Source organism: Ylistrum balloti, unplaced genomic scaffold (genome assembly GCF_031769215.1).
Source record: "Ylistrum balloti isolate Yb309-2 unplaced genomic scaffold, AGI_CSIRO_Ybal_v1 Utg371604, whole genome shotgun sequence".
NCBI lineage: Eukaryota > Metazoa > Mollusca > Bivalvia > Pectinida > Pectinidae > Ylistrum > Ylistrum balloti.
Window position 1 is genome coordinate 1 of NW_026782823.1, and position 72,089 is coordinate 72,089.

The 72,089-nt window shown below is 35.8% G+C and overlaps 4 protein-coding genes across 4 annotated transcripts; 1 reads left to right on the forward strand and 3 right to left on the reverse strand.

Annotated features, from left to right (window-relative positions):
- Nucleotides 1-964: 964 nt before the first annotated feature.
- On the forward strand, nt 965-1,534 carry LOC132563146 (uncharacterized). The gene has a single exon (XM_060227908.1). The coding sequence runs from the start codon at nt 965-967 to the stop codon at nt 1,532-1,534; it is 570 nt and encodes a 189-aa protein (XP_060083891.1).
- Nucleotides 1,535-8,205: 6,671 nt separating this feature from the next.
- On the reverse strand, nt 8,206-12,266 carry LOC132563136 (palladin-like). Its single transcript, XM_060227896.1, has 5 exons — nt 12,216-12,266; nt 11,555-11,632; nt 10,924-11,035; nt 9,113-9,231; nt 8,206-8,379 (listed from the first exon to the last, which is right to left on the reverse strand). Exons 1-5 carry the CDS (start codon nt 12,264-12,266, stop codon nt 8,206-8,208), a joined length of 534 nt encoding a protein of 177 aa, XP_060083879.1.
- A 6,708-nt stretch (nt 12,267-18,974) lies between these two features.
- Nucleotides 18,975-26,984, reverse strand: LOC132563137 (uncharacterized). The gene is made up of 8 exons (XM_060227897.1): nt 26,666-26,984; nt 26,079-26,390; nt 25,691-25,975; nt 24,120-24,449; nt 22,165-22,449; nt 21,434-21,760; nt 20,809-21,144; nt 18,975-19,411 (listed from the first exon to the last, which is right to left on the reverse strand). The coding sequence occupies exons 1-8, from the start codon at nt 26,982-26,984 to the stop codon at nt 18,975-18,977; spliced, it is 2,631 nt and encodes an 876-aa protein (XP_060083880.1).
- A 2,982-nt stretch (nt 26,985-29,966) lies between these two features.
- On the reverse strand, nt 29,967-48,670 carry LOC132563138 (uncharacterized). The gene is made up of 14 exons (XM_060227899.1): nt 48,626-48,670; nt 43,686-43,775; nt 43,383-43,481; nt 42,230-42,328; nt 40,802-40,918; nt 40,371-40,502; nt 39,543-39,668; nt 37,639-37,669; nt 37,024-37,425; nt 36,452-36,694; nt 34,107-34,231; nt 33,455-33,774; nt 31,358-32,250; nt 29,967-30,289 (listed from the first exon to the last, which is right to left on the reverse strand). Exons 1-14 carry the CDS (start codon nt 48,668-48,670, stop codon nt 29,967-29,969), a joined length of 3,045 nt encoding a protein of 1,014 aa, XP_060083882.1.
- Between the last annotated feature and the right edge of the window lie 23,419 nt (nt 48,671-72,089).

A 72,089-nucleotide genomic window follows, 5' to 3' on the forward strand; every position in this document is an offset into this window, starting at 1 on the left:
TAATTTTTGTTGAGACAAACCACGAAAATAGATCCTCACGAAATAAGTTTTTACGGCAATTCCTTATAAGGACATTATCATATAAACTGTAACTACTACCTGTATTTATGCTTGACTATTATACTTAAATATATAAAGTTCATTTTTACGGTAAAACAACCATGAAGCTGATCAGGAAATGCGCTATGTGATCTATTGAGTAATTACCATTTAAATGCAGCTATTTTTCTGCGATTTCATCCCGCCCATTAAAATAGCGAAAACAAGAAATCCGCGAATTGATCAATCTCAACAGTGTCGCGTTCATTTCGTCACTGAGGAAATTTGTGTTTATGCCAATGATTAACACGTGTTACACATTTGACTTAAACTGAACAATCCTAGTTTATTAGTAAGATACAGGGTGCTAACAGTACAGTACAGAACGTATGAGGTTTATTATCATCAGTATAAACTGATCCGACATTTTATTATTTTGTTCCACTGAACGCTTAAGTATTGCCAGAGTCGTAGCAATAATGTATGCTTGTATGCTTAAACATTTGCCCTACTTTTTTTAACCTTACTGCGCCCCTAGACCCCCTTAACTGGGGCTTCGCCCTTGGATCCTCTCTTGAAAGCATACACTCTTAAAAATGTTTTGCTACGCCACTGATTGCAATTATATACTAACACGAAAAAGAAACGCCGGGTACACTAAATATACTACAAATGATTTATTGCTTGGCCTAGAATAATGACACTCGGTCAGGTTGATGTGTTGTTCGCGGTCACTAGGTACACATGTTTAAAATCACACAATACCTGACCTCCGCGCTCCGTGCGAGGCACGTGCTAAAATACAAGAATCCCGTGCAGGGGAAGGTCATTGAGTCCGCCAATGGAAATTTTCAGTCTATTTGATACTGTTCAAGTATTCGGATTGATTTTTCAAAGTTTGATTTGAATTAAGCAATTTACATCCATGCCACGATTGACAGAAGTCCAGCGGGGACAGGCTATAGGAATGCTTTTGCAGGGTCAGGGCCAACTTCAGGTTGCTGCACATTTTGGTGTGCATATTCGGACAATTCAACGTCTTGTCCAACGTGTGCGAGTGACGGGGAGGGTCATCGACCGACCGCGAACTGGACGTCCGCGCGTCACGACGCCACATCAGGATCGGTTTATAAGACTTTCTCACTTACGTAATTGCCATCTCACAGCTACCGAAACTGCAAATAACACTATAGGCAGTCATAACCGCCATATTCATCCTAATACGGTTCGAAACCGATTACGCGTTAATGGCCTAAGAACCCGACGTCCCTATGTTGGTCTGCCCCTAACTCCTGCGTGTCGCCAACGCCGATTGGCTTGGTTACAAGCACACTCGCCCAGAAATTTTCCTATGAGGCAATGGAGACGGGTATTCTTCACTGACGAATCCCGGTTCACTCTCTACCGTTCTGACGGGCGACGTCGTGTATATCGACGTCGAGGGGAACGTTACACCGACGCGTGCCTCGCTGAGCAGGATAGGTTTTTGACATAATTAGCATTGATAATCGATAGAACCTTCAACAAATGGTTCCAAACAGATGAAATTGTATACAAAAATGAATGAAATAATGTAACATTAAATTGTATCATTTAAAAGAATCTTTTTAGGTTACACGGCGTTTCTTTTTCGTTTTAGTATATATATATATGAATGATATATTTACATGTGTATTGTTTCTTCTGAAAGAAAAACAAAGAAAAATCAAAGTCGATTCAAAAATAAGTCATTGTCATACTCTGTAATACAAACTTTTCTTGTAATTGAAAACATCAATGTGATATCTGCAATAAATTTATGTAAACATAATACTTTTGTATGTAAAATAAAGAAATCATATGTGCATGTATGCCACAGAGATTACAAGATAATACTATGTACATTAAATAATATTACGGTAAATGTTCCTATTTTCGATGGTTCAAATATTCACTGTACTACCAACATCTATTAGACATTAACTAGATATACAGACATTTTTCTTTTATTTTTTTATGTCATTCTCGAAATAGCGAAAAATTAACCCCCTCGAAAATAATAATTAAGGAAAATATTTATTTAATGTAGCTATAGGCACCTTTTTCGATTTAATTACATTTAACTGAACTCACCTGACTGGCAGGACATCTAGTTATTTTGTCACACTGGGATGGTGACGTCATCTGGTCACAATTATAGCATAATATATAGCCGTTTGTGTCTAATGCTGAATGAAAGTGAAATTAAAATAAGGTTAGAAGTATGATACAAAACATCAATAACGAAAACACATTTGTGAGGAATGTATTATATTTGCATTTGGTAATGCAAAGAGAAGATGTAATTGTAAAAAAATTATCGTATGGTAAGTATGTTGTAAATTGTTTGCTAAATAAGCAAATAACGATAACTCCACACTCAATTCAGCATTTAATGAAATGTTAAAAACAATAATAAAACCTCAAATTGCTTTTGAATCTATCAGGATTTTTTCTGTGAATATCCTTTTCACCATAATGGCCCAGTCAGTTTAGATATTTAAATATGGCACCTTGTTAGTAACGCTACTATACTGACAAAAATGTACGCTATGCCAACTTTTTTGACAATGGGAATCAACCAGTTCTGTAACTAGCAGTTACCGTGCTATCACGACTCAGTGTCATGTAGCCATGGTGACTCATTAGTTACGTCACATTGATCATTCACCAGTTCTGTAACAAGTAGTTACCGTGCTATCACGACTCAGTGTCATGTAGCCATGGTGACTCATTAGTTACGTCACATTGATGGCGGGTTGATTATGAGTATATCGTTACTCAGTAATACCTACGTACGTTTTGTGTTACAGAGACCAGACATTGTATTACAGGCAGTGGTGTTACAACAGTTTTGACAAAAGATAGTTTGTCCATTACTTCTCCTTTCTCTCAGGTCTAACTCAGCAACATTTCCACGCTTTCCAAAACTGTTACATCGCTGTAATAGCAAGCAATAAATATACTCCAAAACTGTTACATCGCTGTAATAGCAAGCAATAAATATACTCCAAAACTGTTACATCGCTGTAATAGCAAGCAATAAATATACTCCAAAACTGTTACATCGCTGTAATAGCAAGCAATAAATATACTCCAAAACTGTTACATCGCTGTAATAGCAAGCAATAAATATACTCCAAAACTGTTACATCGCTGTAATAGCAAGCAATAAATATACTCCAAAACTGTTACATCGCTGTAATAGCAAGCAATAAATATACTCCAAAACTGTTACATCGCTGTAATAGCAAGCAATAAATATACTCCAAATCTGTTACATCGCTGTAATAGCAAGCAATAAATATACTCCAAAACTGTTACAATAAATCAGGATGTGTACATACATGAGAAACGCGCCAATTACTATAAATGAAGAGTAAGATAGAATAAAAGTAAATAATTTATTTTTCGTCCTTCTAGTGATACTGCATCATACAGCTGTTTCGTCCTTCTAGTGATACTGCATCATACAGTTGTTTTGTCCTTATAGGACTCGTCAGTGATACTACATCATACAGCCGTTTCGTCCTCCTATGACTCGTCAGTGATACTGCATCATACAGCTGTTTCGTCCTTATAGGACTCGTCAGTGATACTGCATCATACAGCTGTTTCGTCCTTCTAGTGATACTGCATCATACAGCTGTTTCGTCCTTATAGGACTCGTCAGTGATACTGCATCATACAGCTGTTTCGTCCTTATAGGACTCGTCAGTGATACTGCATCATACAGCTGTTTCGTCCTTATAGGACTCGTCAGTGATACTGCATCATACAGCTGTTTCGTCCTTATAGGACTCGTCAGTGATACTGCATCATACAGTTGTTTCGTCCTTATAGGACTCGTCTGTGATACTGCATCATACAGCTGTTTCGTCCTTCTAGTGATACTGCATCATACAGCTGTTTCGTCCTTATAGGACTCGTCTGTGATACTGCATCATACAGTTGTTTCGTCCTTATAGGACTCGTCAGTGATACTGCATCATACAGTTGTTTCGTCTTTCTAGGACTCGTTATTGATTGTATATAGTTTAAATGCTAGGATGATGAAAATCCAGGGCGATAACAAACAAATATCAATATCACGACGTAGAGATGCACTTGACTGATATCATAACAAATGCCTTACATATCACAATTAAGATGTAAGGTTTTTGACTTACAAACGACGATATACAGCCCACGTCATACATCACATGTCCACTAAGAGTAACATATTGTGATGTCATGCATTCCTGAAAAAAAAATACAATTATGAAAAATCAAGATAACGGCAATTCCCCACTTCGCAACATAGTACGTGTTAAAATATCTACGATGTCTCAAATTTACCACTGTACAGAAGACACACAATAGAAAATGTTGAAAGATTGAAAACAAGAAACTATATCTGATAGAGATGAGTAGCTCAAAAACTATAATTCACCTCGTGATCTCCACATCTGGTCACGTGATCACAATGTCTGGGGTCGGATACATGTGTACATGAACCGCATAGTGGACCTCCCTCTGAAAATCATCAAAAATTCGAAAAATGATTTCTTATCATATGCATTTCAGGTTTTAACACCCGATTTTATTTACAACGTTCTACCTCGGGTGGTGGTGTTGCGCAGTTCACCTTTCACCTAGCAGTCCAGGGTTCGATTCCCGAAACAAACTTGACTGAAAGGAATGCGGTCACTTGTTCGACCACGTGGGTTTTCCCCCGGATACTCCTATTTCCTCCACAGAATATCCCCCTCGCGCTTTTATCCGCGTCAAAAAGAGTTATTGATATAAGCATACAGTTTGTTTAATAATTGTTTTAAAATAGACAAAGTTTGTATTATTTGTATATTAAACGGTTTTATACATGCTTATCTGAATTTGTTTACATTTTGCTCGTACTAATACAAGATGTAAACTTTACAACAAATGTGAAAAAACCTATTTCAGCTTATATTATTAATCACTCTTGTTGGCTCGAATTTGAGAGCTCGAGGGGTCTTATTGTAAGAGGAAACCGCAGTACTGTAGAAAAACTAACGTGGTCGGGCAGGCGATCCCTTACCTTTTCACTTCCGTTCCGGGAATCGAACCCTGGACGCCTGAGTGAAGGGCGAGGATGTTAACCACTCAGATATACTCAAATGTGTCGAGATACCGTTAGTTTGTACAACAACGATATTCCTACACGTAAACAACGACTGACAGATCCGCCAGAAGTTCCGTCAGTCATAGGGCCAATGTTTAGTTTATGTTACCATGTAACGAATAACAGGTACTTCCAGATCAGTTGTCTTTTCTGAAGTTCCTGAAAAAATCATTATTTGTACTAAACATGATCAAACGAAAATTATGATCATATTTTTCTGTATGTTTTGCAGATTCCACCGAGATCATAACTTACCTGATAACTGAATTGCTCCGAAAACACAAACCAAAAGTATCAAGCTAGGAAAAAAGAAAAAAAAAAAAAACAGACAAAATTTGATATGAAATCATATACATACAGATACACTGCTAAATCTCAAATACTTAAATGAAAACAATATTTAAGATGATCCAGCTTAAGTTGAGATATAAGTTGAAATTTCCCAGACACAATATGCTCCACTCATTTGTATAGTAAAAATTTTTTCCCACACTGTGTAATATTGGTCTGTCCAGGGCAATACACACAGGTTCGTTGTTCTTGCATTACACAACCACCCAAGCAATAAAGTCACGCATGCGTATAAATGTGACGGATACCTTCCAAACTGACGTCATCGCCTTGTACATTGTATATACATGTGTGTACCTATACTTATTTGCAGAAACTGTTTGTATTTTGTTTTAATTTTTTTATGTTTGCCAAATCTGGTTACGAAAAAATGTTTTCTGTGCCAATTGGTCGATTAATTGGGTAATAAAGATAAGATTTGTGTGTGAATGGCAGCCTTGATCGTATATTGTTGAATTACAAACTACAGTGTTAGATGTAGATTGATTTACCTCATTACATTTACATATGATTCATTATCTATATTGCAGATTTATAAACTTATCAAACTTTTCCTTCTGATAGACATAAATATGTGATCCTATTCACACACAAAAATTATAACATTGATACACCAACCGTTCTACACCTGATATCACACCAACTCTCTTCTATCCTTCTCTATGGGTCTGCCACTCTTGATAGCAAAACAAATACTAAAATATTCGACTCTGTCTTAGAGTACATTAAAGCAACTAATAGATTCCAGTGAATCTATTGGTTGCACCCCTCCCCCTTTTTTCCTCTTCCCTCTCTCACGTAACCCGATCATCTAAATATTTCTCCTATTGTCACACACGTATGTGAATACTTGAGATGTGTGAGCAGGTGCAAGTGAACATGAGTGTTAATGTGTATGTGATTGAGAATATGTGTGTATGCGTGAGTGTAACAGTATTGTGTCTGTTATTAATATTCTTTATCGTTTGGTGCATGTCCTACAAATGTATTACGTTGTACGCTTTAATGTTAAATGTGACGAAAGTGACTCGTAGCCGTAAGGCTGTTCACAATCCTCGTTAAACAAATAAAAAATTAAATTCGAATTAAGTTGATACAGAAAGAAACCAAAATGTCATCCGGCAGTTAACCCATTGTAAAGTGGCAAACGTTCTCAGACTAAATATGTTACCTTAAATGCAAACTTACGTCACTCAGGTAATTTACATAAGTGCTTATCCGAATTCATTTTACTTCAAAATGACAGCTGCAAGTGCCATACTGTAAACATTAAGAACTTTTATAAAGACAAAATCCGCTAAGGTATTCAATTTGTGTTAATGAAATCACTCTGAATGTACGTTACCTTCCTATGTATGTGGGTTCCATGTTAGACACCGATAAAGATAGCACCGAAGTCGTATGAAAGATAACAATAAAATGGACCACAGTAAAATAATGATCACAAACTGATTTCTACTGTCTATGTAGTAACGACTTTAAAACGTCACTGTTTATAAAATATACAAATATATTATAATTGCTTTTCAAAATTGACTTGGCTTTTTTTGACAATATTTAATTAATATTTGGTTTGTAATTTTAAAGATGGGAAACCAGCAAATATCTAATTTTGTAAATGTATTAAACTTGCATTAGTAGAGATATTTAAAAATTAACGATATCAGTTAATGCTTGGAAGGCCGTAGAGTGAGACTATAAAAATAGCTTACAATTCTTATCTTTTAGTATGACCTACTTAGATAACACTATGGGAATTTACACATGGTGATTTCTATCTGCCAAACTTTTTCTCCACACAAACAAACAGATATCATCGTTTACAATAATTTTCAGCTCTTCATAATCATTTGCTTTTAAAACGACCTGTACTATTGGGGATCATTTCATCTTGGTGCAAAAGATTTTTGAAGCAATTTCAAGTTAATGATATATAAGATACGTTTAGTCCTAGAGTCAAGCATTCACTTTCATATTTTTCTATTTAAGGTTAAGTTTCAAAATGTCCGCCATTGACAATAACTAATTAAAAGTGAATTTCTCGAAGCATTAATAATTTTCAAAAGGTTATTTTTTACATTTTATTGTGTATTTATTTTAAATTTAACGTATATTATGTAAAATATTAGCTGTGAATGAGATATATATATATATATATATCTTACAATGTAAACGGATATGACGACAAATAGAAAACGGATTCTAAGGGATGGGAGGGAAGGGGGCGTGGTGGTTAGTTTTTTACAGGATGGATGTCAGTCTCGATATTGTCTGTAGCTTTGATGCGGAAAATGACTTTTTCAATTGAGAATTAGTGGAGAATCTAGCAAGCATCAGCGACACGTTATCGGTTGTGTCACGGTTCCTACAGCTTATTTTTCCCCTATGCTCGTTACTTTACATATTGAATGACTGATATGATGTGAATTAGGTTTCGATGACGTTACGTCATATCATTCAAGCTCTTAGGCGTAGTGATGTGTTATATATAATCCTTCTTTGAATTATCAAATTTCTAAACTTGTGTTTTGTTTTTGAAACGTACCTAAGATCTCGTTCACCGAGATGTATGAAGTACTTTACGCTCCGTTTAAAAGCAAATCAATAATAAGTAAGGCAAGGTTCTTGTTGAGAAGACAATTTTATTTTGTCATTCATTGGCCATTTGGTCCATGCTCCAAAACTTGAATATATCGTACGTCTTCTCCTTGTGAGTTTTGGGCTTTACAAGCGTAGTCACCATAGTTTTGATCAGTCACTTGATTTATAAGGATATCGGCGCCATGGTTTGATACCTTGACATTAGTTGGTAGTGTATTGGATATTGACTGTAGAAAAAAATATATGATAAAAACACTTGTTTCTATACTCGTAGAAACATACATAGCAGTTTTCTTTTCATGCGTTATTTGTTAATCTCAATGAGGATATTTCCATTCTACAGGATACTAAAGTCAATTCATATAACAATAATCATAACTATCAATAATTGAATAAAATCAAACCATGTCAGTTTCCTGTGAGAATTATCGAAAGTTAGAATCATTCTATAAAGCTCACAGCAAACTGACACGAGTGAAATCAAAGCCAGAACAACAAAACTGAAGGTAGGTGACATGCCAGTATAAGATTCAGTTTATCAGATTATTTGCATTGAGTCAAGAAGGTGCTTATTTTGTGAGGGAATTCCCAGATGTAAGCAAAATCGAGAAAACGCAGAGATTTGGCCTATGTAACCTCAGGTAAATATCAGAGACGCACGGCTATGTTAAATGTTTATTAAAGTATTCCCGTATCTTGATATGATCGCACAATCCAGATAGTTGATGGCAATGTATTTGAAAAGGGATATGTTTGTGAACGAAATAGATCAGATGACGTTCATGCACTTAACGTGGTTATTTCGATTTTAAAGAAATAAAAAGAGGCGCATCATTTCAGACCTATTTGACAATCTAGGAATTTTCGTGAGTATTATATAAATAGTTCTTTTGTACTAGTTTAGTTGATCGTCTACCATTTTGATATTCTTTTGTTTTGAACATAAAATATTTTTCTTACTAGAAAACTCCACGAGATAATTGGAGTTGGGTTTCCACTCGCCCTACACGTGAGATGTAGGTAAGCTCCTTTACTAACATCACGTGGTCTAGTTACATAGATGATGACTGGCTTCTTCACTGAAATAATACACGTTATACAAGTTATATCATTGTTTACCATATGATACGTACGAGTCCCTCAGTTTACTGCCATTTGTTCTTTTGAAACCATGCAATCTTGAAAATCATGAAATGAATTACTTTTATCATAAGTGAATCTCCTTATCCGTTTTATTGATTGTGGTTTGATTAATACATTTGTCTTATTACAGCATATAATACCTGTAATATCAATAACGAGTCCTAGTATGATGAGGCAGCTGTACAATACTAAAAACTGACTTTATTACATCTGAATTATTTTCAAAAGATAAAGATTGAAGATAAGGAAGTTTTACGGTCGTTATATGGATCGCAATGTGTTTGATATAAGTTCAATTTCTTTGAGCGACATGACGCTGGACGTATTTGATGCTCGTTACGTTATCTGTTGGTTCCGTTATCGTATACTCCGTTCTCATTTAAGAACGTAACATTGCCTACTTCGATTGACCATGGTTTACATGGCGGCTGTCGTCGATAAATCAGAAGACGTTTACTCTTCTAGAACACCTGGTCCTATTCTTTTTGTACTTTTTCAGTCTGGGTTAATATTTAACCTAGTTATATTGACTTTGATTTAGGACTATGACTATATTGACATGTTGGTTTTTTTGTACTGAAGTGCGAGTGCTTAAATAAAAACAGGGAGGGAGGGAGGGAGACTTGCAAAAGATTGCACCGAAGGCACAAAATAAAAAAAAAAAACAAACAAACAAAACATAAATAGTTTTCATTGATCTTCTATGTAAATATATATCTATACAGAAGTCAACATCAGTCATCTCACAAACACGCTTGTTTATCATGGAAATCACTTGCAATATTGTTGTGATATTATCTTGAAAATCGTCATCGTTATAGAATAATCAACAGCATCATAATGCATGCACGCAGTACATACATAAGAGCATACATTTATCATCACCTTCTTATCATGTGAATTTATAATTTGGTACATAAGTGTCAGAAAATCAATTATACTGCATTATTCAGCTGTGTGGTCATTCTAGGACTCCTCGGTCATGATACTTGATGTCAATATGAAGGGATTGCGGGCGGACAGAATAAGAAACAAGACATTTATGACGTTAGTTCATTCTCTGCCACCCAGATTGCTTTCATACTAACTATAAATGCCATCGTATGATCGGTTTAATGGTTAAAATATAAGGTCAGAATATCTAACTTAGACTTCTATCACAAAGTATGTCAATGTTAGATGTGACGTCATCAATATAAACTATGATTTCATGTGAATATAGTGTAACTGTTATTACACAGCTGTAAGTTTATTGAAAAAATATCATTAAGACCTACCACGAGCTTACAATCATAAATAGTGGACAAGTATTTCTTACGTGGTGGCAATGTAGTGGTTAACGGGGTGACCGTTGTGGAAGCTTCAGAATGCCAACGTAAATAAAAATGGAAAAAAACTGTTCAGTAGGTGATATTAGATATATACAACACACATACAGCTTAACACAATTTCGAATATATGCAGGAGATAATGTCGTTAAGTTTCGTCAGTGATTCTTGGGGGCATACTTTATGAAAAAAATAAGCTAGTGAAAAATATCCAAAGTAATGGAAAGAGATGTCGTAATCTCGATGGGATTGGAGCACAAGTTACATAATTTTTGCTATAGTTTCGTTATCTTAATTTACCTGGCGAAGCACAGTTGTTGTTACAGAGGTTATCTTTACAACACTTGTGACAGATTGAGGACTGCCTTTTACCAACCACACTATCGACGGGAACAACGGGTACTTGGCAGTCCTTTTGTAGGGCAAGATATCAATTCATTGCAATTAACAAACAAGTTGTTTTTGTTACAAGTTCATAGTGGTTAGGAAAAACTTAAAATCAGTTAATTTCTTATTAATAATCAATAAACATATGTCATGATAAAGTCAGCATGTCGAAAATGTATTTAGATGATAATGACAAAACTACCAGACTTTGTACGTCATCAATGTAAAGTACATAATCAAATTAAGATGTACTTATAGAACAATTCAGTATACTTGTACTATGCATGTAAAACGGTCAATCTACGAACTGACATACCAAATTGATAATGATTTAATATTATCCTATCGCTATATTATAGGTAAAGTTTGATGTTTGGCATAGGAACCGACCATGAATAGAGAAAGCAAATTCATTGTTCGTCAATCTATAAACTCACAATGATTTATGTGGTTAATACTTTCTTTGAAAGGAAACTTGCCGAACTCAGTGATTCCGTATCGACTTTGCATCAACAGATGACCAACAGAAAAAAAACATATTCACCACTGTTTCGTGTCCACACCGACTTGTCCATATACGAGAACCCGATAGGCCACTGATTCTCTCTCCTATGTAACATTGCTAACAACAAAAGAAACATGATACAACATGCAACAGGTCGGATATGCGTATCCACTTAAACATAAGCAGACTCGGGTGGTAGGATGAATAACCTCCTTGACTTTCTCATCCCATGTAACAACATCATGTATAGGGCAGGTCTTGACTTTCTCTCCCCATGTAAAAACAACATATATAGGACAAATCTTGACTTTCTCTCCCCTTGTAAAAACATCGGATATTGGGCAGGTCTAGACTTTCTCTCCCCATGTAAAAGCATCATGTATAGGACAGGTCTTGACTTTCTCTCCCCATGTAAAAGCATCATGTATAGGACAGGTCTTGACTTTCTCTCCCCATGTAAAAACATCATGTATAGGACAGGTCTTGACTTTCTCTCCTCATGTAAAAGCATCATGTATAGGACAGGTCTTGACTTTCTCTCCCCATGTAAAAGCATCATGTATAGGACAGGTCTAGTCTTTTTCTCCCCATGTAAAAGCATCATGTATAGGACAGGTCTTGACTTTCGATTCCGATGTAACAACCTCATGTATAGGACAGAACCTGACCCTGACTTTCTCTCTCCTCTCTATGTGATTACCTCATGTATGGAGCAGGTCCTGATCTGTTCACACTGGTCAGGGTTGTGCATGTATTGACAGTTGTAGCAGATTACCAATCCAGTCAAATTCAATGCTTTAGAAACCAATATCATATAGCAGTAAAGAAAAATATACTCAATCCTGTTAGATTGTTATGGAGACAGAAAAAACGTTATTTAAAAAAAAAAGTTCCCTTTCGAGTTAGGTATATATTCTTTGATGACCTCTGATAAATTTACTCCATGGTACTATGCATATACCTACTAGTATTATATATATATAATCGGTTTAACTTCCTCCTATTGATCAGACGAGAAAAGTCAGAGAAATGAGTGGAGAGGAAAATGTATAATGCAATGGGAGATAGTGTCTAAGTAATATTTAGACAATAGAACTTTACTAAGTCTTTACAAATTTAGGACGTAATTTATATGGTGAATGGCAAATAAAAGTATATTCATTGAATCTGATTACGACTAAGTTATAAACAAACTTGAAATAAACAAAGTGGATCTTTGTATCAGTTGTAAATAACACTATAGAACAACAATAAACAAATACAAACTGTTAAAATACTTCTGTGTTACTCCCCCCCTCCCACACACACATAGGCAATACACAATTGACGGTTTACCCTGACTACCAAAGTGGCCATTGATGATATTGCAAAGTTTTGTGTCATTACAGCATGACGAACGCAATGGGATATAGCCATTTCTTTCCATCGAGGAGGATACACGAACATCTCTCTTCCCGATCCCAAGACAAGACTTAAAAGTAAAACACATCCTTACAAAGGCGTCAGAGCAACACATAACTATAGTAAAACAAGTAAGGTTTACAAGAAGTAAAAAGTTTCTATCCAATATATCGACATTTGTATCATGTTTATTAAATATTATTACAATTAAACGTATCTACCATGAAATTCTTGATAACGTTGGTGTATTTATTTCAATCCTAGCAATATTTGTATACAGTATTTTGCAAGAACTTCCATTTCATATGTGATTTATGAAATGAATCTTAGAATATTTCGGTTTACCATCCTCAGGCGTGGTTCAATGAACAATGTGTGACTTATTTTATAAACCCCATATAAACATGACAACGAATTTAGGCTTCATATTATCACAGAAATTCTATGTTTTCTAGAAAATCACCATTTAATAGAATTTCACTCGATATTTCTTCCTATGGTGCGTCACGAAACATGAGGTAATCAAATACTTTTTTCATAATTGCACATTTATTTTTCCGTTTATAATATTGTTCCGTTAAGTTGAATCATAGATGTGTCTGCTTAAAAGTGATAATTAATTGGTCAGGAAATGATATCAAATTTACAAATTTATTCAACATTTCACATTAAACGCTTACTCGCTGTAAAAAATTAAACAACATTAAGTCAGTATTCGGAATTAGTTATATGTATATGAACATGTACGTACGTGAGAGGACCGACAACCGACGTCATAAAGTATGTGTCCCGTAGCAGTAAGGTACTCTTCGACACTGCATTGCTGATATTGAGTTCAAATGAACAATTAGTCAGTGATAACATTCATGAGGTCATGAGTGTCAGGTCACAAGACATCAGTATAAATTAGTAATTTTGGCGGGATTTTTATTTTTCTAATCATACTTATTATTGTCTATCCGTAAAGAAATTCGTGTCACATCTGAAAGATCTTGAGTCCTTAATCTTAATCAGAGAAAATCTCCTTGCCAAGATATAACACATCTAAACTGTGGTTAATTAAATGTATGTTTTCAACGAAAACTGCTTAAAAGAATTGATTTCTTGGTCTATTTCTCTCTTTAAATGATGTTAATTGCGTATAAGACTCGTGACTATACCTGATCGTTTGAACATTCTGTTACTGTGTCACAGTCCCGCGGGTCAATTAGTTGTGTACAGATGCCGCATAACTGACCTCCGTCTGTATGGATGTAGCAACGTATCGTCAAACCGTAGTAATACGTATTTAACTGTATGTCTCTAAGTTGGGAAATATTCAAGAAATGAATATATAAATATATATATATATATATATACTGTTTTTGTGTCTTAATTGTAGAAACTGTAGACTGATACCTACTTGAAAACAATTATTTGTAGTAAAAACGGGAGAAATTGATAGAAAAGAGGATAAATTCTAACTGAAAAAGAACTGACAAGGATATCATCTACCATATGCTCGGACAATACAATACCTAGTTTATCAGGATATTATTTACCAGTAACACGGAGAATAGAGTGCCTAGTTCATAAGGATATCATTGACCAGATACAAAGAGAATAGAGTGCCTAGTTCATAAGGATATCATTGACCAGATACAAAGAGAATAGAGTGCCTAGTTCATAAGGATTTCATTAACCAGATACACGGAGAATAGAGTACATAGTTCATAAGAAAAATACAGTCTTCTGTTTTATTAGCAACATTCATTGTATGATTCTAGAAATTTTATTATTCGAACGCCATAACAATTATCACGAATATCTGTTATTCATAACAATTAATGATAACATGTCGTGATGTTTGCTGTTGCAAAAATCGTGATACAAGTAGTTTATAATGGCTTGTGTTTTCGTTCACGCTGTATGCATACAATCTGTAAATATGTCCAATGAAAAAACAAACCCCTCACAGTTTTCGGTTATAATTCGCCATTTAAAAAATAATCTAATCTCATTGATAAGAGAAAATCCACACAAAATCATTCTGATTATAAATCTTTTTTGAAAAACATATAATAATTTTTATCAGTTATGAAACCAAATCTTACCTGAGAAGTAAATTGCTCCGAACACGCAAACTGATAGAATCAACCTGTCATGGGTAAGATATTAATGAAATACAAATACATCGTTTCTTATGTACACAAGGATCTCTTAAATTTCCGTACAGGAATCAATGCACACTGTATAATATAAATAACACCCTGTGGTGGCATACGTAAATATCAGAGATTTGTTATTACGATAATGCCAGATGTTCTTATATATCGAAAGCTGACCCAGTTAATTAAATGAAGATTGATAGACCATGATTTGTTTTAAGTAAAACAACGAGATAAGATAAATCATTTTAATGATTGAAATAAGGTAAATCATTTTTGATGATTGAAATAAAAATTTGAATGTTCCCTTAAAAGGAGTCAAGTAATTATTACACGATTAACTGGTTGTTACAAGAAATTATGATACCATATGTCTTATATGGACAATTATGTCACTGGGTTTATCTGAAATTCTCGAATCCGATTTTTTTTCTATAAACAAACATCAAAGTGTTATTGGGCAAATGTAGTTTTTGAATGAACTTATGATTGTGATACAGTACCTTGTGGTGTATGTGGAATCCATGTTACTCAGATAATGTCACTAATAAAGATAGCACGTCAGTCTAACAGAGATAAAACTCAAACTAGTAATTTTCAAAGGTGACTGTCGGTTTTTTTTTTCATGGCGACGTTTTGGGTTCATAAACACGTGACAGGAAGTTGAAGCAATATGAAATTCGACATCAAATTTCGAAAAAAACAACCTCTGAATGACATTAATGTGGAACCAAATTGATATTGCCAGAAAGAGCATTGTATAAACTGTTAAACACGAACTGTCCATCTGAATAGTTTTCGTTATTTGATTTTTGAAGGACGATTAAACCAAGCGATGGAACGGGTTACGGCAATACATTAGAATGAGATATTTTAATGACCTATTGTTGATATTCTTCAGATGGACACTAGAATTCAGATTGTTGGATTTATTCCGTCTACTATTGGCACAAAAGTTTCCACTTCTATAAAGGCTACAAAGTTGTACAATGTCTGTGACAACGACCTTAGTAATATGTTAGAAGATGTATTTAATCATAGAAATCTTCGAAAGTCGTTTCAAAAAGGCATGTGATACTAGAAATGTGCTATAAATTCAAATATGCAACAAAGCTGCAGTAAAGATAAATGAAATTTATCTTGAGATACCCATCAGGTACCATCAACAGAACTTGACTGCATCAATAGCGACGAGTTGCTCTTGGATAGAAAATGCCAACATCTAACATATTGGTGATGATGGAAATCAAACACATAATACACATGGGTATTTATACGAAAGTATTGTACAAGGCTAATTATGTATTTCGTCCCATATTGTAGAAATAAGATTTGAGATATGATTGTGCGACTCCTGTCAACCCGTTCATCAACATCGCAGCGTCGTAAAATATCGGGAAGTCAACAATATGTTACAATGTATACTTTGCATGAATACGTTAATAAGTAAAGTTTCAGGGGCAACATTAACATACATGTGTAATGACTGCCGTCGATTGATTAGCCAAGGCCAAAATGTTCTGTGAAATTGTGTAAACTCACATATACGACAACAAATTACTGTTTCATGGACAGACTCTGTTTCAGACCTATTCACAATATTATTATGGCCATAGAGGCGAAGTGATCTAGGAAATCGGTTTTCATCAAGTCATTCTCATACACCAGACGGCCGTTTCGTTAACATGTCAGCTAGTACATTTACAAGGTACATATCCATTCTTTATGTTGTAAATATAATTTTATTTAGAAAATCACGGATCTCAATGTCTCAAGACACATTTCTTACCAATAATTATCTTTTTTGTAGAATCTATGTTAATGTTTTACGAAGTCCAAAACATTATTAACATGAAAATTACGTCCAAGCAAAGTTGTCGAGACAAAATAACCCCCAGATGAAGTTGTCGAGACACATATCCCTCCTAGCTTAGTTGTCGGGACAAAATAACTCTCCCAGCTAAGTTGTCGAGAAACATAACCCTCCCAGCTAAGTTGTCGAGACTAAATACCCCTCCCAGCTAAGTTGTCGAGATAATATTAACTTACAAGAAATAATGAAAAAGTACAAGACAATAAAACAAAATGGTGGCGATAATATTGTTTTAACTTAATCTGACATGAAAAATTTAAAATACCAACATATCAACATCATTATCCAAACTTCATTCAATTAAATCATAGCAAACTGTAGAAAAGGAAATATTTCAAGATGACTCCTGGAAAAGGTACAAGAATAATAAGTCCAAGTGTTCCGGAAAAGTAAGCGTCTTCTGCTTCATCGACGACATCCGCCATGCCACCCTCGATCAATCAAAGTAAAAAATGGTCACGTTCTCAAATGAGAACAAGGTATACAAAAATGGAACCATATACAAAATAACGAGCATTAAACATGTCCACCTTCAAAAGGAACAACGAAATAAATTGGTTTGGTTATGTCGTTCGCGTCCTATCCACAGCTGCTACAGTCATTCAAGGACGGTCTTTCGGTGAGTACGAGGTAAATGTCTTTCAGTCTAACCTCTTTTTCAAACACGCGAGATCTAACACATTGTGTATCGGTCAAACGAAATTTAACGTATGTGGTAATTTCTAGCAGTGTAGCCTCTATTTAAACCCCACAACATCTAATACACATTTTGCTTTCAATTGGTTGTACCTCCCTTCCAAACACACTACATTTAATACACATGGTACTTTCTGTTGAGTTTACCTCCCTTCCAAACACACGACATTTAATACAAATGGTACTTTCTGTAGATTTTACATCTCTAAACACACTTTGGTGAATAACATCTTATGTTAAGGTTTCCACATTTTTAACAATTTTTCGTTTCAAGCAAAGCGAGAATTTAGTCACCCAGCATCCTATGTTGAGACTTGTGTCTTTTGCTATGACCTATTTAAACGCATTATGAACCGGTGCTGTTTTATTTGTAGTTAATCGGATGGCTTTGATGAGGAAATTATTTTAAGATATCGTAATATATTTCACTTTTGTCAGTCGTCAGTAAAGGGAATTATTTCCCTCAGAGAATTTTGGCAGAATAAAAACATAAGTATTATCATTCAAGCATAGCAGCTTGTAAGCAGCACATCCCGTTTGTTCAATGGTAAAGAAAAAACAAAAAACACATAGTTTGAATTGTCTGTTTATTACAACGACAAACGAGTGTACCTTTACCATTAAGCATCTATTCAACAACAATGGCATACCTTTTACATAAAACATTGTTCATCTAGCTACTATAGGTGATCATATTAAAAGCCTCAATGTGGATTGATTCTATAGTTAATAACCTACTAATACAAGCTTAATAAGATGATAGAAATTCTTAATTTGACGGTTCGATAAGTCATTGTCATTTGTCTACTGTATGATATCCCACAGTGAGGGCGGCTTACCTTGATAACTTAAAGGACATTTGAATACCAAGCTTGTTGACTATTTACTTAAAGAACAACATGAAAATACCAACACGTCAACGTAATCATAATCCAATCTCAGATTTATTAATACTAAGGCAATATATATATATATATGAACACGGATATTCCTGGCACAATGACAAAAACCAGTTGATAACCGTGGTATAGTAACCCATAGGAAACAAGGTTAATAATTTTGTATTATACTTTATTTGAATGTAAAACTTAAGGTATACGAAATCTTTCAATATCTTAAGAAAAGCAACATTGTATATTTTATAATGTAAAATGTTATCTGTGTAAAACAGAGTTATCGAATGGATTGCTGATGGAAATTAAGCTATATGAACCTATACATTGGATGATATACTTCCTAGGTGTCAGTATTCGCATAGGTTTGTACTATGAAACTGACTGAATAGATTCACACCACTAAATAAATACTCACAAATGCGTCGTATTATTGAGTTTTACATGCACTAGAAAAATACACGACTCAAAAATACAGAAGGTATCAAAAGAATTATATTAGGTAGTGTAATGTAACTATAATTATTAGTTAAGGAATCATCCACGACTTTCTCTATACGTTTAGATAGTTTGAGCTCCAGCAGGAATCTGGAACGACCATCATTACTATGATACTTGATAATGAATTCATATCCATAGAAAAAAGTGGTCACGTCGCTTGTGTGCTGTCCACATCCAAATTCCATTCCATCCACAAGTAAATATCCATAAGAACAATGCTTGGTGGGGTCGTCATTTTGAAATTTCACATCAATAATGGTTAGATTCACTTCCACTTCACCTATGACGTGGTACAGACAATATATGTCGTTATTGTCCATATCAGGAAATTTGGGGGATGATATATACTCTGTTCTGTTTTTAAATTTAATAGTTCCACCACAATCTGGAAATGAAGAAATTATAACTTATGAAAAATATCCCATTTCAGAATATATAAAATCTTTTTGAAAATGTTTTCGTCTTTGCGTTTTGTTCAATGTTTGTATTCGACATTTTTATCTCTATATTGTCTAAGTTATGGTACACTGATAAAGTTTGGATGTTATGGAAATTTCGATCGATTTAGCTTTGTTATATTTACTTTACTGAACTGGTCCTTTTCAGAATATTTCATTGACTTTACATATTGCCCAATTCCGTTGGTCTGTAAAATAAAGTCTATATTAAAATAACAATATACAAATCAGTCCAAATCCAGGAGTCGTCTTGAATGGAGGCCAGCACGGACAACCTAAGTTCTCAACGAAATCTAGTCCAGGAGTAAAGTTCTACGACGAAATTACAGACTTGGTAAGATTACAAAAGACCGTAGACATATAAGCTGTGGTATATAAATAAAAAAGAAACAAGAAAACACTGATGTGCGAACAATAAACTCACAACATTGATAAAAACCGAAACAAAAAATGATAATTTGTTTTCTGAATTTATGTCCCTATGGACAGCTACAATAATTTCACAACTGGCAGCATCCTCACTGAACAATGTACGAGAGGCCCGTTTCCTGGCATCCGAGGTAATTCAATTAAAATGTCTAGCCGAACGACAAATTCACCTCAGCATAAATCGGTCCGATTCTCGGCTTCATGAGAATTACAAACCGGGTACTAGCAGAAGAAACAATTGTAGACCAAAACAAAGATTATTTTTAGATAGGATTTCTTCCTCGGCCTCATACGTCTATACATGTGACCAAAGAGTGCATTATACATAGTAATGAAGAAATAATCAAATATCATTTGACCTCAAATGGTCATTGTATTGTAGTATCGATCTGAAGAAACCTTTAGCCATACTCCTACGTTATCGATATCGTCATAATACTTTGTAGATTTCGGATTGACCACAATAATTACAGGTTATGCCAAACACTACCTGTACCAATAATTAGTTTAGTTCCTAACATTGCTTTTTGCAGTGCAGTCACACATTTTCAATCTAATCAGCCGTTAAGAAGTGTGTTTTTCCAACAGCTGATGCACGACCGATGTTTATGGACACCTTACCCGTGTAAGGGGTTGATAAGAATAGCAGGATCTTCAAAGTTACCATTATCAAAGTCAGATCACATGAAAACCTTTCTGCTTAGTTGGTATGAAGTTACAAATGAATTTCACACTAATAACTAAGCTGCCAAAATGTTAATACAGTACATGTTGGATGACTCACAACTTCGGACTAGGGTTTTGTCCTCCTGATCCTTCTGGCCATGATAAGCCAAATATATACGACACATTGAAGTGGATGAGACAGCAAAAATGTGCACATTGTTGTACTTACGTGTACGTGAAGTAATAACATCAGTAGAGGCACTGTTAGAAGCCTCACCAAGACTTTCCATCCAAATCTCAATCACTGCACCTGGACTAGCAAGGGTATTGATGACGTAAATAAAAGTATCCTTGTTGATAACAACGCTATGCCAGCTGTTTTCATTTGTCAGCATGCTTTCACCGGATGTTAGTATTCCCTCAACCCTAGAAAAGTTCTTATACCGGAAGTTAACTCTATATCCTATGACGTAAGCATGGTTTTGATTCGGCATCGTCCACCTCACAATAAGCCCATATTCAGAAGACGTCGTCCAGATCTGTTCTGGAGGGTCCGGGGCGGGTGCTACAAAATTCCGTTAGAATTACATACAATATCTGGACGCTCAAGATGATAAATACAAAACTCAGTGTGAACTTAAGATCTCTATAGGATATAAATGTCCACTTATTTGTCTGTTTTCTATTATACTGCCGATCTAATAGTATTCCTTTATGGTCGCCAAAAATTCAAATTTGAAATGATATATATGATTTGATTTATGTAGATTAAGGGTGGACTAACTATTTCATTTGTGATTCTTGCTCACGTGACAACTGCTATAAATAGATAGCAAAACATCACTTGTACTTACCAACAGCTTTGGCAGTAAGTATAAAGCCACTGTCCTGTATTTGTTCGTTTGTAACAAACACCATCTCGATATAATTGGTCTTGTATAAAAGAGTACTTTGTATATTTGATCCGCAATAACGACGTCCATTGATTTCCAAAAAGTCTGAGACACAACTAAGGGAATTTTCTAATTCAAATTTCTCAACGTCAACTTTAAGCCAAAGTAACTCATTTGTTGAAATTGCCCATTTACATACGACATCTGGCGGATATTCATCCTGTTTGTTTCCAGGGGAGATAATTAGCATCGTATCGTGATGTTTTAGTGATCTCATTCCGCCGCAGTCTTTAAAAAAACGCAAGAAACATGAAAATATGAATACACGATACAAAAATGATTCATATATTATAGTTAAAGATCATTGTATTTGGATGACAGCCTCTGCTCAGAAACAAATAACGAGCCATTTAAAGTCTCTGAGTAATGTGTAAATTGTACTGAATCCTTGCAGTACCAGAGCATTAACATACAACAAGATAAGTAACCGCTGACGAATATATGTATGTATATAACGAATTATAAACACCACTAAACCATACAGGATATATTACATAGAATTTCGTTTCAAAAGAATGATTTTCCATGCTGTCTTACTCGCCTTTCTGATACATAATCTACTTACTTACTTTGATCTCATTTTTATCCTAATAATATGTTATGATTTATTCATGTGATTATATCTTTCTTACGTGTTCTGACGTATATAGGTCTGGATATGTGACTTCGGCCGCCTTCGGTAACAGCCTGAATACCAATGCTGAATAATCTCCCCTTGTACGCACGAGTACTCAGTGTATACTGATTGGTGGATTTATTTACATTCAACTCTTGACCTTTAACATCAGGCATAACGTCATATAAGATAACATATTTTATGACATCACTGCCACGAAGTGAAGGTGACCTCCAGGTCAGTAGCATGCTGGGTCCAGTCAGTTGGACTTGCACGTGCTGTGGTGGTAATGTTGGAGGGGCTGTTGTGTAAGCAAACATAAACAATATTAAAAGTCCTTTATTGTTGTGGGGGATTTATTTTTGTAGATTTAGGGGTAATCTTTATCCGCAAATTCATATGTCCACATACGGATTCAATGCAGCTATGATAATGAAAAATTCGTATATTTACATAAAATTACAAAAGTGAATCTGTGGATCTGTCATTTTGCAACTCTTGATGTTTAAAGGAATGACAATTTTCTAGTTCTAGATTGGTGGTTGTTTTCACAATTGGTGGAATTTATTTCTTAACGGAAGGTTTTATTACATTTGTTGATGTTGTTGATATAAGAGCTTACTCATGTTTGTATCGTATAAATAGAACTGGTCATTAATTAACTTTCTTTCCATTGTCACTGTTAGGGGGAGGAAGTGGGGTCTTAAGCACAATTACAGGCAGATCAATTACAGTTAATATTTGTACACCAGATATAAATGATGTATTTGAAATCGCTCAGGAGTCAATACAATATTGCTGTCATTTAGAAATCTCAACATTGTTTGGTTTCAATGTAAATCAGATTAATTCAGTGTGGTTGTTAATTGATAAAAGTGTCATTGATCGGGTGGTTTAATCTTGGCCTAGTTACTGGGCCTCTGTCATTAATTCGCCGATTAATAACATTATTTTGTGTATTCGATCAGCTGATAGTGATACGTGAATCGCTGTATTTATTGTCTAATGTTTGTTTTTTCAGTTGATAGTTCATAAAGAGACACAACAACCAGAGTGTAAATATAAACTTTTAAAATTAGTCTAAATAGAGTGATCGAGCTTTATTTATCCACGATCTCAAGTGTCCACGAAAAAGTTGGTTTTGAAAAGTCGTGAAAATTAAACCCCATGAAAATAACTGATTTTACAGTAACATAAATACGTTTGCTGATATCTTATTTCATCTGCTATTATATCATATATATCACATGTAATATTCTACAGAACTCGTTATCATAATCATAAAACGTTTTTGTATGAGATCCTAACTACTGCTCACATAGGATTTTTGTGTATCTAATTTTTCATCAAACGTGAACATTTAACTGTCTACTCCCATCAAACCATCACTGTTAAAGTCAAATAAAGAAAACTTATTAAAACATTTGAATCACAATAGTTTAAAGTAAACAAACAAATATGGCTGTTTACATTAAATTGGACATACTATATACTGCTTGTAATGACTGTTTACACTAAGACGGTACAAGACACACGGATGAATAGCACCTAGTAATGCGAATGTATAAATCTAGATACAGTTGTGCCAAACTATGAAGTACACTATATCTTACAACTGCTTCGTCTGTCATGGACTACATCATACAGCTGTTTCGTCCCTGTAGGACACGTCAGTGATGCTATTTCATACAGCTGTTTCGTCCTTCTATTACCTAATCTATGAGTTCTTTTGACATAACCAGTAGAAGATTGAAATGTGACGTTTCGATGAATACATGGTCACTGACGTACGTAGTGTGCAAAGTTGAAGGAAAACAAAACGAAGATATGGCACTGCATTTCACACGATGATATATAAAAACATCGACGACACCCGCATGTAAAACTTGGCCAATCCAAGTAAGTAATGTCACGTTCTCTAATGAGAACAAGGGTTTTAGCAACAGAACCAAATTAATTTGTAATACGTACCAACTGATCTGACCATCAGCCTAAATCCAGAATATCTTAACCCGTCCGTTCGTAATTGTACCGTTACATAATGTCCTTCCATAACCAGAGGCTTATTTGGGACTAGTAGATGTGTTATTGTCTCATTAGGTGATGTCACTGAAATTATTTTCCGTGGAATGTTAAGGTCATATGATACATCAGTATCTATCATTGATATACTAAGAAAAGCGTTCGGAGAGGTTGACCCATCCCAGGTACAGAGGATATTACTTTCTGTATCCTGAGGGAAATTAGGGGTAGTCAGGATTATCGATTGTCTTTCTTGTAGGTAAAATTCCTCGTGACATCCTGAAATACATGTAAAAAATACTCTTAAATCTATGTTACAAAGTGGCAGTACATATTTGCATTATTTTTTGCATATTACACTATTACATATGTATATACAATTAACTATCTGTTGAAATTATTTACTTGATTATTACATATAATATCACTTTCACATAATAATCATCAAACCTTATATTAAAGTAGTTATTTTCGGGGTGCCCTATTTGTTTTTGCTTTTTCTGTGGATAACATCATAACATATACCAAATGTAATAGAAAAAATAATTTAAATAGATAGATCAATTAGATCAATCATGGCGCATTTCGTGAATTCCATTAGAGATTTAGCCGTTTTACTTCAACTGTTTGATAAAACTGAAAATTTGAACCACGAAATGTAACATAATTTCATCAATTCTGTGAGAATTTAAACTCCAGGGTTACTCCATATATCAATACCCGAAATTCGTAAAAAAACAACTTTGTAGAGTAATGATTTTTCCGGGATTTATCCCAACATATTTAACGTTACTATGGCAACATGACTAAACATATGAATTAATGAATTAAAAGAAACAAGAGAATACCAACATGTCAACACAATCATAATCCAAACTGAAATTCGATAAAATTAAAACAAAATCAAGAAAATTCTAATATGCCAACATAATCCTAATCTAAACTCAAAATCAATAAATCTAGAGCAAGCTATGCACAAAAGGAAGATTTTAAGGAGCAAGACCAGGTGTTCCGGAAGATAAGCGCCTACTACATATCTGTAAACTTTTATTTAAACATTGAACCTTTTTTAGTTGACATTCATAGCAATGTGAACGCGAAATAGGATAAGGGTAATGTCGACAGAGCACTTGATTCATCATGCTGAATTTGTCCTTGTCCAGGTGGCACTCATAGTGTCAAGTAAAGGCATCTGAGTACAGTTCAATGCATATATCTATCTTTTTCAATTTTCATTAAGAAATATTGGAAGGCAACATAAAAATTTGGTTACATCTTGTAATATTCCTAAGATGTCAGTAGTTCATGAGCTTATAAAACACAACTAACATTAGTACGGTAGCAAATGAAATCAACAAGTAAACAGACCCATTTGAAGGAAAAGCATGATCTACTTTAATACAAGAATCTAAAATAGAAACAATATCCGATTACTGAAATATTGATATGACCTGTTGAGGAAAACAGTAGAAAAATGGTGTGAAAATTATATCATCATGAATTAAACATGCAAACGTTACCTGATCGCATTATAACTGCCGACGTTCTATTGCTTTTCCAGTAAGGCATTTTTAGAGCTAGGGAAATGTTGAACAATTGACCTTTGTGACCTTTCACGTCGATATCGTAATGGGAAGTGTTGGAGGCCATTTGTTGTATGGTTTCGATCAAAGATGGTATTACATTATATATCACCATATAATACAGATTTCGTACGATAGGGTTCACATCTATCCACGAAACACGGACGACGTCGTCAATATTTCGTGCTGTGATGTTGGTTGGCAGCTCTAGCGACGGTATAGCTGAAAGCAAAACAAAAACTTATATAAAAATATATACACATTCATATTAAAAAGTAATATTCATTTCATCTTTTCTGTGTCGAGTTTTATTTCATTGGAATACCTTCAATAGTGAAGTTGAAATGTCCACCTTGTGATCTGCTCACGAATTCCACTGTGGTCACATTTGATGTGACGTAGAAGACATCTTCAGTTGATGACGTTTTACACAACAGCGGTTGACCCGATATGTTGATAAATGTTTGACAGGAATCATGCGGTAATACTACGTCATTCTGTGTTAATTTAAACCATTTATCCGCATCACCCTTATATGTCCATCTACATACCGTCATTGATCGCGATTTTTCTGGATAATTCGGTGACGTAATAAATGATGCCATGTTGTTTGTCATCCTGTGTGTAGTACCACATGCTGCAAGTTAGACCAAAGTAATTAACATTGTAGATAAATCGTTTCTTGCACAAAAATAAAATATTCCACTTAATTGATTTGAAAAATCTGTGTGTACCGTGTTAAAGCAAAGTTGGTTACAAACTCACGTGCAACCTTATCTTTTCCTCGTTATACTTTTCACCGCTAGGGCTGCGCTGATTGCTATTTATCTGTTCAAAATATATAAGACATGGTAACCAATCAAGGCCATATTCATGTAGTATAACTTTATCGAGTAGCTACACATAACTTACCAGATCTCACAAATCTTGTGGCTAAATGTTTGCCGTTTCCAAAGAGTCTGATAAAAAATAGCATGCCAGGATAGGAAGAAGTAGATACATTCGCGTGAGTTGTTTCCCTTTTCAGTTGGATCACTGAATGTGACGTAGTACCCATAATTTGGTAAGTGAGAAAATTGTTAGGCACGCTAGAGTTTCTTGATATGTTCTCAATTGGTGTCCACTCGAGGTATAAATACTCGGGGTGTACCCATGTCTGTAGAACTGTAGAGGTGTCCTGTAATCCAGTCACATATCCTTGAAGAGTTGCCGAAAACTTATTAAAACACATTTCTTAATTGATAAGATATTGTGCCACAGAATCACTTAGTGAAAAAAATTATAATTTCCCTCTCAGTGGTAGTTGGCTAACACTGCAGAAAGTACCTTACAATACATCTGTATATCTGCACGGATATCTGATAAACATCTTACACATACAAAACATACAGCATTTTAAACGTTGATAGATACAAATGTTTTCTCGTCATGTACAAATCGATATTAATACACACATATATATTAAATATGGAATTATCGACCTTTGAAATATTGATTAAGTTTAATAAGTACGTATATTCATCCAAAGAAGAAAAAGCCAAAAAATCCTTTAATAATTTAACAAAATTATATCATTTGTTTATAATAGTTATTTCTTTTCCATATGTCAGTATGTTCTTTTAAATATGCTAAGAGAGAGAGAGAGAGAGAGAGAGAGAGAGAGAGAGAGAGAGAGAGAGAGAGAGAGAGAGAGAGAGAGAGAGAGAGAGAGAGAGAGAGAGAGAGAGAGAGTAAAATAAAACATTTTGAAATATAGAAATAATAGCAATACCTTACCTTTGTAGCAGAAATGAACAGCAAGACAGATATAAATATAAGATGACATGGAATATCTCAGGTACGACATAGTGGAGAAATGAAACCGAGACAGTGTTTTAGCTGATATCTCGACCAAGCGGCAGGTGATATTTCCTTACGATATGAGATATCTCGTCTCGTATTGATTATAAAAAGATAAGGCTAAAGCGTCCTAGACAACGTGTCTGAGGCGATCATTTATCTACCTTATCCCAGTCTAATTCATAATGGAGTGTTTTGTTTTCTTTTAATTTTGACTCGAATATTGAAGTGAATAGCATCTGTTGATAATTTAGATTTAGGTACAGTACAGCCAATCAGTTATGTAAACTGTATCATACATTTGTTTCATTCTTCTAGGAATCGTCAGTGATGCTTAATTTTGAAGGCGACAAAGAAAAATCCAAAGAGATCGAAAGGAAAGTCAAAATAAGTGTTATTCACATGTGATTCTTAGGGATAAGAATTTTTATATTTTAAGCCCATTTTGTGAAATCGACACCGAAATTATGTTCGTTTGTAATGTGGTGTTTGATTTTTCCTTTTTTCATAACTGTTGTCAATATATATTACGGTATGTGACAAGTATGTAACAGGCTGTGAACTGCAGGTGTAGAATATATCAGGCTACACCAGCATAAACTAAGTCCATCCATCATGGTGAAAAATGTGACATTCTGTTCCTCATCAAATTCCGGGCGAGTTCACATGAGCCAATCCACACTCACAACAATATCAACGCATTTGAAATTATACCATAATTTATTTGTATTTTATATGGTAATAAATTCATACCGTTATCAAATTGCATACAAAGCTTCAACAGTTTGACAAACATCTGACGTAAAAATAAGACATTCTATAAAAGTGATATTTTAAGACAACCATAAATAATCATATTTAAAATATTACATTCATTGTTGTGACTGGCCGCTCAGTTTGTGTGTAATATTAATGTATATATGACAAGTCATTCACATACAATCCACCTTTGTTCACAAACAGAAATGAACTATGATTTTTTATATATAATATCAGCACTAGAAAGGAGTAATATTCACTCCGAAACTTCAAATTAACTGTAAGCACAATCATAGTAGAAAAAAAAACATAGTCTACAATTATTTTTATCACTAGATAAACAATCATTCAGATTATTGCTAAAGCAATACATGTCCCCTGCTGGCCCCAGGAGCTCTTCTTACACTTTAATCACTTATAAAAACGATGTTGTTTGGATTTTATTTGTGATAAATAAATAAAGAGAGTTCTTTAAATAATGTTAATGTAATATATAATCATAACAATTTGACAATACTGGTTCATCACTGGTGTTTTAAAAGTGTGAAAGATGAACATCATCTCAAGGATCAACTAGACTTTCTTAAGAAAGTAACCATGACCTTTATCATGACACAACAACAACCTTAAAACTCAACATTGTCAAATAAATTTTGAGTCTGTATATGTGTATGAGGTTTGATGAGAGTCCCTGTAGGAACGAAAACAGGAAAATACTGACAATGAATTTTAAATAGTAACGGTGACCTTGGTATATGCCAAATTATTCTTAAATTCAAATTTTACAAGATATTTTGATGCTTTTTAAAGGTTGTGAAAGAATCTATCACGAAATTAAGCTACTAAAGCGCTGACAACGATTTTCGAGAAAATAAATGAAACAGTTACAATGAACTTGCCTTGACCCAATAACAGGTTGGGGAATTATGAATGATTCAAAGATTAAATAACTCACGCACGCACGCACGCACGCACGCACACACACACACACACACACACACACACCACCACCACCACCACCACCACCACTATAATACTCGCTACAATATTTGCAATGTAACAGAACAGAGCTAACGATTTGGCTATGAACCATTGCTACATAAATCTACCCAAAGGTCACAAGGAAATACCAAAACATTTATAAAAAAAATAATTGAAGCGAAAATATGGATAAAAAGTGAAAAACTTATTTATATGGCGACTCCTTGAATTACAAAAACAAATGAGATCAACTGTTGCTGAGGATCAAGCGCCTTTAGTTTCACTGACCATATCCGGTATGTTGGTCTTGGTCAATTCAAGGGTAAGGCGGTTGATTTTTAGTATCAACTGACCTCATTCACCTTGTAGTTTACCCGAGTCATCATAACGAATTGTTAATAATGCACACAAATGAGTATCACTACACTACAAATTTTAAATCCGATACATCACAGTCAAAGACTTTTTAGAGTATGATTTTGATGCAGTAGAATATATTATACAATGACAGTGTTGGGGGTACTGACAACGTATATCAAATATGTAACGACATGAACTACACGACGTAGCAGAATCTTATAATAACGTCTTATTTGAACACATTCAGAGGCGATATTAATATCACCATGAGGTATCAATTGTGCTCAGAAGAGCGCCTTTTATATTCTTTAGCTATTGCATCTTCAGCACCAGTTACGTCGAGGCAAAATTCCCGCATTCCGCTAAAGAGTTTAATTAGCGTTGCATCTTTGCCCTTGTCATTCCTCCATCTTTCAAAGAGGTTACAAATTACTGACCCTATAGCGTCAGAACCTCTGCAGGTGTTTATAACAGTGGAGTTCAAACCAAGAAACAAAAAGAGAAGGTTGTACTTGTCACCAATGAAACGATCACTTAATATCGCAATCATCCAGTCAGTAGGCTGTGAATGAAGGACGTCCGTTGGCAAATCGTAATCTGGAAGACAGTACAAAGACACATAGGTGTATATATATAGTATAGGTGGGGTTGGTGGGGGTCACCGCAGCAAATTCTAATACGTCACATAAGTATGAGAGTGTAATTTCCAATACAAATTGAATAGAATAATTACTGTAACAAAGCTACATTATAGTTTTATTGCTGCTGTATAACTTTTCTGCGTTGTTGAACGAAACATATAGGAGTTAATGTTGCTTCTTAATCACTGCTAATTAGTGTATTCATAAACAGATAACCTGTCATCATGCCTTTGACGTTACGTGGTTACCATGGTCATGAGCAGGTTATTCATTATTGTTGTAAAAAGAATTGAAGTTTGAATGAAAAACAGAAATAAAAAAATAAATTTTCGGGATACCGGTAGTCGATAAATAAAAGCAGGCTGACTATCATGTGAATCATTATATATATATACAGTTAGAAACAACTGTCACGATCAGTAAACCACAGTGTATGATAAAGGGGAAGTCTGTAACCACCAGATACCATGGTAAGATAGGGGGAATGTCATGAAATAGCAATACAATACAATAAAGATAAACTAATCTCAAATTCTTCATTTAGCTATTACTTAAGTAGGAAGATAACATTGATATTGCTTGATGATAATCCCCATCTTTACTCTATGGTACATTTTACGTTAACTTTTTCAACATTAAACCCTTATCCTTCATTATATTCTTTATTGCATACCCAATACTTGATAAAGAAGTATTTTTACATGTAAGTATAACACTTACCTTTGTCTGCTTTCTCGTTACTCTGTAAAAACAATATAAAAATAGAGCAAAGAGTCAAATTTGTATTGATTATGAAATGTTTCGTTCAATAGTTGTGATATCAATATGATTTATGAGGATTTTAAAGAGCAATATGCAACAACTAATGAGTCAGGTTTATCACTTTTTAACAATGGCTTTAGAACATTGCGAGAATACAGGGTTTATTGGCTGAGGTTTCTCACTCTTCTGGATTCTTGCAAAGAAGAGATGAGAAGTTTTTTTAATTTCTTTTCCTATGTGTTCAATTTCCGTCTTATTGTACCTAACGATCTTACCTTTTCCGGATTGATCCAGGGTTCAACGTCCGATTTGTCGAGCGAATGTGTTTCTCCTGGGCTGTTCTCACAGCAAGTCACATTTCCCTCCTTTTCGATGTCTATGATTGGTACTGGACAGTCTTCATCGCAAATATCGTGTCGACAGTGTAAACACAATTCATATTCAAGGTTGCCATGGTGAAACTTTTTGAATATGTCTTTTAAAATGTTACACAGAATCTTCCGTACAAATGAGCATTTCTCTCCAAAGTGTATGTTTCGGTTCCGGCTAACAAGTGTGCAACTGACAACAGATCCTTTGCAACTCAGCAATAGGTCACATGCGCGGTTTAAGATAAAGCACGCGGTTCCCCTTCCCATTATAGACTTCCTTTCTTTATCTGTTTTAATCTTAAGTTTTGAAGAAAGACATCCAGCTAATAGTTTGTCGTATATTGCAGGCAAAACGTTTGATTTGAAAACAAAACACAATGTTTTAGATACAACAGCATCCGGATGAGATAATATCGCTTGGAAGAGTGGTGATCCATTTGTTGATTTAAGCATGCTTGGAACAATCCAAGCCAGTTCATTATTGATCTTGTCTACAGCTACAAGTGGTTGTAAGCGCTGCATTATTTCGATAAGAATGTCTTGATGAGTTTCATAGTATCGCCATAGTCTTTTCAGCAATCCTTCGATCAGAATGCCGGACATTTGAAACTGAGTGATATGAAGTCTTAGACTGTCATCGTCATGCGTTTCTACAAATCTCACTGCTTTAATAATGCAGCGAAATGCATCCACAATCCATTGAGGATGTGTTACTATAAACGATTCCACAGAACTTCCCAATTCATTTTCAAAAAATAAGATATGTCCTGTCAGATGCATGTATCTGTTTAAAAGAAGAAGAAAAACAGATCAGAAGAAATATTTCCAATTCTGTATATTTAATGTTATATTTCGTTTTGCCTTCAGAATATTATCATTCTGTATTGTTTGTAAATATTAATGCCCTGTTTGATATTTTTTTTGCTTTCCATTTCTATTAAGACTCATAAGAAAAATTCAAACGACTTTGTCAGATTATTAGCTGAATATAGTTACACATCGATCGAGTTGACTTGTGATCTGACAACGATCACGATAGGCTCCTTACAGTCACATGACTTCAACGAAAATTGTTTAGTTTGAAATCATCTTATAAGCAACGTAAGATAAGTTAAATCATATGAAATGCAAATATAAAACCAAAAACTACAGAGTGATTTTAAAACAATCTAAAGTTCGCATCACTATTGCATAAATCATAATAAAAACATCAAGAAAATACCAACATAATTCAAACTCAAATTCCATAAAACAAGAGCAAAATATGAACAAAAGAACTATTTACACGGAGACTCCCGAAAAAGTGCAAGGATAATAAGAGCAGGCGTTTCGGAAGTGTGAGCGTCTTCTGCTTCATCGACGACACCCGCCATGTAAACCTTGGTCAATCCGTAATGTCACCTTCTCAAATGAGAACAAAGTATACAACAGCGGAACAAACAAGCAAACTAACGATTATCAGATACGTCCAGCTTCCTGTCGCATTAGGAAATAGAATATTTCTCAATGAGATCACAATGGTGACCATAAGTTAACCCATAGTTTTCTTCTATCTGCATCTTTTGAACCTTTGTGTTAAATGTTTGTCGGTAAGATGAAGTCTTCTTGCACGGAAATCATGATAATGGGAACAGGCCCTTCAATACTGAATCAACTGTGACATGTAAATGCCATAGGTTGGAGAGGCAGAATATCCAGAATTGGAAAATTCTCAATAGGGAAATTAAAAGCATCACGTTTATCATACAACTTGATATCTTTGCTTTTCGGTGGATATAGATGATGGATATAGTCATTGAATTTCTTGTATTATAAACACAAGACGTAATCAATATATCTGAAGGTGAAAATAAACGATTTTGCAGGGAGTTAGTGATCTGTTTCGATAAGCTCTTCAATAAAATTCAGCCTCGCATTGGAACAAAAACCAGCCAACAGAGGGGCGAAGTTAGTTGCCATAGGTATGTCTTATAAACTAAATATTTTACCTCAAACAACTTTTCATTTCCTCTGTATCATCAATAGAAACTTCATTACGTTTGTCAATGTCGAGGACTTCAGAAAATCGCATGATGTAACGTTTCTGCTGTTTCAGCATCCGCAATTCGATGTCAATAGCCACCCATGTGGCTGGTATCCTTTTATTCCAGTTTTCTTGGAACTTTGCCGATGTCACTATTTCGTCCCTGATTCGCTGGATACTAGAGTCGTGTTTGTTTGTATTGTCAACAAAGTAAAGCTGAGTGCTGCTTGAAACTTGCTTCATTTTTCCCATCAGCTGAATTTTGCTTTTTTTTCTTTTTTCATCCTGTAAACAAAAGTAATTCTGATTAAATAATAATTAACGAACATGTCAACATAATCACAATCTTAACTCAAAGTCCAGAAAACATGGACAAAATATGAACAAAGTGAAGATTTCCACGAAAACTTCTGAAAAGGAGAATAATACCTGGTGTTCCGTTACTATCAAGTCAACAAAGAGAAAGAAGAAATAGTTTTTAAACAAAAACAAACACGATTTTCCCAACCAGCATATTTCGAAACTCTGTGTTGTTAGTTTTGACATCAACCGAGATGTTGCTAGGTGGACAAGTTCAACATCCGATAATATTGATAATCTTTGTAGAAGATACTTACTGAATCGCCTAGCCTGTCCAAATGGGATCCTACAAGTATGATAGGGGGAGACTTGTGTGACGTTTTCGTTCTTGTGAAGTTTGTTGAATACGTTCTGATCACGTCTTGCCATTTATACATATTGTCTGTCAATGGTAAAATTATAACACATTTAAAATTAAAATATCTATATCGATACAAGCCCTAAAATTATAAACCAGTTCCTCTATCATATATAGGATTGCATAACATAAAAACAGTGAGATAACAAAATTATTTTCATACTAAATGAAGATGCAAATGCCCTGTGTTAAAAGTAGAATCAAGTGCCAAGACAAATAATGAATTTATTCGTAACGTTTAAATAGAAAAACAAAAAAGATGGTGTTTGATTTTAGCCAGTAGTCTTCCTCACAGGTTTGGAATTGGGTGTCAGTCACCAAAGATTGTGTTTTATTTGAGCCAGTAGTCTTCCTCACAGGTTTGGAATTGGGTGTCAATCACCAATGTTTTGATTTGAGCCAGTAGCCTTCCTCACAGGTTTGGAATTGGGTGTTAATCACCTATGTTTTGATCTTAGCCAGTAGTCTTCCTCACAGGTTTGGAATTGGGTGTCAATCACCAATGTTTTGATTTTAGCCAGTAGTCTTCCTCACAGGTTTGGAATTGGGTGTCAATCACCAAAGATGGTGTTTGATTTGAGCCAGTAGTCTTCCTCACAGGTTTGGAATTGGGTGTCAATCACCAATGTTTTGATTTGAGCCAGTAGTCTTCCTCACAGGTTTGGAATTGGGTGTCAATCACCAATGTTTTGATTTTAGCCAGTAGTCTTCCTCACAGGTTTGGAATTGGGTGTCAATCACCAAAGATGGTGTTTGATTTGAGCCAATAGTCTTCCTCACAGGTTTGGAATTGGGAGTCAATCACCAAAGATGGTGTTTGATTTGAGCCAGTAGTCTTCCTCATAGGTTTGGAATTGGGTGTCAATCACCAATGTTTTGATTTGAGCCAGTAGTCTTCCTCACAGGTTTGGAATTGGGTGTCACTCACCTATGTTTTGATCTGAGCCAGTAGTCTTCCTCACAGGTTTGAAATTGGGTGTCAATCACCAAAGATGGTGTTTGATTTGAGCCATTAGTCTTCCTCACAGGTATGGAATTGGGTGTCAATCACCAATGTTTTGATTTTAGCCAGTAGTCTTCGTTACAGGTTTGGAATTGGGTGTCAATCACCAATGTTTTGATTTGAGCCAATAGTCTTCCTCACAGGTTTGGAATTGGGAGTCAATCACCAAAGATGGTGTTTGATTTGAGCCAGTAGTCTTCCTACAGGTTTGGAATTGGGTGTCAATCACCAATGTTTTGATTTGAGCCAGTAGTCTTCCTCACAGGTTTGGAATTGGGTGTCACTCACCTATGTTTTGATCTGAGCCAGTAGTCTTCCTCACAGGTTTGAAATTGGGTGTCAATCACCAAAGATGGTGTTTGATTTGAGCCAGTAGTCTTCCTCACAGGTATGGAATTGGGTGTCAATCACCAATGTTTTGATTTTAGCCAGTAGTCTTCCTCACAGGTTTGGAATTGGGTGTCAATCACCAATGTTTTGATTTGAGCCAGTAGTCTTCCTCACAGGTTTGGAATTGGGTGTCAATCACCAATGTTTTGATCTTAATTTTGATTTCGTTTTTAGAAAAACATATTTTGAACAGGTCACAGCCATAAGCATTGGTATTATTGTTCTCATTTCATAAGGAATCGGTTTATTTATTTCGATTTATGATTTTGTTTTCAAAATTCAGATTCATTTCCGTTTATTTTAGTGTCTCAATACGACTGTAAAACCGATCCGATACGTATTACTGTCACATAAAGAATATGATATTGACAAACGATATCAAATAGCTGATCGGTCGAATGTCCGAGGAAATCTCTGAGCAGGAAAGTTAATTTTTCTACGGTGGCAATATTGGTAATACCTGAGACATGTCCAAGATTAACATTGTGGCCGTCGACGAAGAAGCATATGACGCTTACTATTCAAGAGCACATCTCGTCAATTTCTCCGTTAACTTATTTAGGCGTCTCCCTTTAGATATTTCTACAGCTCTTTTTTTTGCCTTAGTTCTATTGAAATTGAGTTTAGGTCATGTTGGTATTTTTTTTGTTTTTAAAAGCGCCCACCCAAACAATTTTATACCGTAGGAATGTCCTTTATCTGTCGAAGGGAGCTCATTATCGTTGTTTGGTAATGATGGACAGGAAGATAACAATTCTCAAATCTGCTCTTCAATCGGAGATAGTGTTAGGACATATAGGTTATGGGAGATAACTCGGTGTTGTGTTATATCGATAACAAATCCTGCTTACCAAGATTTCTATCATCTTGTAGGCATGCTTCCGCATTGAAAACGATGATGTATACGGCGTCAGGGCTCATGAAGATATGATGTGTTGCCTCGTAAATTTCATCACCAGCAAAATCCCAAATGGAGAGAAAAGCGTCCTCGTCTCTCACCATACCAGTCGTGTTCACTTTTTTGAGTGTGATTCTAGTTTTATCCGAGTCTGATCTCCTTCTTTTTGCTGGTGGAGTTGGAGGACTATCGGATGCTTCTAAAAGATGTGAATCAGTTAAATGAACCGTTAGATTACACAGCAGAATATTGGCAAGAACGAATGTGTTCTTAAGTCAGGCTGACTCGCGAAAGAAAGGCTGACTAGTCCGCTTAAGAAGGCTGAATCGAGATAGAAATAAACTTGTTAAAAGCAGCCTTTCCTCAATGATTCCTGACACAATTTATAAGATCTATAACAGATTACTAATATAAAGATATAGTTAATGAAAATTAACCGTATCATCAGTAAATGAATATCATATGGGATATTTAGCCAAGAGAAATAAGAACAGCACTAAGTTTCAACTCATTCTGAATAGTTACCTTGCCTTGTAGATTTATTTGCCCTTAAATAAACTTCCGTTTCCGCCGTTTCTCCGGAAGTGGCTGGTTGTGGTAAATTTCTCCTTTTAGATTTATTTTCAGCTCTACATACCGTAGATAGTATTTTCGTTGATACGTTTTGTATCTCTTTATCCGACAACTTCTGCCATTTTCCTGTTTTCATGTCAACAATGTAATTTTGAATGAACACGTTTATTCCGTCTGTAGGAGCAGCCTCTCTCGCTTCATCAATGAGGTTCAGACACAGAGATGTTTTACCAACACCGACGTCTCCGACAACCATTAATCGGATATACTTCGGCTGTACATGCTTTGTCGCCATTGAACGTAGGAACATGTCTTCAGTGATAGTTCCTAACTGATGAATTTCGCTAGGAACATCTGCACAAAAATAGAACTATTATTTTGTTTTATACACAAAACCAGGTTCATATCTGGTTAGAAAAAAGTATATTTCATATAAAAAAAGATGAAGCGTCAACAGATGAATGAATAAATTCATATTTGCATTTATATAGTAAGGACCATATACGAGGGGTATTGGGAGATGAGGGGTGGATGGGGATGTTGTTGGGGTTATTTAGTTTCACTTACCATCCAACATTTCCCAGGGTGATGTCCAATCCTAAAAAGAATAATAATAAATGGTGTTATTTAATCATACAAAGACAATTTCACTATTCTCTATTTCATATGTGGCATAAAATACCAATTCCTTTCATGTGAGCCGGGCTATAATAAAATGAAAATATATACAAAGCTGTGTTGTGTTTGATAAATCGCTATTGAAATGGTAACGAATTCAAAATCCTGTTTTATACAGGAACACGTGAGACTGCAGATATTGCAGCAAGAAAGTTGTCCAATGTTGATCGTATTAATCGTCTTGATTGTGACGTCATAATACGTCTATCGACGTCACAATGTATCACTGTCACTTATGTTATACACAAATGTATTACACGAGTACATCAAGTGATTAAGACGCTATGTAGTAAGTATGTTTATAATAAAACTAACCAGATGCACGAGCTATCTACCTCGCCCTTCAAAGAAACAAAGCAATGAGAGCAGTAGAAATATCAAAAATATTTTCATTCTTAATACCTTAATTCTACATCATGAACTTGCCTTTAACTTTCGTATTGCTTTTTGCTGGGTTCCTGGGCACATGAGAATACCAGGCAATGGAAAAGCATATCGTGCCGCAAAGGAAGCTTTATCGCTACCACCTTATTATTTTATTAAACAATTTTTTAAAGCTCAGTGACAGGAGGATTGGAATACCTATACCAATAACACTCCGTTAAACCTGTTATCAGTGAATGGTCTCCATGCTATAGAGACAACCACCGAGACGAAGTTGGCCTTGCCCGTCTTCGGATGGGTCATACATACCTTACACATTCATATATGTTGAAAGGCGAAGAATCCTTGGTGCATAGGATTCGATGAGCCATTCACCGTTAAACATGTTGGAGTGCATTGACCTTCTGTCTACTCGAAAATGTTTGTGTTGTAACATTACATGTCTAAAATGTGAAACTGTTGAGATTTGTAAAATTCTACATTACCTGAAAGATGTTGGTCTATATAATAGACGATGACGTACCATTTTAATCTTTTGTGTTAACATACCCATTTAAGATTTTTAACATTTGTCTTTTACCTTTTGGTTTGTTTAATGTTATTTCCTTTTGGATCGCTGTGTGTTTTACCGTTTGTTGGCCCTTATATTGACCATTTATGTCTTGACAGGCCGTTAAGAATGTAATAATAATAATTTGTTCAGTAACATCACGCACACGTACACACGCACACATATACACACACAGTGTGTGATAAACATAGTGGAGATGTCATTAGATTATTATTTTTGTTTGTTTTAATTATGACGTCATAATTTCATGACATCATATTTAGTGCCAAAGAAAGATAAAATAGAATCGTGCTAGGGGCTTGTATTGTAAACAGAAATATCTCATCTCGAATTTCAATGGGCAGCATGAGGTTGGCAGGTACTGACCCCTCAATCTCTTTAACTTAACAGATGTATGTTGTATAACTTTGATCATCAACTTACAGAAAAACCCGTTACATATTGAACTGTGTGCATAGCAACATTATGAATGACGTCACCCATTTGTAATATGGTAAACTAATCACGTGACACTACTGTGAGTGCCATTGCGCCTGTGGAATTTCTTCCCTAACCATTGTGAGATAGAGCTACTTTACCTTCGTAAAACAACGGGGGGATTCTGTGAATTTTCTTTAAAAACATATCATAACTGCTATCACAAACAGATGACTTTCAATTTTTATAAAGTTTATCAAACTAATGAGGAGTTGTCTGTTTTATCCCGCATTTTATGTGTCACATGACAACAATCACATTAAAGTAAATTGAGGGCATCCATTAAGGGTTGTTGTCTTCTGCTTTATCATTAACTTATGAGAAAGACTTATACATCGTTGTGTTATTGTTCTAGACTTACTCTAGTCCGTAGTATTGACAAGGCAGATTTACACATTTCCTTCAAGTTCTGATTATGACACGTGGGTTGATCTGCGTCCAATGATTGTACAACCTCCAATAGTAACTGCTCTCCCTTTCCGTCAGCCTTCAAACACAAAACAACAAAAATACCAAAATATTGTTTACTTTCCTTTCCAGACTAACACTGCAAAACCGTACCATTCAACTCAACAAACTTTTCTGTATATATTAACTGATGCACTGGTTTTTTCCTATTGACGACTTTTCATCTTTTAAAATAGTTTTACTGTTGCCATGGAAATACAGTCAGCAAACACAAAATTAGCGTTAGCTTTCCTTTCCGGGTTTCGAAACAATCTCACTCAACTCCACAAAACTTTCTTAGGATAATGCCATAGTTAGTTTGTTCTTTCAGCATTGAAAAAGATAACCCTCATCACAAATGATAGTTTTTCTAGACCAGTGCTCTTAAACCAAAACTGTTTACACTTAATAAGCTGGTAGTATATTTTGCGCTCGGGAGGTTCTCAGAGTAAATACCTTTTTCCTTTACCATGGAAACAGAAAGGCCACGTCAAAAAGTTCTCTATTTTCAAAGAACAGTTCTCTTAAACCAATAAAGGTAATTATCAAGTGCTCAAAACGTTGTACAGGGATCGAGCTAGTACTTTAGTAGAAAATCTCCATTTAATTTCTCCCCTCAATTAAAGGTTACAAATATAATTGAACATTTTGTAATATCAACATATATATGTGATTCTTTTTAATAGCGGGAGATAATGTCACGCTTTTCGTTATCTTAAACTATTATTTGGTTTTCATTTACCTCACTCAGTACGTCATAGAGATGATAAGCTTCCGCGAGTTCCTCAGGGGTCGTAATCTCCTTTTCAATACTTTTGCCATTTCGAACCATTTCCAGAAAAGTGTATAGGTTATCAGCTGCAACCTTTCCATGCTGTTTCGTAAATATTGAAGGAATGCCGATTAATCAATTGATTTTCAAAAAATATAAATCACAGTATGTAAAACCGACGTTACGAATCAGAATAAACACACATACATACGCGAAGATGGCGGTTGGGCCAAAGATAGTTTCTCAGAAAGACTTGACAAGAAACAGAATTTCACATCACAATGCGGACAGATTTAATAGCATAATCTTAACTCTTAATGTTTCTTTTAATATGTTACCCATGTGATATTTTATACAAAATATTGACAATGATTCAAACGGATAATGTCGCAAGCACATACATTATTCTTTAAATCTTTCATTGCGCCATGCTTCAGGAGTACCTTTGCCTTTTTCGTCCACCCATTTGCTCTAAATCTTGCAGTGTCGAAACAATACATTAACGGGCTATCGCCATACTATGAAAAAAGACATCGTTAATTCTGATAAATGTAGCGTAAAATTCAAAATATTTGCTGGTTGTGCAAAACAAATAAAGCAATGAATTTATATCGTTTATTAAATTTTCTTTAAAATGTACTTTATGTAAAACATTCGGATTATATACGAAGCAAACTAGCTTCTGTGATTTCCCTTTATTGAGCTGTTTTGGAATAAAGGGAAATTTTTTGAAACGCTTTAAGATGGGAACATATCGTTTAGTATCATTTAAAAGTACAAGGACGTTTATAATCTCTATGATACTACAAAAGTCACATAAATGATTTAGTTCAGTAGTTAGGTCGAATAAATATGGTGGACAACGTGAGTTTTCTACATCAAAAATATATGTCTATTAATAAGTGGATGCAAAGTTTGAGCACGAGCAAATCACTTTTCATTTTTGATATTTTTAGGCAAAACATGAATCAAACTGGATGATAGGAAGTTTTCATTGTATAAAAACCGGTGTAAAAGTCCCATCAACTTCCAATTTGGACCTTTATTCTAAGAAACCACCCGAAACGATATCCAACTACCGTCATACTCGTTTTGTGCTATTGCGTTTGTACATGTAAATTATTCGGAAATATCCGTTGATATAAGTTGATTGATTGTATGTGTGAATAATTTATATGCAGAACCACAAATATTCAAAGTGTCAAATTAACATACTGAAATGTTTATTTCTCTACATATGAAGAAAATTTTTTTTTTTTTTATCTTTATGGACTTTAAGATTCGATAGAACCAACTAAACATGCAGCTGTTCCATCCATGTAGAACCCGTTGGTTATGCTCAATCTCAAAATTGTCTTTCCCTAACAGTCACAATACACCCCTGTAAACAGTTCATGGACCACCAATAGTTGATCTCGCGGTCAGTTTCACGAAAACTATGGCGGCATCCCGACATCACCAACGAAGGACACAGCTGTAGATTTGTAGGTCATCGATCAACATAAATAACATCATTTACACTTTTTGAGAGGCTATGTACTAATATTGTAGCCAAATTACCATCACCTTTTACTGACACCACAATATTTAAACATGTATCTCAAGAAAATTTCAGTAGTAGGATAGAATGAAAAATTTGTTTAGGAAAGACATGGCTACATTTCAGTTAAAGAGATTTTTTTTATATATATTAACATCATGAAATTATCTAATTTCAGTATGTAAATCTCAGATATTAAAAATGTCTTGGAGTTATCATTCTACCTTACCATATATATACAAGTCATGTCAATTTACATGATTCAGAATGGAATAAGGAAATTATTTACATTATTTTGTACGTCAGGGTCTGCCTTCTTCTCAAGTAGAAACGACAATACAGAAAGTACACCAAACCTAACTGCTTCATGCAATGGTCGGTCGTTGATCTGAAAATTACAAGACGTTCAAATGTCTACCAAATAGATAATTTTTATGTTAAATTTACATTTGTCAGCCTTTGTTTCGACTGACATATTTCTATATTTGCTTTATTGTCTCTTCTTTTGAAAAAACATCTTTTGCCAATAAGTGAATGATTTAGTCTAGGGGTAACTTTCTGGAAATAAGGAACTGTGCTACATCTACTGATTATAAGGACTGCAATGCAATGTCTATCTAGAGTGTGAAAGCGGTCAAAATGTCGCGGTCGACATTATTGTTTCATGTGAATACAAACACTAGCTAAGAAACTGACATAAAATAAATAAGTAGGAATGCTTAATCTGCCTAAGAGTCTAGAACATCTAAATGATATTATGGAAACAATGGATATGATGTAACTTACCTAACTGTCATATTTCGTAATCGTTTCACTACGATAAACTTAAATGTTATTTCCCAGCTTCCACATGTTTCATATTTGATGGTCACGCAGTATTATTCTGTTTTTTACCCCTAGATAAATTTTCATATGAAACAGTGCACTTAAGTGGTATGTTACTGTACTAAATTTGCAAATAAATGGAACAGTTTACGTACCATTATTACCCAAATATTATTTTAGGCACATATGGCTTCATAGTATATCAAATCAGTACTCTTTATCTCTTCTTTAAAGACAAACTTGACAAGTTATCTGTTCATATTTGTGTGTATTAAACAGGCTTGTTGGGGCTCAGATGAATGCAATTGAGGAGTGTTTTTTTGGGGAAACCGGAGTATTTATGGAAACCCAGAGTGGTCGGACAGGTGACTCCATACCTTTACACGTTCACTTGAGGTATCGAAACCTTGATGCCTAGCTGAAAGGCGAGAGGCGTTATTACGACGCCACCCTATATAAATGCATTAAATTGTGTATCTGAGGAATTTTTATATGATTTACATCATCATCACTTGTTAAATCAACTTGTCTATTTTTCTTCTTCATCAAATTGTAACCCTATATTTATTGTCATAATGTTTTTGCGTAGATAGAAATACTTGAGTGGAAAAACTTACCCCGTCCGTTGAATTTATATCAGCGCCTTTCTTGATTAACTCTTCCACAATTTCAAGGCTTTGTTTTTTACATGCAAAATGTAAAGGCGTAGCATGATACTGCGGATATAAAAACAAATTGATCATCTCATTTTCTTTTGTAACAGCATTATATTCAATTTAATGTGAACAAACCTATACCTTGAAATGCTCTGAAAGTTAGAAACAGCTGTACCATAATCAAGATTTTGTTTAGTGATATGTTATTTCGAGAATAAAAACAATATATACAAATATATATATATTTGCAAACAGTAAATGTACCTTTCCAAATTGAAGTTTGATGTCAGCTCCTTTACAGATGGTCTGTCTCAAGCCGACAATATCTCCTTTATCAATAGCATCACGTAGTTCCTTTATAGAAAGTACGAATGAAATATATTACATTTTAGTCATTCTAAATATTTCCCTCAAGTGCCTTGACTCTCAGATGCATTTAGCTTCTTAGTTATTAATATTCTTAGTTATTAATATTTTTCTATCAATGTAGAATTCTGTTATCTCCATGAAAAAGATTGTTTCAATAAAACCAATCAGCGCTTTCCGATGTATGTTTTCATCGAACGTTGAAAACTAAATGTGACCAAAATATAGATAAGAATAAAGTTGATCAAAATATATCACCATGTATATAACGTGCCATATATTCAACTAGTTATTATTGTCAAATACGTTAAACTGGAAAAGTTAAAAAAAAAAAAAAAAAAAAAACACACACACACGAACAAATGTCTCTTAAGAACTAGATAATTCTAAATTAGAGTGAAATGTGTTGTTGAAACGCAAATGTTTTGACGCGATAATTATCTCTTTAAAGAGACGTAGTGCTGAAAATGTTTTGAATAATTGTTTCAATGAGTATACATGAACATGGAAATAGGGGACATAAAGAGTAAATGAAGGGAAAACATTTTCTCCTCATTTAGACGTGATTGTTAATTTTATCCTTAAAAAAGAGAACATTACTTATGATCATGGTCACTTTCCGGGATGTTCTTAGGAAGTCACAACATGCGGAGTTAAATCTAATCGTTGAAGTCCTAAAACTGCTAGGATAACATATTTACGTCTGAAAGAAATGGTTTTGTATTTAAATTTTGAAGCAGTGTTCTTTGATTTCTCTGTTAGTGCATGTTGTGTAATAAAATGATGTCCATGACTCAAAGGTCAGTTTGATTGAATGAAACTGAATTTGATTGAAAACTATTTTTACTAGAAGGAAATCATTGATGTATGTTATTGCGATCCCAAGAAGCGCATATAAAGAGGTCAAATGGTCATTTGTTGAAATTTAAGAGTTGGGTAAGGGTAAACACATTTCTTAAATGTAAAGAGAAAGTTGAAGTGAACACTTTGTTATTACTGTTTTGACTTTTAAGGGCCCTGGTCTGGAGCCAGTTGGATGAGACACGCCATGACGTCATTTCAGATTGAGTAAAGATCAATGCATTCTATTGATTTTAATTACGGTGAACGTTAAGTTCAATATTCCGCTTTGTTACAAAGCCTTTAAATAGCAAATACAGCAACGTAGCGAGATATGACTGTGATTTAACGAAATATATGCATTGTAAGGTAATATTGCAGACACATGAATACTGATCCAATCTTGTCTGCTTTAACCAGTGCACAATTTGTATAAATGTAAGTCACATATCATTTACACTAAAAAGGACGTGAATGATTACATTCAGCGAAGCGTAGCAAAATAGTCACATATAACAGATCAATTATTCATTAACACCCGACCGCTAATCTTCATGTAATGTGCCAATAAAATTGCTAAGGCAGACACAATAGAACTGCCTGTCTGACACAAGCAGGTGTCGGCCTGACAAAAACCAGTTTACACTAAGGCAGATAAAATTAAGTTGTCTGTCCTAAAAAAACAGATTTATACTCTGTCATGAAAAGTAAAGCTGTCTGTCTGAACCAAACAGATATTAGTCTGACAAAACTTATGCAGACAAAATTAAGCTTTCTGTCTCGTCGGTCTGACAAAGCTATACTCGGGTATGACACAGACATTTAAAATAAGGCAGACAAAGTAAAACTGTCTAACACATACTTTTTGTACAGATTTACAGTAAGCATATAAAGTAATGTTGTCTGCCTAACACAAACAGATTTACAGTAAGGCAGACAGATTTACATTAGGGCAGATAAAGTCAAGCTGTCTGTCTAAAATAAACATATTTACAGTAAGCAGACAAGGTAATGCTGTCTAACACATACAGATTTACACTAAGTAGATAAAGTAAAGCTGTCTGTCTAATACAAACAGATTTACACCAAGTAGATAAAGTCTGTCTAACACATACAGATGTACACTAGGGCAGACAATGTAAAGCTACCTAACACATACAGATTTACACTAACCAGACAAAGTAAAGCTGTCTGTCTGACGAAAACAAATTTACACTAAGGCAAACAAAATAAAGTTAAACTTCAGTAAATTATAGTGCAAATCTTATGTCGACGTTATTCATTTATTTTCGCATAAAGCAAACAAAACTTATCTTGTGATTTTCAGCCCCTAGAGAGACAATCTTGATTAAAGATGAGGTTGTTTCAAAGTGAAAAGGCACTGGAATAAATATAAATGTAAAATTGTTCCGAGTACTTGGTCATATTGCCCAGGATCAGTGAAATCGTGAGCTACTTTTAACACTGGTTTTCAAAAGATGTCGATGCAAGTCGTTTAACATCCCGAGGAAGTTTTACGGTCGTCATTGTGATCTCATCGAGACATGTTCTATTTCCGTGTACGATATGAAGCTTGACGTGTGTGATGCTCGTCGGTTTGGTCTTATTCTACTGGTATTTTTTCATGAATCGTTCAGTGAATTATTTGTTTGTTCGTATGTCGCCCTTGTATGGTGTAGTTTAAATCATTGGTTTGCTCTGCTGTATTCTACTCTAAATAATGAAAAGGTGCTATTCACTTGTGTCTTTTGTAAATCGTATATCGTGTGAGCTTCTTTATGGTGATTTTGTTGATATATTGGTACTTGTTCATTCTATGATTTAAAACTCTACTGGTATGGCAGATTATTTCAAATGCGTAAATCACGATACCACATCATGTGGGAATGTCAAGAAGTACAAAATTTTTTACAAAGTCTTGAAGTACTTCTAGAAGCACTTGTTATTCCTTTTGCTTATAATAAAGAAAAATTTCTCTTTGGATTTTCATTACAACATCAAATGCTTACATCAGCAAAAATTGACAATGTAATACTAATAATTATTAAGAATTATATCTATAAGACTAGATGCTATCATAGAAGATTAAACATTAATGCATTTGTAAATTTTATCAAAGAATACTACTCTGTTCAGAAATATATAGCAAATAGTCAAGGGGACTCCAAAAAGGTCAGATTTGAAAATGAATGGAGAAAATGGAAGTCTTTGATAGAAATTGCATAATAATTTGTGCAGGTAAATATACTTCACTGTAAAATGAAAACCCTTAATAATCTATGATTTATTATGTGTCTATTGTTGTATGAGTTTTTTCAGACATAATGTATGTAAACATTTTACAATCTGCACTAGGATAACTTGATTATGCTGAAATAACTGCATGCATTATATAGACCGATGTAGTTTCATTTTACTGTGTAGTATCAATACTGTAGTCTTCCCTCAGTTGGTTTTACTCTCTGATGCTGTATAATAACATTATAATTACTAGGCCAATATAGTATATATATATATATATTTTTTTTTTCACCCTTTCTCTTTCAATCATACTCATAGTTTTCATATACCTACATCATAAAGCTTTACTCATACATGTATATATAAATGTTACTTGATGAACCATTCAATAGTATGTGTACTTAATACTACTTAATGATACTATCTTAATATTCATGATAAAATCTTCACCAGCTCAAAATTTCTCCAGGACTAGCAGACTTTACAAAGAATAAAATGACCTTTCATTGTGTATTTTAGATTTTCAATATACTCATATATAATTTTTCTCTCTTCCACTAGCCCTCTGTCTTGTTCCTTGCTGCTTGTCTCTTTTTATCTCTGCTATTCTCCTCTAAAGTGTGTGAGGGTTTCAAAATGTAAGTGAAAAAGATTAGAAATTGTTGGTGAGTGAGATACATAGATGTGATATGAATGTTTAGCCCACTATCACCCTCTCTTTTCTTCTCTTTCTTTTTCTCTGTCTCTCTATGTGGAAGGAAAGTGTGTGTGTGTGTGTGTGTGTGTAATGTGTTTTGTTGTGTATATAGAAATGGTAATTGGTTTTTGTAGACCATATTTTCTTAATTATATATCTATGGATGAATCCTGATTGCAATATTCTAATGCTGATGGCAACTATGAAGATAAGAATGTTGTGTAAACTAGGATATTATCTACAATATACTTAAGTTATTGATTCACAAATAGTTACAATCCTATACAGGTATGCAAGTTTCTGTGTGTGGAGTGTGTGTATGCTTATGTGATGTTAACTATACTTGTAAAAAATGCTTAAAAATAAAAAATTACAAAAAAAAAAAAAAAAAAATCACGATACCATTGTAATCAGCTTAGGGACACATGTCTCAGTAGAAAAACTGTTCTTGAATGTTCATCTACGTACAATATTCAGCTGTATTGCGTTTAAATTGTTTACTAAAATATACAATTTGAAGTTTATATCATCTGAACAAGGTATGTCAACGGTTTCATCTCTCATGCTGATATACAAGTCAAAATATTGTCATACCAAGAACATTCTCAGTTTGCTAGATCGCATGTCGTTTGCTTGAAAACATGCTTCATCAAGTTAACAATACTTGTACAAATTACAAAAGTGAATATCACCCTTAAATTCAAATTCAGAGTTAGATACAGAAGAGGCAAAACATGTAAATCGCCCATTGTCAGCTTGACGTCAAGCAGTGTTTAGTATTCAAAATTAGCATTGTATTGCTCCCTTTTACTCAGGTATGATGTTACATTTTCGTGTGAAATGACAGGTAGTTATATGGAACATCGAGAAGGTAAATGAGCTGTACTATTGACTAGAGCTGAAAATGTTTTAAAAAATGAGGACGCCATATTGCCACGATCTCGTCTGCTTCAGTGTTTTGAAAATAGAAAACGCAGGGAAAGCATAGAAACTTCTTATGACCTACTCATTGTATAGAGGGATAAATATTGCAGTATCAGAAACATCAGGGTTGACTTACCTCGCCAAATGGTGGTATATTGTCTCTGTTATCAAAATCAAACATGGTGAAGACGTGCAAGGAGTATTCCAGGTAGACGTGGTCGGTAAAGAGTGTATCAAAAGTATATCCGCAATAAGTACCAATTATCAGTTACGTTTGTTGTTCATTGTTTTGGCTTTTCACTACAATGGCACAGACATGTACTCACATTTATGTAGCATTGTGTAGTGTACACAAGAATGTTCATGTGTAATATGTACCAACAGGGTAACATCCGGTATGTTGTATTTAAATATAGCACCTTATAAATAGGTAATGAAGGCTATTATAGGATTGATTTTTTACTCGTCTCTATTTCCCCTATTGAAACCTGCCCCTTTATAGACCCTTGATCCAAAGACCCCGTCACTCGCAAAGATACCTTGAAACAAACCTTGATAACAAATACAGAAGATGAAGTGTAAAGATTACATCTATTTACGCTATATGGCTAAGGTCCACGGCCTGATGAGACCGACCGATTACACAAAATTGATTCCCCCATCACCCATGCATATATTGTCACTGACCAAAACACTTGTCAAAATCATATGTAGTTGGAAAAGCTGTGGAACTGATGATGGACGCTGCAATACCTCATTAGCTCACATTGCCTTGATTAAAAAAAAGATAACTTTCTATGGAGAATTTAAGAAAATATATATATGTGTTTTTAATCATTCCTTCGTCTTCACTTTTGAAATTCAGCTAGCTTTTATGCAGCGTTAACGGTTACTGATTTCACAAAATCATTAAAATGTTTGAAAGCTACAGAAAAAAATATCCATTATTATGCATGTATATGTGTATCTGCTGGTAAACACAATATAAATGGATGAAGGCATAATATGACAACCAAATTTACAGCTGAAAGATAATGTGGTATAGATAAACTTGTGCTGGAAGATATATATTTAGATATGAATGTCGCATTTAAACAGGTCGCATACAGTTAAGTAATATAGTGTAGCTACATGAATAAGAAGTTAAAAAGTTTTACAGGTAGGAATTTCGTCACTAATAGACCATATATAAACAGAGAAACTTTACACAGAGTACTTTAAATGGACAAGGAGAATATGACCAATTGTTCCTGAGTGTTGATGACACATGTTACGTAAATCTTTGAGATCAATTAGTAAGTGATACGAACAAGGTTAACAACAACAGACAACCAGGCATAAAAAATCTAACGTCATATTGAACATGGAAATATAACAGTTTCAGATGAAATCATAGTTTCTACCACAAAACTTCAACATAAATTACTCTAATCCTGGTGGATCTGTCCGTTACTGGTGTTTCACATGCTTATTAAGATATTAGGCATAAACCATTGAATAACAAATGCAAACACCTTTTAATAGGACGGGGGAAGCAGGGTGACTACTATATAGAAACATAATGTACAAAATAGAGAGATCTACAAAATGAAGATCACGAAATAATCTTAAGTATCCTTCATTTCTTAATAGGTATTTATAATGGACACTGTAAAACACGGTTTTGATAAGCTCTGTAATATATACAATGTTTAAAATCCTTTCTTCCAAAGCATTTGTATCTTTCGAGTTTATGTATTAAGCCCAAATGTCAATGCGGTTATCCGCTTCAATTCACGATTTACTTACACAATTTGTAGGTCATTATATAGTCAGTATCAAACATTGTGGAGGGGCCTTAATAATCTGGACGTGTTTGATGCTCGTTAGTTTGCCTGGTGGTGCCTTTGTTGTATGCATGTTTATTATTTGAGAACGTGACATGACTAAACTGATAGTCTTATATTAACATGGAGGGTGTCGTCGATAAAGCAGAAGACGCTAAATCTTCCGAAATACCTGGTCTTATAGTCCTTATGCTTTTTTCAAGAATGTCTGTGAAATCTTTCTTTTGTACACATTTTGACCTAGTTTAACTGACTTAAGTTTGGATTATGATGTTGATAAGTTGGTATTTTCTATTTTCCATGTCAAATTCAGTTAAACCATATATCTTTTTTGTTTGTTTCCTAGTATGTTTTCGTTATTTCCAGTAAGTTACTGTTGTGTAACAGTTTCCTGAATTCAGTACAACCCTGAAAACACAAACAAGACTAGAATTGCTCGCAGATAACAGCCTGCGAAGTTATTGTCATGAAGTTTTGTACTTCCCTATTCAATAAAGATAGCTATGTACCTTGTAAATGTACTAGCTGACATGATCACGAAAACGACTGTCTGGTGTAGGAGAACGACTTGATAAAAACCCGATTTCATAGATCACTTCCTGGTTGTCACCTTGACAGCCATAACAATATTGTGAATAGGTTTGAAATAGAATATGTGCATAAAACAGTAATTTGTTGTCGTATCTGTGAACTTACCCAAGGTCCGAGACAAATAACCATTTTGTCCTTGTCTAATAATTCAGTTGCAGTAATTAAGGACCAAAAGTTAGAACAAGCTGATTGTTGATAAAATCAAAGAATGAAATATTGTGCAAAATTGTAAACCATCGACATATAGAAAACGTTTATTGATAAAAAATCTGAGACACCTTTTAAAGTTACTAGCTTGAGTTTATCTCTGTTAGACTGTCGTGCTATCTTTGTTGGTGACATTATCTGAGTAACATGGATTCCATATACACCATAAGGTACTGTATCACAATAGTAAGTTCAGTCACAAACACCATTTGCTCGATAACTCTTTGATGTTAGTTTGATAGAAAAAATGCTAAAACAGCAAGAAAAATATAATCTTAATTCAACCTCAAATTCAATGATGATTATTTAAATTTTCGGATTCAAGAATTTCAGATTAACCCAGTGACATATTGTACATATTAGATACAACATATGGTATCGTGATTTCTCCTAATAACCAGTTAATCGTGCAATGTTTACTCTGGTCTTTTTAAGTGAACATTACGATGTTTATTTCAATCATTAAAATGATTTACGTTATTTCATTGTTTTAGCTCAAACAAGTCATAGTCTATAATTCTTCCTTTACCATTTAATTCACTGGGTCAATTTTCCATATATATATAACATTTGGCATTATCGTAATAACAAATCTCTGATATTTACGTATGCCACCACAGGGTGTTATTTATATTATACAGTGTGCATTGATTCCTGTACGGAAATTTAAGAGATCCTTGTGTACATAAGAAACGATGTATTTTGTATTTCATTAATATCTTATTCATGACAGGTTGATCCTATCAGTTTGCGTGTTCGGAGCAATTCACTTCTCAGGTAAGATATGGTTTCATAACTGATAAAAATTATTATATGTTTTTCAAAAAAGATTTATAATCAGAATGATTTTGTGTGGATTTTCTCTTATCAATGATATTAGAGTATTTTTTAAATGGCGAATTATAAAAGAAAACTGCGAGGGGTTTGTTTTTTCATTGGACATATTTACATATTGTATGCATACAGCGTGAACGAAAACACAAGACATTTTAACTACTTGTATCACGATTTTTTCAACAGCAAACATCACGACATATTATCATTAATTGTTATGACGTTCGTAATAACAGATGTTCGTGATATCACTGTTGCTACTACGGTCCTTATGAACTAGGCACTCTATTCACAGTGTATCTGGTTAATGGTATACTTAGGAACTATGTTATCTAATCTCCGTGTAGCTGGTAAATAATATCCTGATAAACTAGGTACTGTATTGTCCGAGCATATGGTAGATGATATCCTTGTCAGTTCTTTTTCAGTTAGAATTTATCCTCTTTCTATCAATTTCTCCCGTTTTTACTACAAATAATGGTTTTCATATCGGTATCAGTCTACAGTTTCTATAATTAAGACACAAAAACAATATATATAAATTTATATATATAGACATAGAGTTAAATACGTATTACTACGGTTTGACGATACGTTGCTACATCCATACAGACGGAGGTCAGTTATGCGGCATCTGTACACAACTAATTGACCCGCGGGACTGTGACACAGTAACAGAATGTTCAAACGATCAGGTATAGTCACGAGTCTTATACGCAATTAACATCATTTAAAGAGAGAAATAGACAAAGAAATCAATTCTTTTAAGCAGTTTTGGTTGAAAACATACAGTTAATTAACCACAGTTTAGATGTGTTATATCTTGGCAAGGAGATTTTCACTGATTAAGATTAAGGACTCGAGAACTTTCAGATGTGACATGAATTTCTTTACGGATTAACAATAATACGTATGATTTTTAAAAAAATTCCGCCAAAATTACTAATTTATATTGATGTCTTATGACCTAACACTCATGACCTCATGTATGTTGTCAATGACTAAGTGTTCATTTGATCTCAATTTCAGGAATGCAGTGTCGAAGTGTACATTAATGATGCGGGGCACCGGTTGTATGACGTCGGTTGTCGGTCCTCTCACGTACGTACATGTTCATATACATATAACTAATTCCGAATACTGACTTAATGTTGTTTAATTTTTTACAGCGAGTAAGCGTTTAATGTGAAATGTTGAATAAATTTGTAAATTTTGATATCATTTCCTGACAAATTAATTATCACTTTTAAGCAGACACATCTATGATTTAACTTAACGAAACAATATTATAAACGGAAAAATAATTGTGAAAAAATTATTTCATGACCTCATATTTCGTGACTTACCATAGGAAGAGATATCGAGTGAAAAGCTATTAAATGGTGATTTTCTAGAAAATATAGAATTTCTGTGAAAATATGAAACCTAAATTCGTTTTCATTTTTATGGGGTTTATTTGAACCACGCCTGAGGATGGTAAACCGAAATATTCCAAGATTCATTTCATAAATCACATATGAAAGGGAAATTCATGCAAAACATATACTGTGAGGAAAAAGAAACGCAATTAGCAGAAAGTTAATATTGTAAAGTAAAGCATTGACGTACACCCTTGAAACTTGACAAATGTGTGCATTTGAGTTAGGTCCCTATGGTACCGTATTAAAATCACTGATGCATAACTAAACTGCGCACGACGCTTGTACAAAAGAATAAGAGACGAAAGCACGATATATCGAACACAGTATAAAGGATTGGTATAAAATATGTGGGTGCGAATCTTCAGACATATCCGTCTTGATTTCCCACATTTTAAACATAAACAGTTCACCGTAAAAACTGCCACGACTGTCTGAAGTTTAAAGGGGTCGTTACAATGCACTTCTTATGCAAGGTACCCCGCAAAATCAGGTCGCTGATCAATTTGGAGTCCATCCATCGAACTTTGCCATCTCATCCAAAACACTACATGCCACCGGAAGGGTTGGAGACCGTCCTCGAAGCGGTCGCCCTCGTGTGACGACGTGTCGGCAGGATAGGGCGATGCGAATTTCGCACATACGCAATCGCTTTCTGACGGCCACGGAAACAGCAAGGAACACAATTGGGCGTCGTCATGTTCCAATTGATCCAAAGACAGATCGTTCTCGACTGCGTGCCTTCGGTCGAAGACCGCGGCGGCCATATGTTCGACCACAGCTTAATGAGCGGCGACGTGCCAGACGAATGCAATGGATGAACGCACATTCCGTAGGACGCATCCCAATGCAACGTTGGAGAAGGGTCCTGTTCTCAGATGAGTTCAGGTTTTCGTTTGATCGGGCAGACGGCTGACGTTATGTCTATAGCCGTACCCACGAGCGCTATGCAAATACTTGCGTGATAGAAAATGACCGCTTTGGAGGAGGATCGGTCATGGTATGGGGAGGGATTGCGCATTGTATCAAGACTCCTCTGGTCGTTATTCAGGAAAATCTCACGGCCGTCCGCTATAGAGATCAAGTCCTAGCGCCGCATGTTCCTCTAGTACAGCAACGTCAACTGACGTTTCAGCAGGACAACGCCCGGCCGCATGCAGCGAGGGTTTGCCGTGGTTATCTCGCAGCAAACAATGTCTCCACCCTTGACTGGCCCCCATACAGCCCTGATCTCTTCCCAATAGAACATTTATGGCACGAGTTGGACAGAAGGATAAGACGTAGACCGAATCCTCCAATCAACGTCGCTCAGTTGGCATTGGCGCTGGATGAGGAATGGAATCGTATACCAATGTGGAGGGTTAATACCCCGATCAATTCAATGCACAAAAGAGTTCGTGAATCAACGTCGAATTTGAAAGGTTTACTTAACGTACACAAATGAAATTCTCGTAGATGACAGAGTGGTCAACTCTCTTCCAGTTACACCATAATTACATTCTAAAACACTTTTCTATTTCCCGTAGTTGACCTGGAAATTCCTAATTGCATTTTTCCCTCTCAGTATATATACAAATAATGCTAGTATTGAAGTAAATACATCAACTTTACCAAGAAATTCATGTTAGATACGCTTGATTGTAATAATATTTAATAAACATGATACATATGTCGATATATTGGATAGAAACTTTTTACTCCTTGTAAACATTACTTGTTTTACTATAGTTATGTATCACTCTGACGCCTTTGTAAGGATATGTTTTACTTTTAAGTCTTGTCTGGGGATCGGGAAGAGAGATGTTCGTGTATCCTCCTCGGTGGAAAGAACTGGCCATATCCAATGGTGTTTATCATGCTGTAATGACACAAAACTTTGCAACGTCATCAATGGCCACTGTGGTAGTCCGGGTAAATCATTGTCTGTGCATTATATATCATTTTTATCATTGTTTATCCGTAAACAATTCCTGTCAACATCTGAAAATTCCTGAGTCTTTGAGTGTGTAGAGAATGACAATTCCTGCTAATACATAACATAACTAAACTTAATCAACTGATAATTTACAATCAAAGTTGCTAAAAGAATCGATTTCATTGCCTATTACTCTCTCCAAAGCACATGACATGCGTATAAGTCTTGTGACTATACCTGATCGTTTGAACATTCTGTACGTGGGTGTGAGTATGTGTGGGTGTTTGTTTGGGGGAGTGGGTTTAAAAGTTTTTCATTTGTGCATTGCTGTGTTCTATAATTTTATATACAACTGATACATAGGTCTCCTTTGTTAATTCTTAGTTTGTTTATAACTTAGTCGTAATCAGATTTAATATACTTTTGTATGCCATTCAACATATACATCATTTGTATAAATTTGTACAGACTTAGTAAAGCTCCAGAGCTATCGTTTAAATATTACTTAATTGAAGTCACAGCTGATGTGTTTCTACTCCGCAAGGTGCGTGTCATGTACATAGTTTTTGGATTATTATTATTATTGCAGTCATAACGGCCCATCAACACATAAAAGGTCATTAGGGCCATCAACCGGTAAAAACACAGCGATCCAAATAGGAAATAACATCAAACTAAAAGGTAAAAGACAAATGCTAAAAATTTTAAATGGTTATATTATTACAAAATATTAAAATTGTAAATCATAGTCTATAATACAGACATACATCTTTCAGATAACTTAGAATTTTATTAGTTGATAAAATATAAACAAAGCACATTTTGGTATATATAGATCACGTACATAAATATACTCGCCAACTCAGAAATATGCACGGATTTACACCGTAAACCAACGGACACTTACAAGTACCTTTCGCCAATCTAGTTGTCACCCACCCCATACCACGAGGGACATTCCATACTCCCACGCGTTCAGAATCAGACGTATTGTTTCTGAAGACGACGTCTTTACTTAGAACTAAAGACCCATCTACTCTACAGGGGATACAAGGCAGCTCTGATCGATCGATAAATCGATAGATTTAAAGACCGAGACAGGGCTAGTACACTTGATTAACAAGTCAGACCAAAAACTGGGAGAGTACTATGTGTGATAACCTTTCACCCCAGCATGCCACCATTGTCAACAATTAAAAAACAACACTGGCAAATCGTGCTGTCGTCCAGTAAATGTCAGAACATTGTCCCAGAACCACCAATACTAGCTTATCGTAGACCTAAAAACAGAAAAGACCTGGTGGTGAGCGGTAAACTACCAACAATTTACCACACTCCTGCAACTGGCAGTTTCAAAATATGAAATGGTAAGAGGTGAAAGCCTTGTCCGTATATGTGGCAGAGACGGCCTGTCTGGGATTCCGCACCAGCAAGTATATTGTCAACTTGTTATTAAAAAAGATTATTTCAGAAAATATGTTTTAATTAAAGTTTAAGAAAGTAGTAGTTCAGTAAGTCATAAATTAGTGTAATTATTCTATTCTGCGTTAATTGTTTTATTAGTCCTGTGTCACTGTCTATACTTGTGTTGTCAATTGTGAAAAGCCATGTGCTTGTGTTTATGTCCTATGTCCTGTCACCTTTGACCTTCTACATTAACATCTGCCTGTCATGTGGCCACATTCCTCAAACCTGTTTAACACCTGGTACATGCAGTTGGGACAGTTACCGCCCCGACTACTCACCTGGACACATCCAGCAGATTCTATATCAGGTTGACTAGATCAGATATCATATTTAACCATTACCTAAGCGAGTAGGGAATGGAGCCCTTGTCGCTTTGATAGGGTAAGATATGAACTTCTAATAATGTTTTCATCACTATCTACATTAAAGTTTCATTCTGAAATGTAAATGTGTAATAGATCAATTGTAATTTAAATCGGTGCCAACATCCTTTATTTTTATCAAGGTAATTCAGGTCATTTGTCTCCATGTCATGTTTCAAAGTATTGTTATAGTAATAATGTATTGTTAAAGAAAGCTTTGATGTCCATGTGAAACATATAGCGAATAGTGTCTATATAATTGCTTTCAGGGCGTTATTTTGTCTGAACTCGATAAACCCGAGATGCCGAGTTGAGTCGTGCTTCCGCCCAAATCCCTACCCCGTTTCATATACTCACAGCACCAATTCATTCAAATGTGAGGTCAACGGACAGAACTACATCCTCCAGTCGGTATTCTGCACATGTAATATACTTGATAACGTGCATTTTGCATTATGTTGGGGAGACAAAAACACCACTTAATATCAGGATCAACAATCATTGATGTTCTATGAAACAGAAACGCCCGGACCTGTCTGTAGCAAGACAATTCAACATGACAAGTCATTCGTGGCGTGGTACCTATTCACCACAGCAGTTTGGGATGATTTTATGTAATTTATAAAGGGCCTTCAGCGTCCGTCGGCCGAAGGGATTTTCGGGACATCTAATTTTACACCACCACTCTCGATTCAGATTGATAACTTTGTATTTGTTATATGTTGTATGTATGTGATGTAATTTTGGTCTCCATGCTATAGAGACAACCACCGAGACGAAGTTGGCCTTGCTCGTCTTCGGATGGGTCATACATACCTTACACATTCATATATGTTGAAATGCGAAGGTAGTCATCGGTGCATATGATGTGATGAGCCATTCACCGTTAAACATTTTTTATTGGACTGCATTGGCCTTCTGTCTACTCGAGAACGTTTGTATTGTAACATTACATGTTAAAATCCCTTTTTGAAACTGTTGAGATTTATAAAATTCTACATTACCCGAAAAATGTTGGTCTAAATAATAGACTATGACGTAGCATTTTAATCTTTAGTGTTATCATACCCATTTAAGATTTTTAACATTTGTCTTTTACCTTTTGGTTTGTTTAATGTTAGTTCCTTTTGCCTCGCTATGTGTTTTACCGGTTGATGGCCCTAATTAGATGTGCTGATGGGCTGTTCAGAAGGTCACAATGATAATAATAATGATAATAAATTATGAAAAAATTGTCTTGATAAAGGGGCAGGTTGCCTCGAAACCTTGACATTCGCTTGTCCGTACTGTTGCTATGAACATTTGTTTGTTAGGATCCAGTACCAATATTGGACCATACCGTCGACATTACTTACTAGATTCTATAGACATATAGGTATATACATTGTACCAGTAGGTATATTGTAGACCCTTCTATATTAAAAGATATTTAATTCGCCATATTTTAATAATTTGTTGAATGAAAGCTATTTAACTCTTAAAGAGTATTTTCTGGGAGAAAATGTTTACTTCAGACGTATGTCCAACGTTTGTGATGCTATTTGTAATGTCTTGTCCAACTAGTTCGTCGTATTGTTATGTAAATGTCTTGTCACGTGTCTGCATTTTTGTCCGTGCACCAGTCTTGTATCGTCATTTGACGTGTACACATAAGCATATACAGGATAAAGCATCGTACTTGTATGTATATACACAATCACAAGGATTAAATACTTAAAGTGTACCCTGAGTGTAATTTTATATTTAGATATAATGTTAAGAATGACGTAAAAATAATAATAACGAAAACCCCGTCAAAATTCGTCGGCCCAGTGTCGAGATATTAAAGTTCAAAGTTGTCGATTTTCACCTGTCCGCTCAGACCTAATCAGCGTAATCGTCATTTTCGCGGAATCGAGGCGCTTCTACTCGTGACGTCATAAATTCGACAGAAATGGCAGCCAGCATGAATGACAGTGACAACGACACCGCACCTGATAGCGAGTTGAACATGAGTTTTGAGGAGTCTGATTATGGTGTGCATGATATTTCTAAAGACGGAGTATATATTACCTGGAGTGCTCCTTTTGAAATTAATTTTTTTTCCTGTCTATATAATTATAACAGGAATGGGTACATTTCTCTTTACTGCTATATGATATTGGTTTCTATGTTTTGTAAAGCATTGAATTTGACTGGATTGGTAATCTGCTACAACTGTCAATACATGCACAACCCTGACCAGTGTGACCAAATCAGGACCTGTTCCATACATGAGGTACTTACATTTGGAGGGGGAGGAGAGATAAAGCCAGGGTGTGTCCTACACATGTGATTTAAAATGGGTAGGACAGAGAAAGTCTCGACCCGTTATTTAAAATAGGTGGTTATTTTTGGAGGGGAGAAAGAAAGTCAAGACCTGTCCTTTACTTGAGATGGTAAAGTTTTGACGGGGTGAAAAAGTGAAAACCTGTCCTATACACGTTTGGATGAAGAACGAATGTCAGTACCAGTCCTTTACATGAGGTGGTTACGTTTGGAGGGGGAGAGAAAGTCAGGACCTGTCATTTACATGACGTTGTTACGTTTGGAGAGGGTGAGAAAGTCAGGACCTGTCCTTTACATGAAGTTGTTACATTTGGAGAGGAAGAGAAAGTCAGGACCTGTCCTTTACATGAAGTTGTTACATTTGGAGAGGGAGAGAAAGTCAGGACCTGTCCTTTATATCAAGTTGTTACGTTTGGAGAGGGAGAGAAAGTCAGGATCTGTCCTTTATATGAAGTTTTTACATTTGGAGAGGAAGAGAAAGTCAGGACCTGTCCTTTATATGAAGTTGTTACGTTTGGAGAGGGAGAGAAAGTCAGGATCTGTCCTTTATATGAAGTTGTTACGTTTGGAGAGGAAGAGAAAGTCAGGACCTGTCCTTTACATGAAGTTGTTACATTTGGAGAGGGAGAGAAAGTCAGGACCTGTCCTTTACATGAAGTTGTTACGTTTGGAGAGGGAGAGAAAGTCAGGACCTGTCCTTTATATGAAGTTGTTACATTTGGAGAGGGAGAGAAAGTCAGGACCTGTCCTTTATATGAAGTTGTTACGTTTGGAGAGGGAGAGAAAGTCAGGATCTGTCCTTTATATGAAGTTGTTACGTTTGGAGAGGGAGAGAAAGTCAGGACCTGTCCTTTATATGAAGTTGTTACGTTTGGAGAGGGAGAGAAAGTCAGGACCTGTCCTTTATATGAAGTTGTTACGTTTGGAGAGGAAGAGAAAGTCAGGACCTGTCCTTTACATGAAGTTGTTACGTTTGGAGAGGGAGAGAAAGTCAGAACCTATCCTTTACATGAAGTGTTACGTTTGGAGAGGGAGAGAAAGTCGTTTGGAGGGGGAGAGTTAGGTCAGAACCTATCCTTTACATGAAGTTGTTACAGGACCTGTCCTTTATATGAAGTTGTTACGTTTGGAGAGGGAGAGAAAGTCAGGACCTGTCCTTTATATGAAGTTGTTACGTTTGGAGAGGGAGAGAAAGTCAGGACCTGTCCTTTATATGAAGTTGTTACGTTTGGAGAGGGAGAGAAAGTCAGGACCTGTCCTTTATATGAAGTTGTTACGTTTGGAGAGGGAGAGAAAGTCAGGACCTGTCCTTTATATGAGTTGTTACGTTTGGAGAGGGAGAGAAAGTCAGGACCTGTCCTTTATATGACTTTGTTACATTTGGAGAGGGAGAGAAAGTCAGGACCTGTCCTTTACATGAAGTTGTTACGTTTGGAGAGGAAGAGAAAGTCAGGACCTGTCCTTTACATGAAGTTGTTACGTTTGGAGAGGGAGAGAAAGACAGGACCTGTCCTTTACATGAAGTTGTTACGTTTGGAGAGGGAGAGAAAGTCAGGAACTGTCCTTTACATGAAGTTGTTACGTTTGGAGAGGGAGAGAAAGTCAGGACCTGTCCTTTATATGAAGTTGTTACGTTTGGAGAGGAAGAGAAAGTCAGGACCTGTCCTTTACATGAGATGGTCACGTTTGGAGAGGGAGAGAAAGTCAGGACCTGTCCTTTATATGACGTTTTCAGGACCTGTCCTTTATATACACGTTTGGAGAGGGAGAGAAAGTCAGGTCCCTGTCCTTTACATGAAGTTGTTACGTTTGGAGAGGAGAGAAAGTCAGGACCTGTCCTTTACATGACGTTGTTACGTTTGGAGAGGGAGAGAAAGTCAGGACCTGTCCTTTACATGAAGTTGTTACGTTTGGAGAGGGAGAGAAAGTCAGGACCTGTCCTTTATATGAAGTTGTTACGTTTGGAGAGGAAGAGAAAGTCAGGACCTGTCCTTTACATGAAGTTGTTACGTTTGGAGAGGGAGAGAAAGTCAGGACCTGTCCTTTACATGAAGTTGTTACGTTTGGAGAGGGAGAGAAAGTCAGGACCTGTCCTTTACATGAAGTTGTTACGTTTGGAGAGGGAGAGAAAGTCAGGACCTGTCCTTTACATGAAGTTGTTACGTTTGGAGAGGAAGAGAAAGTCAGGACCTGTCCTTTACATGAAGTTGTTACGTTTGGAGAGGGAGAGAAAGTCAGGACCTGTCCTTTACATGAAGTTGTTACGTTTGGAGAGGAAGAGAAAGTCAGGACCTGTCCTTTATATGAAGTTGTTACGTTTGGAGAGGAAGAGAAAGTCAGGACCTGTCCTTTACATGAGATGGTCACGTTTGGAGAGGAAGAGAAAGTCAGGACCTGTCCTTTATATGAGTTGTTACGTTTGGAGAGGAAGAGAAAGTCAGGACCTGTCCTTTACATGAAGTTGTTACGTTTGGAGAGGAAGAGAAAGTCAGGACCTGTCCTTTACATGAGATGGTCACGTTTGGAGGGGGAGAGAAAGTCAGAACCTGTCCTTTACATGAAGTTGTTACGTTTGGAGAGGGAGAGAAAGTCAGGACCTGTCCTTTAAATGAAATTGTTACGTTTGGAGAGGAAGAGAAAGTCAGAACCTGTCCTTTACATGACTTTGTTACATTTTGAGAGGAAGAGAAAGTCAGGACCTGTCCTTTACATGAAGTTGTTACGTTTGGAGAGGAGAGAAAGGGAGTCCTTTACATGAAGTTGTTAGAAAGTCAGGACCTGTCCTTTAGTTGTTTGGAGAGGGAGAGAAAGTTTGTTATAAGAAGATTTTGGAGAGGGAGAGAAAGTCAGGACCTGTCCTTTATATGAAGTTGTTACGTTTGGAGAGGGAGAGAAAGTCAGGATCTGTCCTTTATATGAAGTTGTTACGTTTGGAGAGGGAGAGAAAGTCAGGACCTGTCCTGTACACGAGGTTGTTACATTTGGAGAAGATGAGAAAGTCAGGACCTGTCCTTTACATGAGATGGTCACGTTTGGAGGGGGTGAGAAAGTCAGGACCTGTCCTTCACATGAAGTTGTTACGTTTTCAGGGGGTGAGAAAGTCAGGACCTGTCCTTTACATGAAGTTGTTACGTTTGGAGAGGGAGAGAAAGTCAGGACCTGTCCTTTATATGAAGTTGTTACGTTTGGAGAGGGAGAGAAAGTCAGGACCTGTCCTTTACATGAAGTTGTTACGTTTGGAGAGGAAGAGAAAGTCAGGACCTGTCCTTTACATGAAGTTGTTACGTTTGGAGAGGGAGAGAAAGTCAGGACCTGTCCTTTATATGAAGTTGTTACGTTTGGAGAGGGAGAGAAAGTCAGGACCTGTCCTTTATATGAAGTTGTTACGTTTGGAGAGGGAGAGAAAGTCAGGACCTGTCCTTTATATCAAGTTGTTACGTTTGGAGAGGGAGAGAAAGTCAGGATCTGTCCTTTATATGAAGTTGTTACATTTGGAGAGGGAGAGAAAGTCAGGACCTGTCCTTTACATGAAGTTGTTATGTTTGGAGAGGAAGAGAAAGTCAGGACCTGTCCTTTACATGAAGTTGTTACGTTTGGAGAGGGAGAGAAAGTCAGGACCTGTCCTTTACATGAAGTTGTTACGTTTGGGGAGGAAGAGAAAGTCAGGACCTGTCCTTTATATGACTTTGTTACATTTGGAGAGGGAGAGAAAGTCAGGACCTGTCCTTTACATGAAGTTGTTACGTTTGGAGAGGAAGAGAAAGTCAGGACCTGTCCTTTATATGAAGTTGTTACGTTTGGAGAGGAAGAGAAAGTCAGGACAGGTCCTTTACATGAAGTTGTTACGTTTGGAGAGGAAGAGAAAGTCAGGACCTGTCCTTTACATGAAGTTGTTACGTTTGGAGAGGGAGAGAAAGTCAGGACCTGTCCTTTACATGAAGTTGTTACGTTTGGAGAGGGAGAGAAAGTCAGGACCTGTCCTTTACATGAGTTGTTACGTTTGGAGAGGAGAGAAAGTCAGGACCTGTCCTTTACATGAAGTTGTTACGTTTGGAGGGGGAGAGAAAGTCAGAACCTGTCCTTTACATGAAGTTGTTACGTTTGGAGAGGCAGAGAAAGTCAGGACCTGTCCTTTACATCAAGTTGTTACGTTTGGAGAGGGAGAGAAAGTCAGGACCTGTCCTTTACATGAAGTTGTTACGTTTGGAGAGGAAGAGAAAGTCAGGACCTGTCCTTTACATGAAGTTGTTACGTTTGGAGAGGCAGAGAAAGTCAGGACCTGTCCTTTACATCAAGTTGTTACGTTTGGAGAGGGAGAGAAAGTCAGGACCTGTCCTTTACATGAAGTTGTTACGTTTGGAGAGGGAGAGAAAGTCAGGACCTGTCCTTTACATGAAGTTGTTACGTTTGGAGAGGAAGAGAAAGTCAGGACCTGTCCTTTACATGTAGTTGGTTACATTTGGAGAGGGAGAGAAAGTCAGGACCTGTCCTTTACATGAAGTTGTTACGTTTGGAGAGGAAGAGAAAGTCAGGACCTGTCCTTTACATGTAGTTGTTACGTTTGGAGAGGGAGAGAAAGTCAGGACCTGTCCTTTACATGAAGTTGTTACGTTTGGAGAGGGAGAGAAAGTCAGAACCTGTCCTTTACATGACTTTGTTACATTTGGAGAGGAAGAGAAAGTCAGGACCTGTCCTTTACATGAAGTTGTTACGTTTGGAGAGGGAGAGAAAGTCAGGACCTGTCCTTTACATGAAGTTGTTACGTTTGGAGAGGGAGAGAAAGTCAGGACCTGTCCTTTACATGAAGTTGTTACGTTTGGAGAGGGAGAGAAAGTCAGGACCTGTCCTTTATATGAAGTTGTTACGTTTGGAGAGGGAGAGAAAGTCAGGACCTGTCCTTTACATGAAGTTGTTACGTTTGGAGAGGGAGAGAAAGTCAGGACCTGTCCTTTATATGAAGTTGTTACGTTTGGAGAGGGAGAGAAAGTCAGGACCTGTCCTTTCATGAAGTTGTTACGTTTGGAGAGGGAGAGAAAGTCAGGACCTGTCCTTTACATGAAGTTGTTACATGAGAAAGTCAGGACCTGTTACGTTTGGAGAGGGAGAGAAAGTCAGGACCTGTCCTTTACATGAAGTTGTTACATTTGGAGAGGGAGAGAAAGTCAGGACCTGTCCTTTATATGAGAGTGGTCCTTTACACGTTTGGAGAGGGAGAGAAAGTCAGGACCTGTCCTTTACATGAAGTTGTTACGTTTGGAGAGGGAGAGAAAGTCAGGACCTGTCCTTTACATGAAGTTGTTACGTTTGGAGAGGGAGAGAAAGTCAGGACCTGTCCTTTATATGAGATGGTCACGTTTGGAGGGGGAGAGAAAGTCAGGACCTGTCCTTTACATGAAGTTGTTACGTTTGGAGAGGGAGAGAAAGTCAGGACCTGTCCTTTACATGAAGTTGTTACTGTCCTTTATATGAGATTGTTACGTTTGGAGAGAAAGTCAGGACCTGTCCTTTAGGGGGAAGAAAGTCAGGACCTGTCCTTTACATGAAGTTGTTACGTTTGGAGAGGGAGAGAAAGTCAGGACCTGTCCTTTACATGAAGTTGTTACATTTGGAGAGGGAGAGAAAGTCAGGACCTGTCCTTTACATGAAGTTGTTACGTTTGGAGAGGGAGAGAAAGTCAGGACCTGTCCTTTACATGAAGTTGTTACGTTTGGAGAGGGAGAGAAAGTCAGGACCTGTCCTTTACATGAAGTTGTTACGTTTGGAGGGGGAGAGAAAGTCAGGACCTGTCCTTTACATGAAGTTGTTACATTTGGAGAGGAAGAGAAAGTCAGGACCTGTCCTTTACATGAAGTTGTTACGTTTGGAGAGGGAGAGAAAGTCAGGACCTGTCCTTTACATGAAGTTGTTACGTTTGGAGAGGGAGAGAAAGTCAGGACCTGTCCTTTACATGAAGTTGTTACGTTTGGAGAGGGAGAGAAAGTCAGGACCTGTCCTTTACATGAAGTTGTTACGTTTGGGGAGGAAGAGAAAGTCAGGACCTGTCCTTTACATGAAATTGTTACGTTTGGAGAGGAAGAGAAAGTCAGAACCTGTCCTTTACATGAAGTTGTTACGTTTGGAGAGGGAGAGAAAGTCAGGACCTGTCCTTTATATGACTTTGTTACATTTGGAGAGGGAGAGAAAGTCAGGACCTGTCCTTTACATGAAGTTGTTATGTTTGGAGAGGAAGAGAAAGTCAGGACCTGTCCTTTACATGAATTTGTTACGTTTGGAGAGGAAGAGAAAGTCAGGACCTGTCCTTTACATGAAGTTGTTACGTTTGGAGAGGGGGAGAAAGTCAGGACCTGTCCTTTATATGAGATGGTCACGTTTGGAGGGGGAGAGAAAGTCAGGACCTGTCCTTTACATGAAGTTGTTACATTTGGAGAGGGAGAGAAAGTCAGGACCTGTCCTTTACATGAAGTTGTTACGTTTGGGGAGGAAGAGAAAGTCAGGACCTGTCCTTTACATGAAGTTGTTACGTTTGGAGAGGGAGAGAAAGTCAGGACCTGTCCTTTACATGAAGTTGTTACGTTTGGAGAGGGAGAGAAAGTCAGGACCTGTCCTTTACATGAAGTTGTTACGTTTGGAGAGGAAGAGAAAGTCAGGACCTGTCCTTTACATGAAGTTGTTACGTTTGGAGAGGAAGAGAAAGTCAGGACCTGTCCTTTACATGAAGTTGTTACGTTTGGAGAGGAAGAGAAAGTCAGGACCTGTCCTTTACATGAAGTTGTTACGTTTGGAGAGGAAGAGAAAGTCAGAACCTGTCCTTCACATGAAGTTGTTACGTTTTCAGGGGGAGAGAAAGTCAGGACCTGTCCTTTACATGAAGTTGTTACGTTTGGAGAGGGAGAGAAAGTCAGAACCTGTCCTTTACATGACTTTGTTACATTTGGAGAGGAAGAGAAAGTCAGGACCTGTCCTTTACATGAAGTTGTTACGTTTGGAGAGGAAGAGAAAGTCAGGACCTGTGCTTTAGATGAGATGGTCACGTTTGGAGGGGGAGAGAAAGTCAGGACCTGTCCTTTACATGACTTTGTTACGTTTGGAGGGGGAGAGAAAGTCAGGACCTGTCCTTTACATGACTTTGTTACGTTTGGAGAGGGAGAGAAAGTCAGGACCTGTCCTTTATATGAGATGGTTACGTTTAGAGGGGGAGAGAAAGTCAGGACCTGTCCTTCACATGACTTTGTTACGTTTGGAGGGGATGAGAAAGTCCGGACCTGTCCTTTACATGAAGTTGTTACGTTTGGAGAGGGAGAGAAAGTCAGGACCTGTCCTTTACATGAAGTTGTTACGTTTGGAGAGGAAGAGAAAGTCAGGACCTGTCCTTCACATGACTTTGTTACATTTGGAGAGGGAGAGAAAGTCAGGACCTGTCCTTTATATGAGATGGTCACGTTTGGAGGGGGAGAGAAAGTCAGGACCTGTCCTTTATATGAAGTTGTTACGTTTGGAGAGGGAGAGAAAGTCATGGCCTGTCCTTTACATGATGTTGTTACATTTGGAGAGGGAGAGAAAGTCAGGACCTGTCCTTTACATGAGATGGTCACGTTTGGAGGGGGAGAGAAAGTAAGGACCTGTCCTATATATGAAGTTGTTACGTTGGACGTGAGGAGGGGACAGAATGTCAGGACCCCTAATGTAGTAATAAGGGTCATTCATCGATTGATATATTTATTTTAGGAGGTTATTTATGTCATAAGGTTGTTACATGGGAACAGAAAGTCAAGATCTGTCATATACATTAGGTTGTTATATGGGAAGAGGAAGTAAGGACCTGCCCTATACCTGATGTTTTTACAAGGGGAGGGAAAATCTAGACCTGTCCTATGCATGAGGTTGTTACATGGGAAGAGAAATCAAGGAGGATATTCATGCCACCAACCGGGTCTGCTGGTGTTTTAGTATATACATATATCCGACCTGTTGCATGTTGTATCATGTTTCGTTTGTTGTTAGCAATGCTACATAGGAGAGAGAATCGGTGGCCTATTGGGTTCTCGTTTATGGACAAGTCGGTGTGGACACGAAACAGGGGTAAATGTATTTCTTTCTGCCAGTCATCATGTTTTAGCTACATGCAATCTTTGCTTTTTATATCTTTATATTCAAACTAGATACTTCATTTCAATCACTGATTTAGACAAGTTTCCTTTCAATACAAAGAATTAACTCATAAACCATTTTGAGTTTATAAACTGACCAACATGAACTTGCATTCTCGATTTATTGTCGGTTCATATGCTAAACATCAAACTTTACCTATAGCATAGTGATTTTGGTATGTCTGTTCGCAGATTAACGGTTTTACATGAATAGTACAATTATACTGAATTGCTCTATTATTACATCTTAATTTGATGAGGCACAAAATTTGGTAGTGTTGTCATTATCATCTGAATGCATTTACGACATGTTGCCTTTATCTTGACAATTGTTTATTAATAAGAAATTAACTGATTTTAAGTTTTTCCTAACGACTACGAACATATAATAAAAAATCTTGTTCTTTAATTGCAATGAATTGATATCTTGCCCTACAAAAGGACTGCCAAGTACCCGTTGTTCCCGTCGATAGTGTGGTTGGTAAAAGGCAGTCCTCAATCTGTCACAAGTGTTGTAAAGATAACCTCTGTAACAACAACTGTGCTTCGCCAGGTAAATCAAAATAACGAAACTATAGCAAAAATTATGTAACTTGTGCTCCAATCCCATCGAGATTACGACATCTCTTTCCATTACTTTGGATATTTTTCACTAGCTTATTTTTTTCATAAAGTATGCCCCCAAGAATCACTGACGAAACTTTACGACATTATCTCCTGCATATATTCGAAATTGTGTTAAGCTGTATGTGTGTTGTATATATCTAATATCACCAACTGAACAGTTTTTTTTCCATTTTTATTTACGTTGGCATTCTGAAGCTTCCACAACGGTCACCCCGTTAACCACTACATTGCAACCACGTAAGTAATACTTGTCCACTATTTATGATTGTAAGCTCGTGGTAGGTCTTAATGATATTTTTTCAATAAACTTACAGCTCTATAATAACAGTTACACTATATTCACATGAAATCATAGTTTATATTGATGACGTCACATCTAACATTGACATACTTTGTAAATCAAAATAACGAAACTATAGCATTATGTGGCTAGTTCTTCAATCCCATCGAGAGTTCTTCACAATTTTGATTACTGTGGATTTTTTTCACTTGTCTCCATTTTTTCATAAAGTATGCCCTCAAACATCACTGGATAGTCTTGACGACATAAAGTGTAGGTCTGTTATGGAGTTTAATTCATAATTTTGCTCTCTGGCATTGAGTCCGAAATTGTGTTAAGATGTGTGCGTATCCAATATCACCAACTGAAAAGTTTTTTTTTCCATTTTTATTTACATTGGCATTCTGAAGCTTCCACAACGGTCGCCCCGGTAACTACTACAGTACCACCATGTAAGTAATGTTGTCTTTTGTATAAATATATATATCTTATACATAGAAGATATATGAAGAGTCCATTTGCAGAACGATCAGTCACAATTTTTGAAAAGTGAGAAAGTCGCAAGTTTTATTTTCAAAACGCTTTGTGATTGTGTTATATATTTGACTTCTTTCAATATATTCAGTCAAAAGTTTCCTTATGAACGGGTAGTACTATGTATATTCATTCAATTTAGAATTATAATAATAATGTTTTTTTGTCATTGTTTCGTGCATGGTATGAACCTTGATAGTTTTTTCATTGTAATGTTTTTCGGTTAACGTGTTGGACGTTAAACCAATGCTTCCTGTGTTAATGTGCTCTCCCCCTATGTTCGACAAGGTGTCCTGGTAAAGGTTTTCTGCTCCATTTTCCCTTTTCTGTTTTGATTTGAATGAAAGTAGCTGTTGGTTGGCAATAAAATACAAAAACAACCAACAAAACAAAAAAACCTTGATACACCTGGCCTTTAATGTTTTTAATTCAGGTAATCTACTTATTGAGTCACCATTTGTTACAGTCCTATTCAGAAATTACAGTCCTATTCAGAATTGGACTCATCGGCATTGCCATCATGAGCCAGTTGTGAGTAGAATGTACGTGCTTCAGGTTTGCATAACTTTATCAATGTTTGCAAGTCGTTGAACTTAGCTTGTTCGATTTTCAGTGCTCCATCGTATAATGGATTAAATTGCCTAGTGATCGTCCTCTTTTTGTTAGAACTGTTGTTGTCCGTGTTCCATTCCATGATTCTCTGTGCTTGACCTAGTGGTGTTGCCATACTTCAAATGATATTTCCCGAATAGGCCTCGTTGGGAAGGGGCATGAGGTTTTATATACACCCTCCGTGACAAATTGTTGAGAAAATGGGATTTCTTACACTCAATAACATTGAATGGGTAAGGTTTCTTTCTGCAAACATTGTAGTTGCTCCTATCAGTCTTGTGGAACTTCGGCCAGTGCTTTGGTATTCAACAACAGTCCACAATATTTGTCGCATTCCATGCAAGAATGACCTGAGATATAAGCATCCTGTTAATTTTTGCTTTTATAATCATTGTTAAAGGTCAGAATGAGGTCATCACGTTCATCAGATGTAATGTTAATAAAGAATTGCACCTGCAATCATTACCAGCAATGTGACAACTTAACCTCTGTTTCTTTTGCTTTTCTCTTTTGGAACCCAGTGATTTCCTTTTCTTCGGCTTGGATGTCACGACCGAATGCTCATATTCATCTGAACTGCCCTCCTTTATGTTAGATGCCATTTTCTTCACAAAACTTCATGGAGGCTGCCATTACTATGTTTCATTCAACTGTTATTAACGGATCATTTTAACACAAGAAATTATGTAGACATAAACTACATGGTATGAGCTATCAGATGGTGAGCTAAGTTGAATTTTTCCCAAAATGTGACTGATCGTTCTGCAAATGGACTCTTCATATGATTCTGTGCAATCTTTTGTAAGTCACTCTCCACCGACAACGAATATGACGACTATGTGTCTATTTTAGCATCATGTTTACATTATCCTTACAGTTAGGGAGAGGGCATTGTCTGATTTCAATATTTTACAAACGACTCGCACTTCAATACAAAACAATGCAAGAAAATACTAACATGTCAACATAGTCATAATCTAAGCACAAATCCAATAACACAAAATATAAACGCAGACTGAAAAAAGTTTGAAAAGAATTAAGACCATCTGTTCAAGAGAGTAAACGTATTCTGCTTCATCGACGACAGCCACTATGTAAACAATAGTGGATCGAGGTAGGTAATGTTACGTTCTGAAATGAGAAAAAGGTATACGATAATGGAACCAACAAGAAAACTAAAGAGCATAAAAACATTGCGATCCCTATAACGACCGTAAAACTTCCCCATTATTTTATTCAACCTGCGTCTTTTGAAAATAGTTTAGATAAAATAAAGTGTATTGCTTGTATCGAGCAGCTGGTTTGTCCTACAAGGACTCGTCATTGATGTTAAAGGTATTATATGTTGTAATAAGACATGTATTAATTAAACCACAATTAATTTTTATATAACAGATGGGGGAGATTCACTGCTTCTAAAAGTAATTCATTTCATGTTTTTGAAAAAGGCATGGTTTAAAAAGAACGTCATATGAGCGAGCTACTAGTTAAATCGTTATATAGCAGTGGGGACTCGTTCGTGTCCTATTATAAACAATTATATAACTTGTGTAACGTGTATTATTTCAGTGAAGAAGCCAGTGATCATCTATGTAACGAGCCCATATGATGTTAGAGAAGGATCTCACCTACATCTCGTGTGCAGGGCGAGTGGTAACCCAACTCCAATTATCTCGTGGAGTTTTCTAGTAAGAAAAACATTTTATTTTGAAAACAAAAGAATATCGAAATGGTAGACGATTAACTGAACAAGTACAAATGAACTTTTTTATATAATACTCCTGAAAATTCTTAGATTGTCAAATAGGTCTGAAATGATGTGCCTCTTTTTGTTTCTTTAACGTCGCAATAACCACGTTAGGTACATAAACGTCATCTGATCTATTTGGTTCACACACATATCCTTTTCAGATATGTTGCCATCAACTATCTGGATTTTGCGATCATATCAGCAGGTTTTCGGGAATGCTAAATGGATTTCATATGCCCTTACATGTCAATATCACTTTCATTTTAAGGGGGTGGGGGCAAGATACGTGAATACATTAATAAACATTTAACATGGCCATACGTCTCCGATATTCACCTGAGGTTACATCTCTGCGTTTTCTCGATTTTGCTTACATCTAGGAATTCCCTCACAAAATACAGCATCTTCTTGACTCAATGCAAATAATCTTATTCCGTGATAAACTGAATCTTATACTGGCATGTCACCTACATCTGGCTTTGATAATTATTGCTAATACAAAGTTAACATTATATGGAAACATCCTCATTGAGATTTACAAATAACGCATGAAATGCAAACTGCTATATATGTTTCTACGAGTGTAGAAACAAGGTTTTGATAATATAAATTATTTTGTTTCTACAGGCAACAAGCAATACAAATCCAACTAATGTCGAGGTATTAAACCATGGCGCCGATATCATTATACATTCCGTGACTGAACAAAACTTTGGTCACTAC

Coding starts and splice junctions, on each gene's coding strand:
- LOC132563146 (XM_060227908.1), top strand. CDS start 965: ATGCCACGATTGACAGAAGTCCAGCGGGGACAGGCTATAGGAATGCTT.
- LOC132563136 (XM_060227896.1), bottom strand. CDS start 12,266: ATGCACAACCCTGACCAGTGTGAACAGATCAGGACCTGCTCCATACAT. Junction 9,232..10,923: donor CAACAACTGTGCTTCGCCAG/GTAAATTAAGAT, acceptor GTATTATTTCAG/TGAAGAAGCCAGTCATCATC. Junction 8,380..9,112: donor TTATCTCGTGGAGTTTTCTA/GTAAGAAAAATA, acceptor TTTTTTCTACAG/TCAATATCCAATACACTACC.
- LOC132563137 (XM_060227897.1), bottom strand. CDS start 26,984: ATGTGTTTTAATAAGTTTTCGGCAACTCTTCAAGGATATGTGACTGGA. Junction 21,761..22,164: donor ACCTATATACGTCAGAACAC/GTAAGAAAGATA, acceptor GTTTTTTTAAAG/ACTGCGGCGGAATGAGATCA. Junction 21,145..21,433: donor ACTTACTGCCAAAGCTGTTG/GTAAGTACAAGT, acceptor GGAATTTTGTAG/CACCCGCCCCGGACCCTCCA.
- LOC132563138 (XM_060227899.1), bottom strand. CDS start 48,670: ATGTTTGATTTTGATAACAGAGACAATATACCACCATTTGGCGAG. Junction 36,695..37,023: donor AAATAAATCTACAAGGCAAG/GTAACTATTCAG, acceptor ATCTTTTAGAAG/CATCCGATAGTCCTCCAACT. Junction 30,290..31,357: donor GGAAAAGGTAAGATCGTTAG/GTACAATAAGAC, acceptor ACTGTCTTCCAG/ATTACGATTTGCCAACGGAC.